The sequence below is a fragment of the Homarus americanus genome, unplaced genomic scaffold (assembly GCF_018991925.1).
Source record: "Homarus americanus isolate GMGI-L3 unplaced genomic scaffold, GMGI_Hamer_2.0 scaffold32929, whole genome shotgun sequence".
In the NCBI taxonomy this organism is placed as follows: Eukaryota; Metazoa; Arthropoda; class Malacostraca; order Decapoda; family Nephropidae; genus Homarus; species Homarus americanus.
Window position 1 is genome coordinate 8,338,582 of NW_024737097.1, and position 72,089 is coordinate 8,410,670.

The 72,089-nt window shown below is 42.1% G+C and overlaps 2 protein-coding genes across 3 annotated transcripts in view; one reads left to right on the top strand and one right to left on the bottom strand.

Annotated features, from left to right (window-relative positions):
- Nucleotides 1-48,550: 48,550 nt before the first annotated feature.
- LOC121873190 (zinc finger protein 135-like) lies at nt 48,551-55,428 on the top strand. 2 transcript variants are annotated; one of them, XM_042376538.1, is made up of 4 exons: nt 48,551-49,850; nt 53,061-53,173; nt 53,805-53,857; nt 54,082-54,170. In XM_042376538.1, the coding sequence occupies exons 1-3, from the start codon at nt 49,043-49,045 to the stop codon at nt 53,841-53,843; spliced, it is 960 nt and encodes a 319-aa protein (XP_042232472.1). In that variant the 5' UTR covers nt 48,551-49,042; the 3' UTR covers nt 53,844-53,857; nt 54,082-54,170. The 2 variants fall into 2 exon arrangements, with proteins under 2 accessions (XP_042232472.1, XP_042232471.1); XM_042376537.1 differs by lacking the exon at nt 53,805-53,857 and adding an exon at nt 55,028-55,428 and having other exon boundaries at nt 48,585-49,850; nt 54,082-54,194.
- Nucleotides 55,429-67,888: 12,460 nt separating this feature from the next.
- LOC121873191 (galactoside alpha-(1,2)-fucosyltransferase 1-like) overlaps nt 67,889-72,089 on the bottom strand; it is a 35,288-nt gene continuing 31,087 nt past the window's right edge. The window contains exon 7 of the mRNA XM_042376539.1: nt 67,889-68,579. Within this exon, the coding sequence (XP_042232473.1) occupies nt 68,392-68,579 (188 nt within the window). The 3' untranslated portion in view covers nt 67,889-68,391. The remainder of the gene's footprint in view (nt 68,580-72,089) is intronic.

Consider the following 72,089-nt stretch of genomic DNA (forward strand, 5'->3'; position numbering starts at 1 on the left):
GCCTACTTTCCAATTGAGTCGGTTGAGAGCCATTCTTTCTCCCGTCTTCGCTATGCAGCTGAGAAGGGAGATGGGCCTCGGTTTGTCTGGTTCTCTGGGCTTCGGAATGGGCTGTATATCTGCCTTCTTCCATTCCGGTGGGAGTCTTTGTGCTGTCCACGAAGCATTGATGGCTTGTAGCAGAGCCTCGTGTCCGGCTGTACCGGCATGAGAAAGCATGGAGTAGGTTATCCTGTCGGCCCCTGGTGCTGTGTCCTTGCTTCGTTTTAGCGACTTCTGGAGTTCTTGCTGGTTGAAATGTCTGTCAGTGTCATCTTCACTGTTGCAGGCCTCTTCGATCATCTGGAGTCTGACCTGTCGCAGACGCCGTTGTGTCTCCTCCGCCTGTCTCGGGAGGTTTTTCGTTGCTGCTCGGTCAGAGAACAGTTTTGCAAGTCTCTCGGCTTCCTCTTCTGGGTTGGGATGGGTTGGTGGTGGTGGTGTTGCCTTCCCAGATGCCCTTCGGATCTGGGCCCACATCTTGCCAAGGGAGGTGTGCTCGTTCAGTTCGGAGCACCACTTGAGCCAGCTTACGTTTTTTATTTCTTCCTTCTCCTCCCTGGTATCCTTAACTATGACTTGCAGGAGATGTCTGTTTGTTTCCGTGGGATGTCTCCTGTAGTTTCTTCGGGCCATGTTCACTCTGTGGTTGAGTTCTTTCACCCTGGGACAGTAGTACCAGTAATCATTGTACTGTCTTGATGTGGGTTTTGTTTTTGGGATAGCCTCTTCTGCCGCTTGGTGAAACGCCTCGACCAATTGGTGGTGGAGGGTTGTCTCATCCACGGGTGCTGCGCCGGCCGGCTGTGATTTTTCGCGCCACTTAGCCAGGTGTTTCTTAAAGAGTCCCCAGTCTGCCTTTTGGGTATTGTATCTCCATCTCGGCGGGGGTGGAGTGGGGAGTTTGTTCACCTTCAGCGTTGTTAGGGTGGCGAAGTGGTCGCTGGTCAGCGTGGGGTGTATCTGCCAGGAGGCCGAAGGCTGTAGTGCACTGGAGACGAAGGTTAGATCTAGCCTTCCTCCCCTAGTGTGGGTGGGCTCTCCGGTGTTCAGGAGGCAGATCTCGGGTGTATCTTGAAAGGTGGTGTATAGGTGTAGGCCGTCTTCATTTGTGGGGCTTGCCGAGCTTAGGAAGGGATGATGTGCGTTGAAATCCCCTCCTATGAGTGTGGCGTGGTCAGCGGCCGAAGCAAATAATTGAGTCACCTCCAGTGAGCCCCTTGGGTTCTTGTAGATGATGTGAACAGGTTTACTTTGACGGCCTGTGTCTCGATGTTTTCCCCACATGGAAATTGCTGCGTGACATCGGCGGAGGGTATGCTTGACTTGACCAAGATCATACATCCTCTTGTTGACGCCTGCGTGAAATGCCTCCTGTATGTCTTGTAACCACTGAATTTGAAACAGTGGTGTTCTTGTAGAAGTGTTTCTTGTAGCAGTATCATGTCAAGCTCGTCCTTGGCTGCTGCTTCTTGTAGGAGGTGTTTCTTGTTTTTGATGCCCTGAGCATTCCATGTTAGGATGTTCAGGGTGCTGATGTTTTCCACCACTGTTTCATCGGGGACTTCTGGTGGTCCTCGATGGAGATGTCCAAGTTCGATTCCAACTGGATCAGGTTCATATCTTCGTGTTCTGTGGTTTTTGCCTTCTGGGCCGTGGTTCGGTTCAGGGGAGTTGAAACGTCCAGTTTCTTTCTGGGAGCTGTCGGTATCTTGGGTTCTCTGGTGGCCTTCTTCGGTGTAGAGTGTACCTCGGCTGTCACTCGTGTGAGGACCGGCGTGGCTTCCTCCACTGAGGTGGCTGGAGCTGTGGCGACTTGCCCGAGGACGCTCCCCATGAGTGTTTGGAGCTGTGTGGGTTGGATCTTGTGGCCCAGTAGTCCGGCTAGGCCCTCCGCGAAGGTTGTCAGTACCTTGGCTAGGTCTGATACGTGTATCATTCCTTCTGGTGCCTTGGTGTGTGCTTCTTTTGTCTTTCTTGTGGTTGTCGTTGTCTGCTGCTTGGGTGGCTGAGGTGTGGCCGTAGTGAGGCCAGGAAACTGGGCTGCACTTTGGGTGTTGACCGGCTGAGGAGGTTGTCTTTGTTGTTTTGGCCTTTGGGTTCCCCACACGAAGGTACTTGGTGGGGCTGGTGTGTAGGCGGCGGGGGCCGGTCTTGCTGCTGGTCTGTTTGCCTGGACTCTCTTTGTTCTCTCGGAGCATCCAGGATTCCAGGCGTGGTGTTTGCCCCCGCAGTTGGCACACTTGGGGGCAATATTTTCCCCATTTTTCAACTTGGTGAGGCAGGAGTGTGTGCTGTGCTTCTGTGCGCAGACTGCGCAGATTTCCTTGTACGTGCACCTTGTCTGATGGTGCCCGTATTTCTTGCATCTGAAGCACCGCAGGGGCTCTGGGACGAAGGGCCTCGCTTCGTAGATCCCCCAGGTTTTGAGGTCTATGGTGCTGGGGGGTGAGCCGTAGTGCGTTATGAGCACTTGTTTCGTGGTGGCCGTCTTGTCGGACAGGGGAGAGCATCTCTCGGCTTTTAAGATCTTCGGGTGGTTCTCCAGGGGTTCGAGAGGTAGTTCCTTTGGGTACCGGAGGACTACCGACTTCATCAGTTTCTGGGCGGGGTCTAGCTTGGTTGATGCAACGGTGGTGGTGTTTTGCAGGTAAGTGTCGAGGGTGGTGGCGGAGTCCTTGTCTTTGGGGTGAACGATCATCTCCCCCTTTAGGTTGGGCCGCACTGAGAACTTGGCCAGTGGATTTAGCTTTTCCATCTCTGTGACGGCGGCATATGTGGTTTTTGTGTCCGTTTTCGTGATCCGGAATTTTGGCAGTGTCGTTGGAGGTGAGCTGGTGGTGGTGATGGGTGCCTTTTGGGCTGCTTGACGGCATTCGTTTCCCGAAAAAGCACGTCGGCGTTTCTTGTTTTCTACCTTCGTCCAGTTGTCCTCAGTGGCGGTAGCAGTGGTGGTGGAGTTGTTGGAGGTGGTGGCAGTGTTCCTACTTTTCAGGGCTTCATTGAAGGCGCGTAACTGGTCCGCTTTCTCTGTGCGGAGCCTGTCGTAGTTCGGGTCGTCAGGTTGGCGGTTCAGGCGGGGGTCGCGGTTAGGAGGGCGTACGCGCTCCATAACCGTTTTTTTTTTTTTTTTTTAGATCCTACCTATTCCGGTTGAGTAAATAGCAGAGGAATTTCAGCACTCCCCACTGGCTGGTGGTCGTAGAGTGGTTCCTGAGCTTCTCTCCCGGAGCCCCGTTGGGGAAGCCTACTTCCTAGTGTATGTGACTGCTCACTTATAGACGTGAGCTAAGTGTGCCTATTTGGGAAGGATAAGGATTGCTACCCTCTTTCCAGGTGGACCCGCACGATCACGGTTTTCCTGGAAAGACTCGGCTGGGATGGGTTTTGCTCCAACCCCCTTTCGTGTTCACAATCTCCTGGGAGGGAGGTGAACAGTTACAGGGGGGACCGCAGGACGAATACACTTTTGAGGGTGCAGGTCCCTAGGCCAGAGCGAAAAAGGAAAAATAGTAGTAGAAGGAAAAGAGCTCAAACCACGCCGGGAATATCGCGCTATAACTGCTCTCCAGCTGGAGTGTGGGTCACTCACACCACCAGTGGGGAGGGCAAGCTAATGCTCGATAAACCGAGAACGCTCGTGAGTTGTTGTGGACGATGACAGTCGTGGGTGGTCCGGTCCGGGAAGATGGCCAACAATGGCACAAGGGAGAGGGCGGTCTTCACAGTTCCGGGTCCAGCAGGAGGTCTTGTTGAGAGGTGGTCTTAGTTCAAGAGCGATGTGAGAAGTGCAGGTCCTTGTGTAGCTGGGCGCCTTATATACCCGAGCGGTGGTCTGTGATTGGTCCAGCTGTGTTCTGTGCTCGGCTGGTCCGATGGCCAATCAGCATGTGGATCAGGAGAGAGTGCTTCCTCACTGGAATTTGACAGTAGTGGTCGAATCATGCCACAAATTTAAATTTGGAAGAAACCCTTGGGGTTTATCCTTGCCTCTCCTGCCACTTTTACTTCATACTTTCTATTTGGTTTTCTTGTCTTGGTCTTAACCCTAATGGTTAAGTTTTAAAATAATCTTGGGGGTAAACGTCACCTTGTTTCTTTAATATTCAGCCTTTTCCTGTCCAGCAGTATTACAAAACAACATACAATATACCATGAGGAACAACAAAGTGCTACAGAATAGCGTACACACACACACACACACTACTACAACTACTTTGTTGTCACTCAGAATCGAGTATGACGATCATCCGTCTATGATACAATGATACGAGTTATTAGGGATGTCATCGTCATTGGTGAGTTTTGAGGTGGCTAAAGAGGCCGATTCCGGACCGGCAGAATTGTTCACAGATGTTGCACATGTGGAGGGCTACATCGAGTGTGTGAGGGGCGGTGGCAGCGCCTTTCCGGCGTTGGGTCTTGTCTGCCTCGTTTTGCAGTCGGGCTAACTCCAAAATATCGACACCTTGTGTGGTGATCCTCCAAGCGTCATGGTGTGGAATAATCGTTTCCCAGTTGAGGGGGTCGATTTGGCACTTTTTCAGGTTTGTCTTAAGACTATCCTTATACCTTTTCAGTTGCCCGTTAGCGTTACATTTACTATTCGTTAAGTGACTGTAAAGTAGCTAATTTGGCATTCTACTGTCGTCCATGCGAGTAACATGGCCAGTCCAGCGTAGTTGTTCATGGATAAGTAGCTGTTATCGCCGTCCTTGTACGCCGCAACCTCTGACACATGCAATGTGGCCGGTGGCGCCTCGCCAGATGCTCGTGGACGCACAGCAAGCATTTTGTTATGATCATAGATGAGGACTCGGGACGCCTCTTGCTGATAGTATCGTCCAGCCCCTTTGAGTGTACACACACTAGCTACCAGGAATTACTTGGAGCACTACTAGGAGTTAAGTGGAGCTATAAGCCCACACACACGAGTGAAAGAACACAGTGATTGTTTGTATTATGGTGAAATGTCGTGAACTACATACGTGCATAGTGTAAGGCAATTTTGATAACCATACTGAATAGTGTATTTACTAACTCGTATACATGTAATGGAATGTAATCAGTAGTTAACGAGTGTCTCACTTTTTCTGGTTTTGACCACATCCATCAATAAACGTTGAGCGAGTCCACGTTGCGGGTTTCTCTCGCTCTTTAGATGTAACGTCATCTAACTATTGAACCATTCGGCAGTTAAAGTCAAAACGTAGTCAGAGCTTTGCAAAGCCAACGGGTGAGAGTCATCGTTGGAGCTGCTGAAAGGGATCATAACATCGTCGGAAGTTGACTTGGGGGACCCTGTGACGTCTGCTGCTTCTACGTCTAAGCGGGAGTTTATTGTTCATTACGTTCAGGCGCGCTGTCTGCCCCGCGGACCTGTGTCAAAATAGAGTGATCCAGTGCCAAACCTGTTCGGTCAGGTGCGCGGGAGTGTTAGTGTCGTTATGGTTAGGCGCGCCGTGGCCATGGCTGTGCGGATATGTTTCAGAAAGACGTGGTGTTGGTGTTAGAATCATTCGTACGAGCTTGCGGGAGAAATAGTGATCTTTACGGACAGCCTGACTGGATCACCGAGTGACTTGGTGATATTGATATTGTTATCGATACGGTTTGTTGACGGTAGTGATATTGATACTTATACGGTTTATTGACAGAGCAATATATATATCCTGCAGAGGCGAGAGGAAATGAAACAACAACAAAAGAGAGGAAGATGATTAAGCGCCTGCCCTCTGACTTGGCTTGTAATGAAATTTAGCGAGATAACGTTCATATGATTCAAATATACATTCGATTATCTAGTTGACAAAACCGCTGGTATCTGAAACCATGCCGTAAGAAAGACGTATATCAATAATGAGTTGGACTTAATCTGCTAGAACGGTCTGATGGAACAGCGCTGTTAAAACTACACATCTCGATCTCCATACAGTCGAAAGGTGACTGTTTGATAGCAAAATAGTTCCTTCTTTTTTTATATCACTAGAGCAAAGAGAAAATAATTTTTTGAATTTGAATTCTTAATGACTTAGGCCCTATCACCAGCCAGACTTTATAAACTAACTTTAAACATGCTCAAAACACTTAAAATATATCACAAAATAATGTCTTTGGACTTAATTGCTTCCTTTGTGTGTATTTTTATCACCCGAATAAAACAATGTAATTACTAAAATAACATACTGGTACACATTGTTAACCTCTTCAGTCTGAGGACGTCTTATTTTATTATGGCTACCAAAAAGTCAAGATTCTTCTGCCTAGGAAGGATCTTGCATAGTCAGTAGTTAATGGACATCCATTTTTCATTCTTTCAATTTTAGAGGGAATTAAGATGAATAGAATTGTCTGGAAATATCTAAACAAAAATTATAAGAGGAGTCATCTGATTGGAGGAGTTGAACATGTGATAATCAATGGCTAGGGGTGTTCCTGCGTTTCTTTTACAAGCTTCTGAAATTGGGGCTCAATTTCCTTCTCCAAATCGCCCCTCATCAACGAATCAAGATTTTGAAGTGAATTTTGTTTCATGGTTTTCAGTTTTACCAAGGTCGAAAATCCTTGTTCAGTTAGGTAAATAGTAGTCATCATCACTAGGGGTTGAAGGGCTTTCATGGCAATTGATTTATTTTCTGGAAACTTTACTAATCCAACCCAATAGTCACCATAGTAGGAGTACTTTTCAAAGGATGCTTTGTGGATGAAGTCATAGTGAAGCTCCATCAACACTTCTGTGATCTCTCCAACATCTGCTCGCTTGATGTGGCTGGTGATGAACAGATTGACTCTCCACAACTGCCTAAAAATTGCTAGAGAGCAACTGCAGATGTTCGGAAATGATGCCCTTCAGTGTGTGTTCCAAATCAGGTTGCTTTTCTTCCCACTCAATATCTTTGAGGAAGCTTTCCAAATGCGGGAAATTGGAGAAATTACATCTTCTAATGTTACTATGCCACATGGAGATCTTCTATTGTCTTTACTTACCATAGACTGGAAGGAATTTTGTTGTCAGTAAATGTTCAAGAGTGTTCTTAAAAGAGCGTAATTTCGATGGAGCCAGGCATTGATTACTTTATCGGACATTGCAAAACATGCACAGAGCTGAGGGAGTAGTTTTTTTCTCGTCTTTTGGAAGGAAGAAGCCATACTTGACATACTCTTCATTCCACCGTCATATCTTGCATTTTGTGGAATAGTTGGATTGGTCCTCTCATTTTCGTTTCTGAGTAGGTTCCTTGCTCGAATCATCATCGCAGTCAACATCAGTATCATGTGTAGTTGCAGCTTGAAGGTCTTTATCATCGGCTTTTTCGCTGTCCTTCACAAAAGACGTATCTCCTGCACACAAAGCTTCTTCAGCTGTTTTCTTTAGGTACTTCAACAAAGACATAGTCTGCAAGTTAACAAAACCGCATGTAAGAAACAATTGAATGGGCTCGTCTTTCTATATTATATTAGGGTTTTTTAGTTATAGTGGAAGCGCCCCTCAGAGAATACCGAACCCGCACAAACACAATTAATAAAAGTATTTTCCGTGACCGTGATTGGGGTTAATGAGACGCACTGGTAAAAGATAACACTTCTATTCCTTCCAACACTACAGATGGAAACAATAATTGTACACAAGCACTAGAGTGCTTCTTAGCGTGCCTTACAACACTACAATGGGAAACAAAAGTTTTACATGGTATCAACAAAATTATTAAAAGATATTAATTGCATCTGAAAAGAACAAATAATGCAGCAGTACTACAGACACCAGAACGAGGAACTCATCTGGAACAACAACTTCATACATCCTACATGACTTAGTGGCACATAAAACATTAGAAAAATATTACTTGCACTGATGAAAATGCCTTAAGTGCATCCCTGAGGAATAGAAATCCTGATTTAGTCAGAATCACTCATAGCCTGTCGTGAATGACCCACAAAATACTATAATCCTAACTGTCTTGACTACACAGGACAAGTGGCAGGCATTTACAAGAAACCGAGAAAATCACTCGTGACCGGTCAGGCAGGTGGGTGCTCCACTGTCTTTTCATTACTCTTTCTAGGTTCAGGAGTCACGAGTGCATTTCTCCACCAACACCCGTAACATGCTTCACGCCAGTTCAGAATGCACCCGTACTTAAGGTGCTGCAGCCTTTCACCAATTTTTGAAGAGGAACTCTTTACATTCCATGTCTGCAAATGACGATGAGGAGCGTTGATATCACACCTGGACTTGACTATTCTAATCACATTTTACCACCATCACCGTCACATGCTTCACCCATATGTTCAGAATACATCCGTACTTTAAGGTGCTACAGCCTTTCACCATTTTTTGAAGAGGAACTCCTACGTCCCACGTGTGCAATCAACCATGAGAAGCATTGATTACACACCTAGACTTGGCTATTTTAATCACACACCCAATACTGGGGAGATGAATGTCTCTTATGTAACCACTAGAACTTCCGGTCTCAGCTTGTGACCCTTCATTCACTCAGTATGCACTCAGTTGGCTTACATAAGAAAATAAGGAGTCTGCAATAGGCCGGTTGGCCTGTGCATGGCAGCTCCTATCGAGAGTTACTACCACACTATCCATGGATCTATCTAGCCTCCTTTTAAAACTTTCCAGCTTTCCAGCACTTACTAAGTTGCTAAGCTTGTTCCACTCGTCCACCACTCTATTTGTGAACCAGTTCCTTCCTATCTCCCACCTAAACTTATCCACTTAAATCCGTTGCTGTGAGTCCTATCCTGCTCGGATATTATAAGAATTTTATCTATATCTCCTTTATTGATTCCTTTCACCCACTTAAGTACTTCTATCATATCTCCCCGCACTCTTCATGGACAGGAAGAGTGTGACCGCCAGCCTGCCTAGTTAGGCCAGCTCAGAGTACAACCAGGTGACCCCTGCCCAGCTGAGGGAGGGGTTCTACTTTCCCATTAGTAAGATTTTTCACCGACTTACTGAGGAGATGTGTGGGTGGTTCTTGTGGTGTTGTATGAACCTAGGTGGGGAGATTCGATGAACCAGATCGATCACATCCAAGCTCTGTGGTCAGTCACGGTAATTTGGAAACTAGGGACACCTGTCTGCTCGCCGGCCGGGTGGGTATCCACCCCGTGAATAGCCAGCTATGTCTTCCAAACTGGTCCGACTAATTACCCAGATGTAGCCGCAATGAAGTCAAATAATGGTCCTACATGAATAAATCGGACTGCTAATCACTTCTCGACTAGTATTTAATGTCACAAAGTCACAAAAAATTGGAAAACTTAATTTAATCTGAGTTAATAGATCGCGTGCATGTACCGAGGGAGCGAGTAATTACCCAAATGAACCCAAATGTAGCCGCAATGAAGTCAAATGATGGTCCTACAAGAATAAATCGGACTGCCAATCACTTCTTGACTAGTATTTGGTGTCACGAAGTCACAAAAAATTGGTAAACTTAATTTACCCTAGGGTGAACCATCCACCAGTTTAAGAAACACTATGTTATTCATCCGAGTATCCATGTATGTAATCCCTTCAGTTGTATGGGTGTTTGGAGGTGAACAAGTGTATGAGGGTCGCGATTTTACTTCTTTGCGAATGTAACAAAGCGCAGGAAGCTTTTAGTCCAGATGCTATTACTAAGAGTCCTGTTAGTTAGATAAATTCTCAGGTAACCTGTTTTGGTGGTGCTCAAGTGCGTTACTTGTAAGATTATAGTGTTGTGTATTATAAAGTAAGCCAAGTAATGGTGGATGTTGAAAGGCATACCTAATTGAGAAGTATAAAATGAGTGGAGTCATGGAGGTGATCCTTGAAAGTTTTTTAGTATTGAAAGTAGTTATTAACCTAACTTCATTTTAATAAACCATCTTTATTGTATGTTGAGGTATCATTATCCCTGCAGTATTTTACTTTTGTTTCTCCCCATATCTTGGTACCAGTAATTACAGTAAACCCTGGTGTCCTAACCCTCGAGCCATGCTACTGTGGGGAACAGGTTGTTTGGTTCACACTCAGGATGGGATGGAGAAAGGAAACTCACAATGTGCTCTCTGTATACATGTTGTATTGGATGTACAATGCAGCTTGGTGCTGGGAAGTGGCAGCGTGGTTACAAGCGTGATGTAGAGAGAGCTGGTTGGTGAGGATGCTCAGAGGAGGACAGCTTGTGGGTCGCCATGCTCGCCGGCGGGAGCGAGGGCCGCCAGGCAGCAGCGGAGGAGGTGGTGTGGCTGTAGCTAGAAGAAGAGAGAGGTCACCACGAGGTCAGGTCTTAAATAGCGGAGGTAGGCGTGGCTTAGTAGTTGACCTCCGTCATGTAAGGTGGCGCTGGTTGACCTAGACCACGAGGCATACACTGGGGAATTCGCGGGTTCGGCTACTCAGCGACAAACAGCGTTTGTAGGGGAGAAATCCACTACACTACCACAGATAAGAGGTTAGGGGGAATCTATGAGAAGAAAAGTAACTAAGAACTAGCTAACATAAACAAAATAATAAAGTAAGAAATGGGAAGAAAGGAGTTTTGAAGAGAGAACCAACATAAGAGATTTGATTAGAAAAAACCCAGCCGCCTATAGCGTACGAAAATATTTCTAACCTAACCTAACCTAACCGGGGAACCCTGCTGGTCCCAGATACCCATGGAGCTTTAAGACTGAGGATAAGACAACATACACCTTAATATATAGTGATGCGATTCCTTGTACAGAAGTTGAGAGATTTAACATGTCTTAATTAGTGGAGAGATGGTGAGTAGTACAGTAGAGGAACGATGTTAAGAATTACCTGAATATTAGCAACACCAGTTTCTATCACCTTATATTCAGCCCCAGGTTATTTACTTTAGGTTTAATTCACTTAAAGCTGAGCTCCTCAGCTTATTTCACCTCAGTTTAGCCCTTTAGCTCATTTCACCTCAAGTTTAGCACCTCCGCTTAGTTCACCTCAAGTTTAGCCCCTCAGCTTATTTCACCTTAAGCTTGGCCCCTCAGCTTATTTCACCTTAAGTTTAGCCCCTCAGCTTATTTCACCTTAATTTAGCCCCTCATCTTATTTCACCTCAAGTTTAGCCCCTCAGCATATTTCACTTCAAGTTTAACCCCTCAGCTTATTTCACGTTAAGCTTGGCCCCTCAGCTTATTTCACCTTAAGCTTAGCCCCTCAGCTTATTTCACCTTAAGTTTAGCATCTTAGCTTATTTCACCTTAAGATATAAATGTTACAATTGATGGTAGATGATGGTTTTACATTGTAGATAAGGTTTTTTCTTAATTTATATGTTAATTCTGTACTATCAGAGTAGTGAGGTTAATGTTAAATCAGAAACATGAAATAAAGTTAGATTTAAAGTTACACCTCAACAATAAGTCCCATGATTTTTTCTTCTTGTGTTTTTTAACGCGATATTAACATAGACTATCGTTTTTCCAATGCCTTTTTTCATTCAAATTGATATTTTCTCTCTTTGTAATACAGCAGTTTCACACCCTATTTAGTCGCTTCATTTTCAAAGGTTAATGTCCGCTGTACATTAATTAAAAAGGATAAACTCGTGTGATTAAACAAATAAAAATAAATTCTGGATGAAACAAGCAACAACATCTTCCCTCTTAGCCGAGACTCCTGGATTGATGTCATGTATTACTGTGCTTCAACAATTAAGTTCTCTGAGGGCGTTTTGTAGATTAATATATACATAAGTTATCATACACTTGAAAATAAAGAATGGCATCTCTCCAAGGGCGGATCCAAGGGGGGGTCCGGAGACCCCTCCTTTCATAAAAAAAAAAATCCTATACATCTCTTTAATGAAGTATTGTACTGTACTCGGGCGTTTTTTGAAAACTGAAAATTAATTACTATTCACCTCAGAATATCTCTTAATATCAAGTGCACATGGCTTACAGAGCCCTCCCCCCCCCCCTCCCCCCCAAGCTGGGTGGGTTCACTGTGCTCGCCATGTTCCCCACCCACAACTTCTTGGACCCCTCTTTTGATATTCCTGGCTATGCCCTTCTCTTTCTCAGCAGTCGATTCGATTTTCCCCCCTTTTTATAACCGCTGTCTAGGCTCCGCCCACGCTATCACGTGAAATTAATTAATTTTTTTTATTAGTTTTATTGATCTGTTTGTCGCGAATACTTAAAGGAATCGTCTTTATACACTAGAGACAGAGCTTTTTATTGATGTTTCCTTAAACCAAGACATTTCTTTATAAATACAGGCCACTGCGTGACTCACTATAAAGGCATGCAGGAGAGGAGCAAAATATAAAAAAGGTTCATCAGTGTAAGCGTGTTAGTCGAACGGTAAACTCCAGAATGTATAATTAAACAAGGTAAAATTATGATTGAATTTATGTCGAATATGTGGAGGGGTATGCAGGGGCGTTCCTAGAGTATTTGGCACCCGGGGCGGACCTATCCACTGGCACCCCCTTCCTTCCAGAGATGAATAAATATACAGTAAAAGTAAAATACACAATCGTCCCTGAGTACTGGGCCCCCAGGGCAGGGCATTCCTTTGCCCCCTTACTCTTCCTCTACTGAGACGAATGATAAAAAAAAATAATAATAATAATACTTTTAAGGAATTTTGGATTATACATAGTAAATATTATAAATGTTTTAGTTTCCTTCTATTAATATGGAAAATTATTATTTTTTTACTAAAGTATAATGTAGCCTACATCAAGTGTAATATTCGTAAATAAAAAGCAGGTTTGTAAATGTGGATGATATTTAGGAAATCTACAGTATATATAAACAAATGTATTTCCTAATTTCAACAAAATTTACACGATACAACAAAGCACATACAAGTAATTCAAATATACAAAGTACAGAAACCATACTGTATATAACTACAAGTTACACATTAAATAAAGTATTACACAATGAGAAGGGCGCAGCCTTCTTCAACTCACTTTTATCTGAAACTTGATTGTTCTAAAACATAGGAAACCACGAGATACAAGCGGTATACTGTACTTTCATCTAACGCAAAAAAAAAAATTATATATGTATATATATATATATATATATATATATATATATATATATATATATATATATATATATATATATATATATATATATATATATATATATATATTAGTTTTACAGCCTCATCGTTCGTGACTTAGCTTCAGCAAACTTATCAATTATTTCATCAAAATTAACTGTCTTGGCACATTCATTTTCGATAGAAATCATAGCTAGGCTGTTCAATCTTGCCTGAGTCATGCTAGAACGAAGGTAATTCTTGATGAATTTCAGTTTAGAGAAACTTCTTTCACATGATGCAACAGACACACATATTGTTAAAAAGAATCTCAGGCACAATGACAAGTTTGGCAAGGTTTCACAAAAGTCCCATTTGCCAATAAACTTCAGGAACTGCAAGACTGTCCATTTATTTGCTTCTTCAGGTGTGATTTTGGCAGCCTCCATGTGTCTGCGAAGTCGCATAATTTCTTCCATGACATCCTCATCAGAAATTTCATTAAAAAGCTTGGTCATGCTTGAATTTGAAATACTCCCCTGAAGTTGTTCTTCTTTTGCAGAAAGCAAGTAGCTTGGCTGAATCGCAGCAAATATTGACAAGATGTTATCCATGGCCTCTGAACGAGCATCCAATTCTAGACTAAATCGATCTAAGCATTCAAACATTGATCTCCTCATTTCCTCTTGCATTGTCAGTCCAGCATCCCTAGCCATCTGCCCTGGCATCATTTTCTTACAGCTTATCCTCCCTCTTGTTTCCATGGAGATGCCCATTTCTTCACATTGTGTAGTTGCATATTGAATCGCTCTCTCCACAATTTCATTCCGCTGACCTCGAAGAAACAATTTCAAACCATTGAGCTTTACAGTGCACTTTTCAAGACTTATTCCTTCTGTTTACAAATACCTCTGTGTGAGATTCACTTCTTCCAGTACATCACACCAAAAATGAGATGGATGAAGGGGCAATTAAATTGAATGACGAAATTTTCGCACTGATAACTCGTAAGTTGTACTTAGATTTTGTCAAAAAAAAAATAAAGGCTACAGAGGACAGATATTTATTTATTTATTTATTTATGGCTGTCACCCGGGGCGGACCGCACCGCACCCCCTAAGTACGCCACTGGGGGTATGTTTCACTTCATAATTGTGTCCCGGGTATTTAGGACGTCCATCAAGTCATGCGTAAGTACGAAATGCCTCTGACTCACAGCGTTAAAAATGCACCTTTACACCTTCCATGAACAGGGCTGATGCAATCTGAAGTGGCCATACACTGTAAACTCCTTGACTGCAGATGCTTGTGTCTGCTCTCAGCTTCTGACATCATTTCAAAAATGGTTGCCATTTGATCAGCGCCATAAATATTTTAACTTATCACGATTAAATCACGATGATTTCAACTTTAATTTAAAAACAACATATAAAAATTTGTTCTTACAGTGTGATAGAGTATGTTCAATATGTTTCCCTAGAACCGTCAACTCGTCCTTTGTGACCTCAGTGTATGACATGATGGTGGTGTTTCTTTCGGTATTCGGTGGCTGGTATAACTCAATGTGACAGGCGTGAAGCAGCTGAGGTAAGTTAGGAAGTGTGAATTTCACCTCCTACCAAAGTTTTGATTCATGTACCAAGTGATCACCTGAAGATTAGGCACCACTGACATATGTATTTTATTTTGTTAATTTCTTTTATGTTTTGGGATTCACTGATATAAAAAAATAAAAATACTTTTTTGAAGCATCAACATTTGTATTCACAAATTAGCAATTATCATACCTGTGGTTTCAACATAAATATAAATAAAATGCCCACTTTATTTGCATATCATAGTGTTTTCGGCATTGCTTCCCTTTCGGCACAATCCCCACACTTTACATTTTGTGCAAGGTATTAGTTTTGCTTACGAAAATAATGATTGTAGGTTAACACTCATTTTCATTTAACAGCAAAAACAGACACTGTTCCTGCAAAGAAACGCCAATTAATTTTTAAATATTTATTTCCGCAAAAAATTAGTTGAATACTTTGAATCAGCATAAAAAACTGTATGTGGCAAAATTTTTAAAAAAATTTAACTGTCCATATTTTTAATAAGATCCGATGACCACGTCTGTAATGGTAGTCTAACACATACTCAACCCGAGATATATCATTGACTGATGTGTATCAAGTCATGTTTCTCTATTCACTGCAAAATTTAATATATTTTTATGATATCTCTTTCCATACCGTGGTAGTCATTTTTCTCCATGTGAACCTGCTGCTCGAACCTTACCACCCATGATTCGTTTGTCGGGAGTCGGGTGCAAGTGTTGAGGTTAACACAAGCACCAGCTATCACTTGCTGCCACACCCTGTTTTTATTTTATTTATTAAAGTAATGATATTATCTGTGATTTGCATGTCATTATATTAAATAGTAGACATTTGTAGCACCATCATGTATTATTATATTTAGGTAGTCTTCTTTCCTCCATCTGCTCCTGATGCTCGAACCCCACCATTCATGGACTCGTGATTCGTTTTTCGGGAGTTGGATGCCAGGCGTTGAGGTAAACACATCATATGCACCACTTGTTACTTGACGCCGCACCCCTAATTTATGATTATTAAGGTAATGATATCATGTGTTGTGCATGCCATCATATATAGTAGAGATTCGTAGCACCATTTATTTCACTAAAAAGATATCTTTATTTTAACCTAACCTAACGTAATCTAATCTAATATATTCTAACTTTACCTAAATTATCTTGTAGATCGCACGCTATAGTAGCATTAGCTCATATCTTTTGCCTAGTGAACGGTGGTATGGCGAAGTGAAGTGACGTAAGGAGGATGTGGGGTGGGGGCAGCAGGGAGGGACGTGGTTGAGAGAGAGTCATGGTGGAGGGACGTGGTTGAGAGAGAGTCAGGAGGACGTGGTTGAGAGAGTCATGGTGGAGGGACGTGGTTGAGAGAGAGAGTCATGGCGGAGGAACGTGGTTGAGAGAGAGTCATGGTGGAGGAACGTGGTTGAGAGAGAGTCATGGTGGAGGGACGTGGTTGAGAGAGAGAGAGAGTCATGTTGGAGGGACGTGGTTGAGAGAGAGTTGTGGTGGAGGGACGTGGCTGAGAAAGAGTCATGGTGGAGGAACGTGGTTGAGAGAGAGACATGGTTGAGAGAGACAGCACGTAGCTGAAAGTGTGGGAAGCCAACGACTGCAAACGGGGCTGAGACGGCTTAAGAAGAGAAGGAAATTCTTGTGTTAAATGAAGTACTCCATGTAAACTGCAAACCGGCAATAAACTGACGCGCCAATATCATGTAATAGCTTTTGCCAGATATATGGACAGTAACAGTTATATAGAATTATACAAGTATTATATAAATTACACTATAGAGTTCTATAAGTATTATATAATTTACATCACCCAGGTTAATTAAGCAATAAGCAATTAAACAATAATTATCACTTCCTTGTCATGTATCATGTGACATTGATATAACCTTTTCGCAGGTTATCATTTTGTTCCCGGCTGTAACGAGTTTGTTGCTAGCACGAGACACGAACAGGAGGACTCACATCTCAAGTTATCCTCCGTCTCTTTCTCTGATGACCAGGCAATCGCTCATTGTTGATTAACCCCTCATCAAACAATGCCTTATGTGCACTTTCTTATGATAATAAACGAAGAAAACTACACAGTGCATTTATGTGAACATCAGCAATCTGAATCAACCAAATTAACAAGTGACCAGTGATCTCTACACATAAAGGGAATCACAGCAACAATCGTCTCCTCATGTATGCAATACAGAAAAAAAAATACTTTGCAATAAAATTAGTTTAGAATCTATACCTCCAAAAGAAGAAAAAAAAACACTAAAATTTAAACTCATGGAACGTAACATTAATTAAATTTTGAATGCTTTATTGATGTAGCAGTTAATTATGTTTGACAGGTACAGGTGTGCATGTTGGAAAAGTAAAAAGTACTGTAGGGAAGGTGTAGCCTGTGGCAGCTGCTGGGATGAAATTTGTTCATGTTTTATTAAAACAAAGATGAATGCACAAACGACGATATTTCAGGTGATAAAACAAATTAATGAATTAACATGAATACTGATTTATAAAGTTTTGCCTCATGAACAACAATGCATCGTAACCGCCACCCACCGACCTGACTCAAAATGTGACCCGGCTCGCACATGACGTCACCAAGTGGACAGGTCGAGAGGCTGCCCCCTGTGTCAGATGCAGCCACTACTGTGAAAACTGATGTCCTCTGTCACATAATACCCAATAATTGTTTAGTGTTTGGGTTTAATAATTTATTCAATTGAGAGGGGAATATACTAAGATGCAAGTGGATTAACTTCTGCAACAGAAAAGACGACATAAATATTGATGTCATCAGGAAGACCCCACACTCCCTCCTCTACCTCTCACCCCTTATAAACAGAACATTTACGGCTCCACATACTGTACTTTGTTATCTCACTATCTAAAATAGAAAGTAATACTAGTAGAAAGTCTAATTTTGCATATAACTTTAGTTAAGGGCGCCAATCAGTGCAGTGGGTGATACAGAATATATATGGAATACCGGAGAAAATTAAAAAAAAAAATGCATTTCAGTTTTAGCTATGTATTTAAAAAAGTGCAGCTGAAGATAGGGTAATTATTACTATATGTACAGTCGTGAGCCATAGTTTCTGGCCCACTCTGGTCGGAGGAGAGAGTAAGCTAGGTACCCTTTCTGGACGACGGCTCACTATGGCGTGGCAACGCACACGCTAATTCGCAAGAATGCACAGTTTGAGACGCTCAAATACCCAAGACCATTCTATCGAATAATATTTCACAGTTGCTTTTTTGCCAAACAGATTATTCAGTTGAACATAAACACAAAAACCAATATCTACTGTTCAAATGAAGAGTATGCAAATTTTAATTCATACAAATATCCTCGATGTGACCTTCATGAAGCTGGAAATTTATGGATATTGTATTGGACATTTGGCTGATTCTTAGTGTTTAGCGAAACACACATCGGTAAATAGCCATGGTCGTATAAACAGAACGGATGTCACAGACTTACTGCACTCCTATGACCCAACTCCATCCGATGTTCGGTGAAAAAAGACAAGGAAACGACAACAGCTAACTGTACTAATATTTTTCAGTCCTTTGGTAGACAAGGCTGGCAGGGAAGGTACAAAAACGTTAATTGTTGGAGATTCCCAGGTATGGTACCTTATCTAGAGCTTTCTGAGTAAAAAAATAGAAATAGGATGAGAGTGTGCTTGCCAGGAGCTGGGGTGGGGGATATACAGTAGTTGACAGGATGGACAATATCTTGTTTGGTAATTGGAACAAACCCATTATCTGTCTCAGTGCAGGAGGCAATGATATTGACCTGTGTAGGAGTGAGGAGCCATCGAACGTATATGATGAAGGAAGGGTTCCCTATCATATGTGGTGTACTGCCTAGAAGGAAAGTTGGCAATGAATGGTTGTCAAAGGCAGTTGGTGTCAACAGCCATCTTGACAGATATTGCCGGTCAATGTCAGTACCATTCAATGACATCTTGGATAACTTTTACTGCAGAAGGGACCTTTATGGTAGGGATGGGGTACATTTATCTAGGGATGATATGGCAACCCTGTCTGGCTCTCTCGAGAGGGCAGTTCAAAAGATGTCAAAGTCTTTAAACTGCCAGAGGAACATGTGAGCATGGGGATTGAGGAGATTGCAGTGGGCGTTGGTAAAGAAAGTGAAAGGTTACAGAGAAATAGTGCTAGGAATGATGACAAAGTTAATTTAGGCAGTGAGTTAAATCCTAAACGTGACAAAGAGAGGACTCAGATTACGACTAACTTAAATGTCTACTATGCAAACAGTAGATGTATGAGAAATAAAATGGATGAAATCAGGGCATTGTTATGTACTGAAAAAAATTGATATAACAGCATTTGCCGAAACATGAATTAACTTAGATTCACGCAAGTTACCTGTCGAATACCAAATTAAGGTTACAAATTATTCCATACCGATAGGCAGATTAGGAAAGGAGGCGGGGTAGCAATTTATGTCAGGAAAAATCTGAAGTGTGAAATCAATAAGAAAATAAAGACTGAACTGAATACGGAAACAATTGGGATAGAATTAATTGATGGTAGGGAAAAATTAATCACAGGAGTAATATATAGACCTCCTAATTTCAATAGGGTTAATGAGCAACTCATTTAGGAAGAAATACGTAGGGCATCCAGACATAGCAAAGTCTGGATAAATTTGACCGACCTTATGGGTAACTTTGAATCAGAGGATTTTCTTGAAAGAGTTCAGTCCTGTTTCCTAAGTCAGCATATAACCTCACCCACCCTGGGTAATAATATACGAGATTTATTTCTGTTAAAGAGGGAAAACCTCTTTAGTAATGTCGAGGTAGGGAACTAACTAGCTAACAGCGATCACAAAGAAGTAAGATTCAGAGTAGAACTTTCTGTCAGTCGCAAGGAAAATTCCATTAAAGTCCCAGATTCAAGAAAGGTAAACGTTGATAGTTTGAAAAGGCAGCTGAGAGAAGGGGTATCACTTTTGGGGGTGAATTACATGACCTCACATGAGGTGAACTCACACAACACACCCACAGAGGGCGATCTCATTTTACCTGGTGAACTGACAACGATAACCTCACAAAATATGGTGGTTCAGGATGACATGATCACTACACCTGAGGTTGACGAATTCCAAAACAATTTAAATACTGTAATGAATTACTTAATGCACAAAGGCAGAATATACCATACAGAAGACTCAGATCAAATAACAATTACCCCAAATTGATAAATAATTATTTAAAGAATATTATTGGACGAAGGAAGGCTATAAGTAGGAGAATAAATCGTGGTGAAGTTTACCTCCGAGAATGTTATAAAATATTGGCCAGTAGGGTTAAGACAGATATAGGAAAAGCAAAGAGAAATAACGAAGTGAATGTAGAAAAGGAGGCAAAGACAAACCCGAAGGGATTCTTCCAAATGTATCAAACTAAAACACGAGACAAGATTGAAACAATACAGTCAGATACCGGCGAGCTAACTGATAACGACGGAGAAATTAACCATAATCTGAACAGATATTTATCAACAGTTTTCCCCACTGAAAGTTTAAACATGATACCTGAGGCACCGACAATATACAGAGATAATGAAGAAAATAAATTAAGCGATGTAGTAGTGATTAGTAACGATGTTAGTAAACAAATAGATCAATTACTAAAGCCTAATAGTCATCAGACCCTGATGAGATATTTGCCAGAGTATTAAAGGAATGTAAGGAGGAGCTTAGTATGCCTTTAGCAAAGTTGTTTAATTAACATGTCATTAAAATGGGTTTAGTGCCAGAATCCTAGAGGATAGCGAATGTGATAGAGATAGAGCACTACCCTCTAACTACCCTGCAATCAGTTTAACATCATTTGTAGGCAAATTGCTGGAAGCAATAATTTTAAACTCTATTCAATGATTCCCAACATGGCTTCACAAGTGGGCGTTCATATGTGACAAATTTATTAACACTCTTTTCAACTGTTTTTGAATCAGTGGATGACGGCCGCGATAATGATGTGCTATATCTCTACTTTAGCGAAGCCTTCGACAGAGTCCCCCGCGAAAGACTGATACTAAAAGTGGAGGCTCATGGAAATGGAGGAGATATTCTGTAATGAAAACAGCGAGTTGGGGTAATGTCACTAGTTGAGTACCCCAAGGCTGAGTACTTGGACCATTACTATTTATTATATACATAAACGACATAGATATAGGCATAAACAGCAACATAATTAAATTTGCCGATGACGCTAAAATTGGGGGTGTAATTGAATCTGACGAGGACTACACAAAACTACAGGAAAATCTAAAAAAAACAATTCGCGTGGTCTGAAAAATGGCAGATAAATTTAATATGAACAAATGTAAAGCACTTAGTCTCGGAGAAGTAAACAGAGAATGAGATATCAGATGAACAACGTTGTTATAGAGAAATCCGACTGTGAGAAAGATTTAGAAATAATGATAAGTAAGAATCTTAAACCAAGACAACAATGCGTATTTGCTCGAAATAAGGCTAACAAAGTACTAGGTTTCATACAAAGGAGTGTTAGTTACAAAACCTCACTTGGATAACGCAGTTCAGTTTTGGTCATCGTATTACAGAATGGATATAGAATCCCTAGAAATAATTCAGAGGAGAATGACAAGACTAATCCCGGGCATTAGGAACCTTGAGTACAGAGACAGATTAAAGCATCGTAATTTGCACTCCCTCTAGAGACGTAAAGTAAGGGGCGATATAAAAGAGGTGTATAAATGGAAGTCAGGTTTAACAAAGATGATTATTACATCAAAGGTACTCAAACTACCCAACCAGGAGCGAACTCGTAGCAATGGTTTTAAATTAGACAAATTTAGATTTAGGCGCTAGATAGGTAAACACTGGTTTGGAATTAGAGTAGTGGATGAGTGGAACAAGCTACCGAACTTCGTCATTAATTCGAACACGCTGGGTAGATTCAAACATAGGTTGGATGAGTATATGAGAGATAGGAGTTGGGCGTAAACGGGGCTGTCTAGTATAGGCCAATAGGCCTGTTGCAGTTTCCTCCATTGTTATGTTTTCATGTTCTTATGTGTGTTTCACCAGACGTCAAGACGCTGCTTTAAATCTGCCAAAATGTTTAATAAAATATTCATAAATTTCCAGCTTCATGGAGGTCACATCGAGGATATTTGTATGAATTAAAATTTACATACTGTTCATTATAACAGTAGATATTGGTTTTGGGTAATTGAGCGTCTCAAACTGTGTATTCTTGAGTGTTAAGTGTGTGCTCTGCCACAGTGAGCCGTCGTCCTGTTCTGGGTGGGCCAGAAACTATGGCTCACGACTGTACAGTTGCCTACAGAAGATCCTTTCCCCCCCCGTTGTGCTCAATATATTACTAATACTGTAGATATGAGGTGCCAGGATTTATGAGCTCACGTGGCAAGTGTTCTCGCCATTGGTGCCGGATTGAAGGAGGATAGTTAAGGCAGGTGATCACAGGTGCTGCCTTCACCTGCAGGTGTGAGGTGAGGTGACAGGAGTTATGACCTCACATTTCAAAGGTTACCTTCACTGACACCATTTAAACAAATGACCTGTGAGTTGATATATACACTAAATTTGACAAGCAAATTTCCTCCATAAATTTGTCAGGTCAAGTAGAAATAATTACATTTACATATTTCCATATCTAAAGCAGCTTAATTTATAAAATAGAACTTATCCATACCCACACCGTGCAGGGTATTCCACAAGCTCACAATAGTAGGGATAAGATCATTAACTACAGCAACTCCTGGATATCCAGCTGCTTCTACCATTACAACTAAGACATAAAAAATATCCTTCGTCATGTTAGTATCAAAATTGTAATATATAAGTTGCTTCCAAGAACCAACCACTCCTCGTATCACTGCACACTGAAGCTTTTTAAGTGCATAGAAAGTAACAGTTGCTTTATCATTAGGTCCATTCGTGTGCAACACTTGCTTCATCAAAATTTAAAACATACAGACGTTTACTATAATCGCCAATTAAGATGACTATGGGCTTGCAGGATAGTGAGAATCGTTACGATGGACTCGAATAATATAATTCGAGTCCATCGTAACGAGTCTCACTCTCCTGCAAGCCCACAGTCATCTTAATTGGCGATTACAGTCATAACTTGTTACGAGTCTAATGCCAGCAGAGGTGTTTAGCTGTTCACAGTCTGTCTGTAAGAGGTAGTCTCCGTGTAACCCCTGCGTGGATGGCCCCTCGCCATCTGCAGAATTACTCATTCAACAAATACCAGGGTAGCTCAGGGCAAACACCCTGACAGCTCGCTTCACTCCCTTCTCTTATATCTTCACTTCCCCATAACTAAAGGTTTCCCATGGGCGGTAACACTCCCCCTGTTGAGCGTACGCGCCCAAGTAAACAATACAAGAGATCCTGATGTACTACAAAATGGGCAGAATGTGTCTGTGCTGAAGCCAAAGGAACTGGTCGAACAGGCTCACCTTTCTGTCAGGCAAAACAGAGTTTTACAATTGGACGCACTATCACATTGCATGCAGTCTTCACCTTAACACGACGTACAAGCCCACCATCATCAGGCTTCGCTTCAACAACCCTTCCCAGAGGCCATTGGTCCCTATGGGTATATTCTCCGGCTACAATGACCATATTATTACGTTGAAAGTTACGCTGCGGTTTGACCTGTTTTTTTCGGCTGAATAGCAGAAGCAAGTATTCCTTCAACCAGCGTTTCCAGAACTGGTCTGCTAAGAATTGGGGGTGTTTCCACCTTTTTCTATATGATACCCCAATCTGCAGACCACCTAATAAGAGGCCATGTTTTGACCCCAGGCGCACGAGGTGAGTGGGTGTAAGTGCCTCCAGATCATTGACATCTTCTGACACAGGAGTAATAGGTCTCTCGTTCACCACTACTTCAACTTCACAAAAAAGCGTCTGAAGGCGTTCGTCGTCCAACGCTTGTGATCCCACGATTGCTCGGAGAACCTTCTCTACCGTCCGTATCTGGCGTTCCCACACGCCGCCCATTGTGACGCGGTGGGGGGAGGGGGGGGGAGGGGGGGGGTTGAACACCCAGTCTACCTGCTTCCTCAAGAGAGCATCTTGAAAATTCTCATCATGCGCCCAACTTCGTGCTGCTGATCTCAGTTCCTTATCCGCACCGACCATGTTTGTCCCATTATCTGATCGTCAGCGTTCCGGAGTACCTCGGCTGGCTGAGAATCTTACAATGACATTAAGGAAGGCGTCAGCGTTGAGTGATGCAAGGACCTGAAGATGTACGGCCCTGGTGGTCAAACAAGTGAATAGAGAATAGACAACCCCATCTCTTGAGGCGCTTGCGTCCTTGCTTCACGTTGAAAGGTCCAAAGCAGTCCGTCCCTGTATAAGCAAACGGAGGTTTAGCTGGAGGAACACGATCTGCCGGTAATTCAGCTTGGTGTTGCTGTGTGGGCTTACAGTTATTTCGGTGGCACACCACACAGAGCCGGGTGATTTTGTTTAGCAGCCTGCAACCTCTGGGAATCCAAAAAGTCTGTCTTAAACACTCCAGTGTGTGTTCCCTTCCCGAATGTCCAGCCGGATTTTCATATACATCTCGTACTATAATTTCAGTGACATGATGCCTATAAGGAAGCAAGATTGGATACCGACTCTCAAGGCTAATAGGTGCATTCTTCATTCGTCCAACCTACTCTGATTAGTCCATCCTCGTTCAAACATGGCTACAATTTGTAAATCCCACCTTGTTTACTCAGTCCACTCCCAGTAAGAGCCTTTATCTCCTCTTGATAACACTCCCTTTGCACCTAGCGTAAAATAACGAATCTCGCCTCGTTCAACTTCACTACGCTTAGTCCACTTTGCATTTCTTTCTGGCATAATTCAAGTCCATCTTAACGAGTCTCACTCTCCTGCAAGCCCATAGTCGTCTTAATTGGCGATTACAGTCATAACGTGTTACGAGTCTAATGCCAGCAGAGGTTGTTAGCTGTTCACAGTCTGCCTGTAAGAGGTAGTCTCCGTGTATCCCCTGCGTGGATGGCCCCTCGCCATCTGCAGAATTACGCACTCAACAAATACCAGGGTAGCTCAGGGTAAACACCCTGACAGCTCGCTTCACTCCCTTCTCATATATCTTCACTACCTCATAACTAAAGATTTCCCATTGGCGGTAACATTCACGGTCAACCATAGATTTCCTTATATGCTGCAACAGCTGCAGAACTGCATACAATACCCGTGGTTTCTCATTGAGCTTAGCAATCCAGCAATGCAGTGTATTGCATATATATATATATATATATATATATATATATATATATATATATATATATATATATATATATATATATATATATATATATATATATATATATATATATATATATATATATATATATATATACTAGCAGAATCAGTCGATCACGTGTCACCCTGGCGATACTAAAATGCCACTATTAGATTAATTTGTTTATGCCGTAGCGCGATAGATGTTTATATATTGTTTTGGTCTCCATGTTTTGGTTTTCCTCTACGAGGTGTCTGTGGCTGCTGAAGTTCACATCCATATTCTGCTTGTACACTATGAGCACCTCAGTGTTATTTTGTCTCTCAACTAGTGCTAAATGAACATATCTAGTTAAAGCAGAGTTTCAAATGTAATTTGATTCTATATTTGGAAGTTTTTTGTACAATAGGTTAAGTCAACCGGTCAGAGTCATTCACACTTCTTCACTCATTATGGTTATTCACCATACGATCATTTATACAACAAGACCTGTGTTGAGGGTGTAAGGTAAAACATGTAGCAGAGTTTCCCATTCATACTGCTCTCTCTCTCTCTCTCTCTCCGTTTTTGCTCACAGCTTTTCCATCTCCAAGGATCACACTAATTTTTTTCTAGTCTCAGTTACTGAAGTTCTTAGAAATATACCTGTATATCGTTAATGAAAAACTAAATTATTGTTTGCTTTATATTCATTCGCTGACGTCAGTGTGAGGTAGAGATTTTGAGTTTATTGACATTCTCCTACAGCAACTCTTTATCCTGGTGTGTTTTTATGGTGTAATAAATCGTAATGATGTGATTTTGGGGTTATTTATGAGGAATGTGTGTGTGTATTTCTTAAATTAAGGTGCGGTTAATTAATCTTGATGGTGTTAAATAGTGAACTATAATTTATTTGAGCTTTTTTTTGGAGGATTGCTTATTTCACCTTAGGATTAACTATCTTTCAGTTAACCTCTCCTAAGCTAACTTAACCGATCGTTTGCCTAACTGCAGCTAATCTAACCTAACGTTAACCGAACCGAAGTTAACTAACCCTAACCTAACCTAACGTTAACAAAAACTAACCTAATCGAACTTAGCCTAACCCAACCCCTCAGGCAGTGTTAGGGTGTTTAATCATTAGTTGAAATATTTTGTGGGTAATAATCTTCAGGTGATCCGAGGAATGGATGTGGTGGTTCAACGGATACAGAGCCTCTTTCTCCCCTGATGGTAGCCTAACTAGTTCGCACCTAGGACACTCTCCCCCCCCCTCCCTACCCTTCGCTCCCCATCTCCATTCACCCAGCTTTGAATGTGTACCAAATGTACAGATAGGGAATACAGTCAAGTGCAATTCCAGTCTTTCTATCTTGTGCACCGAAAGACTTTTAGACCGCAGTGTGCTATATCCTTACTACCCCTAACGGATTATCAGGACTACGAAGTTCACATTCACAGGAGGAATTTTGATGCAAATCTTCAAGTTTTATTTATATTAATATTATATTATTTTAATATATTATTTTAATATATTATTATTATTATTATTATTATTATTATTATTATTATTATTATTATTATTATTATTATTATTATTATTATTATTATTATTGTTATTATTATTATTATTATTATTATTATTATTATTATTATTATTATTATTATTATTATTATTATTATTATTATTATTTTTATTATTATTATTATTATTATTATTATTATTATTATTATTATTATTATTATTATTATTATTATTATTATTATCATTATTATTATTATTATTATTATTATTATTATTATTATTATTATTATTATTATTATTATTATTATTCTGTTGTAAGTTTGACTGTATTCTGTTGTACACTTTACTGCATTCTCTTGTACAGTTGCCTCCACAGAACGTACCACGGCTTAGGTGTGTGTGTGTGTTAGTGCATATTTACGAGATGTGGCACCGCAGTGGCGTATAGTCATGGGCGTAAAACCGTGAATTACCCTGTTTGCCGGTTCCCCATAGTTCAGTCCTAGTCACTCAGTCGCGGCTACACAACAATGCTACATAACATGTATTACAGGGTACAGTTGCCTCAAAGATTTCCTTTATTCCCTATGGTAATGTTTACGTAAATGTGGCAGAGTCGCATTGCCAAATTTATGAATTAATGGCTAGTAGTGTTGTAACGATGGAGCTGATTGGTGTACAAGTTCGAGTGCTGGATATCAGGAGACGGGGATGGGAAGGGTTACCCTGCCCCAGAGGTAAAACTGTGAGGGTTACTCACCCTCCCCGCCATTCTATCGTGTTAAATAAGTAATCCTCCTCAATCCCACTTTGGTATTTCATTACGGCTCTCAGCACACCTATGAAGACGATCCCCACTGCTGTCACAACCAAGGCACCTCACTCACACCATACTCCACGATACAGGCATACCATTATCCGCAATTATATGTAACGCCTCTTACGGTTTATATAAAATGCTTGTCAGTTTCCACAATTAAAATAAAACTTGTATATTTTTCAGGGGTGTCACTGTGGTAGTGATGGGTCACTGTGTGGTTGCTTGGTCGCAGGATGAATAAGTCATTTTTATGAAAATTAATAGATGGTCATCGACAGGCGATTCTTGAATTTGCACAATTGAATTCGAGTTTTGCAGCGGACAGCAGCTAGTTTATTGTGCACCCCATACTCATCCTGTGAGCGGTAGCGCTGAAAGGATTATGGGTAAAGACCACAAAGGGTGTTTATCGGACCCTAGTGATTTGATATTATGGGATTGAGTGTTACAGAGTTCCAATACATTGTTTGTTTAAGCCGGTAAACAGAATTTTGATTAGGTATTAGATGCGAAGTGTGGATACAGCCTTAGTATAACAGCTATCTTGTCATCAGAGATAAAGTGCTGTGCCATTGCATAGACAGTGTGCTTGGATCTATCCCTATAAGATTCTATTTTTTCACAGTCTAAGACACAGTGTTGGAGTTTGTGACCATGTGTCTGGCCGCACACTTTACATTAAGTTTTGTTCACATCTGCCAGAGGGGCATACTGCCAAAGGTACTTATATCCCAACCTTAGTCTAGCAGTTACAACATCTTGTAATCTAGTGATCTTGTTACTTGCTCCATATACATGTTTTACATGATACATCTCACATGGTAAACAATGGCTTGACTAGTGCCTTTTTGCACTGTCTACTGTCCTCAAATTCACCAGCAAGTTCTTTTCTAATTACAGTTTTTAAGGTTCTGTTTGACAGTCCTAGACTGTATTCAACATTGTCATTGTTGGACGCAAGTTTAGCTAAGGCATCAACTCAATCATGTTCACTAATGCCTATGTGAGAGGGGATCCACTGCAACTTGATCCTGATATCCCCGTCAACAAGACACATATGCTTGTGTCTGGTTGGGTGACAATCTGAGTTTAGGGTATCAAGAGCAAGTAGTGAGGATAAGGAGTCAGTGATGATGGACTGTCAGTGGCAGTGTCTTCAACAAGTTTCAGGGCTGTGAGTATGGCAAATAGTTTAGTTTGTAGAGTGGATGCCCAGTTGCTAATTCAAGTCCCTTTCTCTATTACATTACCGTTAGGCTTAGTTACAATGACATCACTTCCAGCACTCCCACACACAGTGTTAAGAGAGCCGTCAGTGTAGATGGTCTGTATGGTGTTATCTTCAGTCTGTAGGTCATGTATGTGTTCAAGAGCTCTCACGTTGGCAGTGTGTTGGAGATTAGGATTATGTGTCGTCAGTCGTTTAGGCGGGGACGTGGGAGTTGTAATGTCGAAGGGAACTGTCCGCCAGACTGCCAGGAAGCGCTGCTGTGTCTCACATTTGTACAGATAGTCTAGTCTAAACATCCTCATATGTGTAGCTGTAGTTTGGGTCCATTTAGATTATCCAGTTTCATGACTCATATATTCTAGAAGCTTTTTTTAGAAGCAATTTTATCTGGATCACCAAGCAAGAACCTCAGGGCTATCATGAAGTTGACTTCACTTATTCTATCTTTGGACGCTGGGTATACATAGTTCTTTCCTCATATTAAGGACCAGGGCTGGTGAGTGGTAATCTATCAGAGATCTTATATAGCCTACTGTAGGTACATTGTTTTAGCAATTCTTATAATAGCGCCTTAATGTGGGTTGTAACCCGTTACACATTTTAGGGGTTTTAACGTATCAGTACATTGGCGGGTTAGCTGTTGTATGGCAGGTAAGGTATGGGTGATAGGGATACCGATATATTTAAAAGAGGAGACATAGTCAATGGTGTTGTTATCTATCTTAAGGTTTGACGGTCCACGTTTGCGGTTACCAGCTTGTCTGTTGAATACTTTAGTTATCTCAATGGAGATGATGAGACCAAGGTTCTCACAGTCTGACTGTGGGGCTCGTCATATAAACTTCCAACAAATCATATATTTGTTTTAATATAGTTTTAATTTGATTCCATAGTATGTTTACTATTGTGCTGTTTCCTTCAGTTGAATGTAAGCAAACACAGCGCTGCCACACTGCACAAAACCTAAGGAACCCCTGTAAACGCACTAGTGAAGGGGACTGTACATGGTTCAGGGCGGTTTGGATTTCACAGTGAGTTCTAGTATGAATAAGAATGTCATCTGCATAGCGAACAGTAATATTGCTGGGCTGTCTAAGATTGATTTTAATAGTGCATTCATAAGAACATTGAGCAAAGTGGGACTAAGTACTCCACCGTGGGGGGTGCCAAGTTGCATATCTTTTACTTCACTGTTGTAACCCTGAAACAGTGCAGCAGCCCTTCTGTTGGTTAGGCAACCCACCTATCCAGTGTAGCAGCCGACTGTAGTGATGGGTTGTCAGACCACAGCTTACATCTCAGAAACAGTCCAGACTTGACCCGACATTAGGGGGGTCAAATGTAAGGGTAAACCTCGCGACCACTCAAGGAGTTACAAATCAACTGGCTCCCCTCCCATGTCACACGGCCCCAACAAACATGTAAGAAGGCACCGGCCGACTCTCTCCCAATATACACAATAACCTACACCGCAGAAGAAGTCCAGACCTGACCTCACATTAGCCAGGTCAAATGTAACCCTCGACCCAAGTCAAGGGGCCACAAATCAACCAGGGCCTCTCATGTCACACGGCCCCATCTGAAGATTTCTCCAGAATATACAACTTATAGTCTCTGAAAAAGTCCAGACCTGACCCTACATTAGCGAGGGCAAATGTAAGGAGACCCTTCGCCGCCCCCCCCCCTCGATCAGCTCAACCTGACGGCTCGCCTCCCAATATATAGGACGTCCTAGTCCTCCCTCGGCGCAGAGAGAGAGAGTGTGTCTTGTAAGGAGGAAGGGCCAGCTACTACACCACCAGGCCCGCTCGAGAGGAGTCAGAGAGGACCGGAGGCAGTCGCCTCCGGTCAGGACCGAGACTTCCCTCCGGCGCCCAGCTAAGCAGTCTCCCATAGAGACAACCCAGGACCACCTGCTAGGCCTCCCCTAGGTCACGTGAGTTTTTGTCAGAGCTTTCCATGGGATGAGTTACTTACGTGGGAAGTGTATTCATTTCATGTTCGTGTCCGAGAATCAGAGTGCCTAGTAACGTAATATGATGTCCTAGTAACGTAAATATAATGTCCTAGTAACTTCAATAGAAGGTGTTATTAATGTGTCCATGTCATGTTCGTAATTAATAAAGAGTTGTAACGAAGCTGTGTTTGAGAAGTCGCCCTTAAGACGTAATAGATGTGTATGGACACATAAGATACGATAAGTGTAAATCCATCATCAAATAACTATCACGGCCACGCTACCAAAGTCTTCCTCTTTTTTATACTCTTATACTATCAATATTCTACCTATATGTAATCTTCTTCTTATCAGAGTGTCTCATTATACGACCTCCTATATCCATTTTGGCGAGTTCGTACAATATAAGTTGCCTATTGGCAATATTAAATGCAGCTCTTTTAGGTCAAGGAATGTAGTGTATCTGTGCCATTCATCACCCTGAACACTTTGGAATGTGGTGATGCAATTACGTATACTTTTACCATGGGTGAAGCCATTTATGTTAGGAGACATGTGTTCTCTGATTGTGTATAAGAGTCTGCCAAGAACCATCCTCTCAAAGGTTTTGCAAAGGCAGCTAGTTAGTGTTATGGGACGAAAGACATCAGGCTGTCCCGGCTTTGGTATTAGTATAACAATACTGTTAGTCCATGATGTGGGTAGGTGGTCTTCGGCATGACTTATATCGTACGATGCCAATAATGGATTGCCTGGCACACGCCTTAGTAGTTTAACGATATTGTAGATGACTCCACCCTCACCACGGGCAGAGGATCTACCCCTGGTGAGGGCGGCGTCAAGCTCCTACTCAGTATATGGAACAGCTCATTGTGCTGTTTGCCCAGCATAAAATACTTCTCTCTACTGACTTCGCATCAAGGAGCTCTCGAGTCCTTGTTGGTAACATGTCATAGCCAGAGACACGAGCCCACGTTGTTATTAGCTCATTCGATCTCTATTGTCATGGTCAGTGAGCGAGCGGACCCGGGGTCGATCCCCGGGCAGGGTGAAACTATGGGCAAGTTTCTTTATGCCATTTGTCTCTGTCTACCCAGCAGTAATTGGGAACCTAGATGTTAATCGATTTGTGGATCGTGTTCCGGGGTAATGGTTAGCCAGTGCAGTTGGTGAGTTGTCCGGTCTTCTCGGACTATTCTTTGACATGCAACTCGTTAAATTAGGGTGCGGTTGTTGCGTTGGCGACAGCTTCTACTCCTTAAACAAATTCACGCCTAGGTGGTCCTTGGGCCGGCCAGCCTCGTTACTCGAGGGGCAAGCATTTTTTGTTCTATTAGCACATTAAATTTTTGCAGCGGGGTTGGATGGGAGACGTGTCTACTGTTTTATCTCTGATTGTGTTTATATCTTTCCAGGCTTTTCTAAGGGGAGTGTGTGTTCAGGTTGTTGACATATTTTTCCCATGTATTTTGCCTAAGTTCATTCACGTGCTCCCGGACTATTGCAAGGGGAGCTTGTAACAGTTTGAGTATTTGAAGTGTTCTGGGGTGTTTGTAACCCTCACCAATCTGCCTGGCTATTGATTAAGTTCTTTCAATTTGGGGTCATCAGAACACTGCTGTGGTTTGTTCCTACTATGCTGAGCACGTTTCCTCATCTTTATGGTGGAGGCATTATTGGGGAAGAACGCATAAGTCCTAGCATAAAGATCATAATGGAAACTTTGGTGAATGTCAGGCTTGTAATCCTTATACAAGTCATAGATGAAGCCTATGTTCTTGCTTAACTATTAGTCTACATTTGTTTAGCTTTTCACCAGTGGGGGTGGTATTGGCCATATGTACACTGGCTTGAATTGGTTTGTGATCAGACATAAGATCAGTGACTACATCAGAGCTATGGGTTGTGTATGATAGATTAAAATCAATACACTTATCTAGAGCCCCGCCGTAGATGTGTGTTGGCTCACTATCACCAATGATTTGAACATCTTTGAATTTACACAACAACATGAGAATGATGGTCTTGATTACTGGGCCGGGTTTTCTTCACGGAGGAAAAAATATTTGTGTCTACCACCCATGGTCGTCTCCACTGTTGGTGATCAAATATCACTCGTGATGAACGCCAAAGCATCTATGGGGTGACACAGAGAGCATGTGACGAGGTATGTATGGATGCAGCAGTACGGCGTGGGTGAACTGACTGAAATCACAGGAACTATTGGAGGAAGTGATGGCTCCCTGTGTGCGCAAGTTACCCAACTGCCTCCATTTACGGTTAATATTTCATCTATTACCATAATTCGATATTACATCTTGTAATCTGTTGTTTAATTATAGATAGCATGTGGTTATATAGTGTGCGATCTTGCCCCGGCTCCCAGGAGTTGACAATGTTACCCCATAGGTGTTCGTTCGGGTTTAAGTCGTACTCCTTGCTCGGCCAGTTCAGAAGCTCAATGTCCCGTTTCTCGTCAAATCATTGTCTGATGATCCTTGCAGAGTGGATTGGAGGTTACCCTGCAATAATACGTAATATTATGTTTATGATACTATTTGTTATGCTTTTAATACCGGTAAATGCTTTTGCGTTGGGCTGATGGTAAAATATTATTGCTGCACTTCAACAGCTGTGGTTTTTAAATGCGTAACTAGGTTAGTAATTACACCAGACCATCAGCAATAAAATGGGTACATTTTTAAATGCATAACAAATAAAATTAATATAAAACTAAGTATTATAGATTTAACCTATTACAACTAGTATATTTCATTAATCAGATTTGGAAGAGATTGTTGGCGAACAATTTATGGTAAACTTCTGAAACAGCAAGCAAATAAATAACATAACATAAGAACATAAGAAAGTGGGATACTGCAGGAGGCCGACTGGCCCATACAGGGCAGATCCCTTTCACACCCATCCCAGCACTTCCATGTGCCTATCCAACTTCGTCTTGAAGCTCCCTAGCGTCCCCGATCCTACTATAGCACTCGGTAGCCTATTCCACATGCTTGCCTATATCCTTTCTGAATCGGAATTTATCTAATTTAAAGCCATTTGTTCTAGTTATTTCGTTATTATTGAGCTTCAGAACATCTTCCATTTTACCCTTGTTAATCCCACTTACCCACTTGCACACCTCTATCATATCTCCCCTAACTCTACGCCTCTCTAATGAATGTAAGCCTAAGCTTTTCAGTCTTTCTTCATATGGAAGGTTTCTAACATTATGGATCATTTTTGTCATTCTTCTTTGTACTCTCTCCAAAGAATCTATGTCCATTCTATAATAAGGACACCAGAACTGAACCGCATAATCCATGTGTGGCCTCACTAATGCTAGGTAAAGTTTCAAGATAAACGTCAGCAGTTCTGTTACTCACAGACCTAGATATGAACCCAAGAATCCTGTTTGCCTTGTTGCGAACGCTAATACATTGTTTTCTAGGTTTCAAGTCGTTGCTAACAAATACACCTAGATCTTTTTCACAAACTGAGTTTTCTATTTCCGTGTTACCTAGTTTATACTTAACGTTTGTATTCGTCTTCCTATCTGTAGTACCTTGCATTTATCAGTATTAAAATTCATTTGCCAGTCTACTGACCACTCATGTAAGGTATTCTAGATCTCTTTGAAGGTGTTCAAAGTCACTGTCTGAATTTATCACTCTCCCATTTTGGTATCATCTGCAAATTTACTAATCCTACTAGTTATGCCTAAATCAAGATCATTAATGAATATAACAAACAGCAGAGGGCTAATACAGATCCCTGGGGAACTCCGCTTTTGACCGCACCCAGTCTGACTTTAATCCATTTATGCTGACTCTTTGTTTCCTACCAGTTAACCATGACCTAATCCATTTTAATACTGATCCACCTATTCCATGTGCTTCTACCTTCCTTATCAATCTCTCATGAGGACTCTATCGAATGCTTTACTGAAATCTAAATAAATTATATCATATGACTTATCATTATCTACCGCTTCATATACTTCTGAGAAAAAGCTAAGCAAATTTGTGAGACAAGAACGTCCTGGGTGAACCCGCTGAGAAGAATGAATTAAGTTGAATGTTTCAAGGTGGCTTCTGATTTTTGTAGCAATAATTGACTCTAGCAACTTGCCTATGATTGACGTGAGACTAATGGGACGGTAATTTGATGCTATTGATTTATCACCCTTTTGAAAATCGGAACTTTGCAAGTTTCCAAGCTTCTGGCACTAGGCCCGATTCTAATGACTTATTAAATAAAACTGCTAATGGATTACTCAACTCATCTCTACATTTTATTCTAGCATATACCTCGTCTGGACCAGGCGATTTATGAGCTTCAGTTTGTTAATTACTTTAAGCACATCGTTACTAGTAATATTGATATTCATCAACATATTTTCTATACTGTCGTTATATACCTTATGAACTTCTGGAAACTGTGCTAGGTTTTCATTTGTGAATACGGAGCGAAAATGACTATTTAACGACTACACATTTCTAACTCATCATCAGTCATTTCTCCTGTCGTAGTTTTAAGGGACCTATTGTATCTCTAACCTTTGATTTATACAGTTGATAAAAAGCTTTGGGGTTATTTTTCGATCGTTTGCTACCTTGATTTCATAATTTCTCTTTGCTTTCCTAATTTCTGTTTTTACCTGTCTTGTTAGGTTCTGATAGTAACCAAGTAAGTGATTTTCGCCTTTCTTAACTTTTCTATATACTCTTTTTCCTAGAAGATCTAAGAGTCTATTATTCATCCATTTTGGTTGGTTCGTATCGATCTGAATTTTCTTTTTAGGGATGTGTTTATTTTGGGCATTATTGATTGTCCCAATAAATTGTTCATAAGTAGCTATTAAATTCGGGTTATCCGTCCTAAGTTGACAGTTTCGGAGGTGTGGGGATTAATCTTTTGATCATAGGGTCATCCCTTAGGTCTCTCCTTAAGCTACCGTAATTAGCCTTCCTAAAATTCGGGATCAAGGCCGAATTTTCCTTCTTCCTGCCATCCCATATTATGTTAAAATATATGGCTTTATGATCACTGTTTCCTAGTTCGTCTCCAATCCCAACATCTTTTACTAGATTTTCATTATTACTGAGAACTAAATCGAGGATATTATTTCCTCTAGTGGGCGAGTTTATGAATTGATATAAAAAACTATCTTGTACTACTTCTAGAAAATCTTCAGATTCATTATCGCTAAGTTGATTTTTCCAATCTATGCCTGAAAAGTTGAAATCGCCTAGAATACATACATTGTTTCTATCAGATGCCTTCTTTATTTCCTCCCATAGCAATTTACCATCGTTCCTACTCAAATTAGGTGGTCTATATATAACACCAATGACTACGGATTCACTGCCCTCACCAATCTCTACCCAAATACTTTCATTGTCGCTATTTGTTTTAATGTTTGATTTATTGCAGCTTTTTAATGACACCCTGATATACACTGCTACACCGCCACCTCTCCTTCCTACTCTGTCAAATTTAAATAGGTTTTATCCTGGAATATGAAATTCTGCTAAAAAATGCTTGCTGCTTGAATTTATCCATGTTTCCGTTATTGCAATTATATCTATGTTCTCTTTACTAACAATGGCCCTGAGCTGGTCCATTTTGTTACACAGGCTTCTACTATTAGTATAATAAACACTCAATATATTTCTTCCGTTTTTATCTGTTTTACATTTATTACTTTGATGTTTGTTATTATGACTAACTATATTTTCAGCATTATCTACTTCTGTTTCACTACTTCCCAGGACCTGCTTGTTTTTTGACTCCCATTTTCCCCGACCCCTCTCTACTGGCGAAACCCCCCCTTCGGAGTGACAATTTCACGCTCCAGGGATGCAGACAACGTCTTTACCCCCTCACGAGACAAGTGTACTCCGTCGCGACAGTACAGGTAGTCGTTGCCATAAAATCGTTGCCAGTCATCAATGAATGCCCAACCATTGTTTGCACAATGTTTTTCCAGTCGGCAATTAATAGCAATTGCCCTGGACAGCCATTCACGACCAACCCCTCTTCTAGGCAAGACACCACATACTATCGGGATCCCTCCCCTATCTCTAATCTTCCCCAGCGCCTCCCTATACCTCTTGAAAAGTTCCTCACTCCTAACCTTACCTATGTCGTTTCCTCCCACACTAAGACACACTACTGGATTGGTACCCTCCCCTGACAAAACTCTGTCTAACCTCTCGGCTACATGCCCTATCCCAGCCCCAGGAAAACATACCCTAGTCCTACGTTTCCTATCTCTCGCACAAAAAGCCCTATCCATAAACCTCACCTGGCTGTCACCAACTACCACGACCTTACCTGTGGGCAGGGTTTGTACAACTGCCCTTTCCTCTCCTTGATCCATACCGTCCTGCCTCTTCTCTTCCTCTCCAGCTTCCTGCAGCACCTGGTAAGGGTTACTGCACTCCACACCCTGGTCAGCTTTCCTAAGCCTGACCCTAGTCCCCTTGGAGACAACCACTCTCCACGCCTGCTCCTCCTTCGCAGGTGTCCTGCTAGGCAGGACACCTACCTGAAGGAGTTCCGTCCTGAGGGCTTCATTTTCCCCCTTTAGAGTGTCAACCTCACTCCTCAACTGCCCCAGCTGCCTTAACAGCGTGGCAAGGAGGTCGTCCTTCCCCACACTCCCCTCCTCTTCCCCCACGGCACAACGATCCAAAGCGGCCATTTTCCTTGGTCTCTAGCGGGAGCACAACGGCACGACCTTCTCCAAGCTGGGTCAGAGGTCAACTGAATAATATCCTCTCAGGATGTTGGATAGCATACGTGCGTACAGAGGGGGCCATCACTTCCTCCAATATCTCCAGATACTGGTCGGTGGTAAATCGTTCTGCGATTTCAGTCAGTTCACCCATGCCGTACAGAAGCATCCAAACATAATACGTCACATGCTCGCTGTGTGACCTCATAGATGTTTTGGCGTTCACCTCGGGTGATATTTGGTTACCAACAGTGGAGACGACCATGGTGTGGTGAATATTTTCAATAATAAAATATTGACAATAAAATATTGTCAATGAATATTGACCATGGTAGGCGCCCTTTAGGGGAGGTTGCACAGCGGTCCCAGGCATTACCCACAACACCAGGTAGGCTCCTCAAAGTAGAACAGTGGATGGTCAATATTCCCACAATGTGTCATCAACATTCCCACCATGTGTCATCAATATTCTCAATAGTGTAGTTGGTGTTTTTGCTCTGGCTGACACATGTGGCTGTTGTAATGGGAGTGGTGCGTCAGGTGCAGAGAGTATGTGCGCTTATCACAGAGGCCAGGTACCCGCCCCTGAAGGTGCTCTGGAGGTCTTGCACTTTCATACTACACTCCATCAAGGATCACGTCTCAAGGGCGTGGTGATGTAAGGCTGTGGTGGTGTGCGTGGAGGATGTGGTGGTGGGGGTGGAGGGTGAGATGGTGGGGGTGGAGGGTGTGGTGCTGTGCGTAGAGGGTGAGGTGGTGTGGTTGGAGGGTGAGGTGGTTTGGTTGTAGGGTGAGGTAGTGTGGTTGGCGGGTGAGTTTGTGTGGTTGGAGGGTGAGGTGGTGTGAGTGGAGGGAATTTTAATTTGATTTTGTTTTAATTTTGCCGCGGACAGTAGCTAGTTTATCTTGCACCCCCAACATTGCTAAAGCTGCCACCCGAGAGGTGGGAATGCTGTACAGATGCCGTAGTTACTTCACTCCTGAGCAGTTGCTTCAAGTATATAAGGGATTCATTCGTCCTAACTCTGAGTACTGCTCTCATATCTGGGGTGGCTCTTCTTCTGTCCAACTGTTAGATAGGGTGGAATCAAAGGCATTTCGTCTTATTAATTCTCCTCCTTTAGTTGATAATCTTTCTTCCCTTTCTCTTCGCCGCAATGTTGCTTCACTCTCTCTCTTTTACAGGTACTTTAACGGGCAATGTTCGGTGGATTTGGCATACCTGTGTTCCGCCGGTAAGGCCGTGGGCTCGTAACACTCGTCTTGCCCGAGGTGCCCACCGTTTCTCTGTGGATGTTGGTCACACTAGAATAACCCGCTACAGTACATCCTTCCTTCCTCACACAGCCAAACTGTGGAATGCTCTGCCTTCTTCTGTGTTCCTATACTCATACAATCTGTCTCACTTTAAAAAGCTGGGTTTTCGGCATATTCGTGGTGTAGATTAATATAATCGTTTTCTTTTGTATTTTAAATTTCTTTTTACTCTTATTTTTCCGCCCCCTAGGCCCCGTTGTGAGTCGTTGAACTGTGCCCGAGTGGGCTAAGCCCCGTAAAAAAAAAAAAAAAAACCCTACTCATTCTTTAAGCGGTATCACAAAGAGGATTACAGACAAGAGGTCACAAACGCTAAGTATAACAGACCCTAGTGGACAGGATAATATGGCATTAAATGTTACAAGGTATTGCCAATACATTGTTTGTTTAGTTCTGTACAAAGAGGTTGACTTATTCACACCTGCGTGAGTACAGTAGTGTGAGGGTGTGGGCAGAGGGTGTGGTAGTGTGAGGGTGTGGGCAGAGGGTGTGGTAGTGTGAGGGTGTGGGCAAAGGGTGCGGTAGTGTGAGGATGTGGGCAGAGGGTGTGGTAGTGTGAGGGTGTGGGCAGAGGGTGAGGTAGTGTGAGGGTGGGGAGGGGGAGGTAATCACAGTAATACATTGGCTTAATATTTCGTCTTGTATCTAAAGGGATGAGACATCGTACTTAAGGGGTTAAGATACCTTAAATTAACGTATTAATTACAATACTCATATATCAAATGACTCTACAGGGTATTAATAAAGGTCAGGTAAAAATAAGTCTGTACTCATAATTCCCTGGGAGAAGACAAGTGTTGAGGGTCGTTTACTCTGTCATAACCAACACTGATTGGTATGGTCCTGTCATTGTATTAATTCATCACATAACACCGGCCTCTTTGTGTCGTGGTAATGCAGTTTTATCAGATTTTTTTTTATTATTTACAAATTAAGTTCTTTCTTAACTGTCAGTTGTATTTAAGTGCCATACTTTTGACAGTATATATAATGGTTGGTCAGCATCGCATCTGTGTCATTGATCTTAATTCGTGAACTAGTACTGAGTTCAGTTACTCCCTTTATGCATTCAATAATCATCCCTCAGAACGGACTCTGAAAAAAAATAAATTAGATTCCATTTAATCCTGTTTTTCTGTCTTCAGAGAGTTTTAATCAGTTATAGGTCGCCTCGCAAGTAAAAGGTCTCGGATTCGATTCCTTGCTGGAGTGGAGGACTGCGGTTCACAGATTCAGTTTTGTTACCTCCTTGTACACTAACACTGTATACATTTACTAACAAACTGACTACACTATACTAACGGTGTCCTTTCTGGTGGTGGACCAGCATCCAGTGAGCTTTTAGTTTAACAAATTTATTGGCAGAGCTTGTAGTACAGTTTGCCTATTCTGAGTAATTCAGTCAGGTCTTGACACTGAGGGAGGTATCACTTCTCACTGCCACGCAGGACAGAGGTTCATACACAAAGAAATACATCATATTCATTAACAGCTATAAATGTATAGAGGTCAGATTCATATGGGTAATGTCAATGTTCACTGCCATGCAGGACAGAGGTTCGTACACAAAGAGATGCATCATATTCATTGACAGTACATATACATATATGTACACACACACACACACATATATATACATACATATACATATATACATACACATATACATGTACATATATATACACACACGCACACATACATACATATACGTCGGTCAGATTCATGTGGGTAATGTCACTCTTCACTGCCATACAGGACAGAGGTTCGTACACAAAGAATGCATCATATTCATTGACACTATATATAGGTCAGATTCATGTGGGTAATGCCACTGTTCACTGCCATGCAGGACAGAGGTTCGTACACAAAGAAGGAAATACATCATATTCATTAGCAGTATATATATAGGTCAGTGGATCACATACATTGGAGTTATATTCTAATTGAAGACTAATCAGTGTGGGCTAGCAAATTTGGGATAAACAGCAAGAATGTCCTCAAGCACACCTGATTCAATGAAGTAATTACATAGTTCAAGATACAATAAGTCAGGTGGCCTGAAGTCTTTGACAGTGTCACATTCAATAAAATAGTGTTCAAGTGTATGCTTTAAAGGTTTATCACAAAGTTTACATGCTAAGTGTTCCGGTATTGGTACAGCGTTACTAACTTGTCAGATGTGTCTGTATCCTAGCCTAATTCTGGCCACGACTACATCACATTGTCTGGTTCTGTCCTTATGCTGGCCATACCGGTACCTCTTGTCACAAAATTTGTCATATTTACTAATGCTACAACTGTCAGGTCTCTCTGCATTTCTCACTTCTTCTAGATCAGAGTTCATGATTCTGACTTGAATGTTTTTAATTACAGCATTGGACAGGCCAAGGTCACGGTCAACATTTTCTTTCTTACATGCCTCATTGGCCAGTCTATCACTACGGTCATGATACCTGATTCCAACATGGGACGGAATCCACACAAATTCGATACGAAAGTTGTTCTCATTGGCAGTTATCACATTCCTTTTAATATCACATACATCTTTAGACATAGAGCCTGACGGGCTGTTCATTGATTTCAAAGCACTTTGAGAGTCACAGAATATCACCCCACCTCCATTTTTTTGAGGTAGTCTGTGGCTAAGTAGATTCCAGTTAGTTCAGTTTGTGTTGTGCTGGCCAAGTTGTTCAGCCTTTGTTTGTTTGACACTATCATCACTTTTTCTTTATATATTACAATTGCACAGCCTGTTCTACATGTGTTTGTCTGCACAGAACCATCAGTAAAAGCATAACATTCACTTGATTTAATACTCTCTATGTGTCTGTTAATAGTTTCTAGTGTGATACATCTCACCACATCGGTGTTTAACATCTGCTTACTACCAACAGGAGTGTAATTAATAGGAACTGATATGTCCGGCCAAGGAGGAATGGCATTAATAGGTTCGTCTGGGGTGATTGGGACATTCAGTTTCAAGAGATCTGCAACACTTTTATGAAGCCACGCCCCAAAGAGAGTCTTTTGTGGAAGGTTGGCGAGATGGTCGGGATTACTTAGATAGAACATCAACTCAGTTTGAGCTGTAGTTTGAGAACCATTGTTCTTCAAAACTTTGACACAAAACATGGTATTAAGTAGAGCTATCCTCTCAGATAGGGAGGGCAGTCCGAGCTCTTTCCTCATGTTTACAATTCTGGTTGATTTTGGGCAACCTAGGGTGATGCGCATGGCTTCATTTTGCACTACCTCAAGGCTGTTGAGTTGTTAAGGCGGAATAGTCACAAGATGGAGAGCACGATAGTCAACTACAGAACGAATGAAGTGAAGGTAGAAAGTACGAGCATAGGTGATGTTAATTCCATAGCCCTTGCCAACAAGGGTTCTGAGGGGTTTAATGCTCTGCATTAGTTTGTCACGAAGGTTGCTGACAAAGTTTGCATCATTCACACAAATTCCAAAATATTTATAGGAGCTACATAGTTCCAAGGGCATGCTGTTAATGTTATAGTCAAGAGGCAGAGGGTGAGCAGGACGAGGATTGAGGACCCTCGTCTTGTCAACAGATATTATGAGACCGCATTCAACAGTTCCCCGAGCAAATACATCCAACAAGGCTTGGAGCCTGAGTTTGGTTTGTGTCATAATGCAGATATCATCAGCATAGCATATTACGGCTTCGTTTGGCTGAACTGGAATGTCAGCAATAAGCTTGTGCATCAATATATTAAAGAGCATAGGACTTAACACTCCTCCCTGAGGCGTACCTATCTCAAATGATCTCATTCTGGTACTTTTAACTCCCCTAAACAGAACACTGGCATACCTGTTGGACAGATAACCCTTTATCCATGTCAGGAGGTTAGCTTGTATGCCAAAATTAGCTAGTTGCTCAAGTATAATGTCTCTATTAGCTACATCAAAGGCTGATTTAAGGTCTATGAAGGCTGCTTGAGCCTTATCTTTTGAGTGAACAAGATATTCTGCAAAGCATGTCTGTGTGCTACGCCCGGGCATGAACCCGTACAGATTAGGGGCGAGTTTGTCTTTGACTTGAAACATGAGACGGTTTAGAACAACTCTTTCAAGGACTTTACGCATACAGGATGTAAGTGAAATTGGCCTGAAGTTTGGAGAATTAGCTTTAGGGATTGGAACTATGTTTCCATGAGTCCATGTCTTAGGCAGAATACCCTGTGTGAGGCTCATTTAATACAGGTCAAGCAGTGGATGGTTAGGGATCTCATTCAACAATCTCAGGGTGTTATAGGTTATGCCATCCTCACCAGGGGAGGATGACTCACCTTTCATTAGTGCTGTTGTTAGTTCGTGGTGCGTTATAGGAAACTGGTCGGTAAGGTCTGGTGAGGAACAGGCTATTTCAATATTGAAACCCCCTATTAATGTGTGAGGTGTTAAGATATTGTTGTATGTCAGGAGGCAGGGAAGTGATTTGTGACACACTAGACCATTGGTCTAATAGCATGTCAGCATATTCTGCAGGGCTGTGGTGAAGCTGGACTGGGGTGGGTGACTTGATAATGGCTCTAATTTTGTTCCACATTTCTGCTAGAGTGGGTGTTCTATTAATCCCCTGTAAGAATTGTTCCCAATAGGTGTTTCTCACCTGACCTTTGAGTTCACAAAATTCTCTGTAAGCTTTGAGGAATGCCAAGAGGTTATCACTAGTTTAATTTTGCTTATAAGTGTTGGCAAGCTGTTTTACATTCTCTCCTTCTTTGGTGAGGATGGGGGTCATGTGTCCACAGAGGTGGTTTAGTGCTGCCCCCTTCCTCCTTGACTTAACCTAAGTGGTATAATATGTGGTAATGACATTTACAAGATCACAGCAAAATTCATCCACTGACCCAGGTGTATATCCAGCATACCATTTGTGGATGTAGGCCTTGAAGTGCAGCTTAAGATTATCTGGGATATTAATTCTGAGCTTAGGATGGGGTTCACACTTGACATCAGCAACAGTGTACTCAGTAAGTATTGCATAATGATCACTGACTAGGTGGTCTGAGATGACCTTAGCCTTGACATTACTGTCTACTAGGTTATACCCGATCACATAATCAAGTCTGCCCCCCATCAGATGTGTCACTTTGTCTGTGTCGTATACAGTGATATTATGATTATTGATGTAATTCACGAACACCCTCCCATTACAGTTACACTGGATATCACCGAGGACAGTGTGACGAGAGTTAAAGTCACCCATACACAGCATAGCATTGTTACCTGATGGCTTTGGTAACACGTCCGCTCGCAGTTCATTACACCGAACATAGATGTTATACAGCGAAAATTGACTGTTTGCTGTCTTTACTGTAAATTGTTGATAGTGAATACTTTCATCATTGTGAGTTTTAATCCATTTACAGACCAGACCATTCTTTACATAAGTGAGCAGGCCACTTCCTGCTCCACTATTATATGCAGTAAACCCAGCTATCCTGGGTGCAACTTTCTTCTGGGTGCTGGACGTGTAAGGTTCTTGTAAACCAATTATATCAATGTCAAAAACTTTAACAAACCATTGTAGATCATTAATTCTGCGATTAACACTCCGGATGTTCCATGAAATGAACCTAAGCGTTCGTGTTACTTTTCCCACCTTGAATTTAGCGTAGAGAGTCGCACGCTGGCTTCATAGATCAGCCTGACCAATAAGCTGACCATTCCAAGTTCTGTACCTCTGGATTTCCTGATAATGTTCTTCACAGCCCTTATTCCAGTAGGATTTTTATACGCGGGTTCCTTCATCAGTCCCGCGAGTTCCTCCTCCGTAAACAGTGGAAAACGTACAGGGTCATGAACAGTCTTCAGACCTGGGACTATTATAGAGACCACGCTGGCAGTCTGGGGCTCATTCTCCCCATCCATGCTTCCATCACTATCGGTCTCGCTCTGGCTACTCACCCTCAAGTTGGCATCATTATGAGAGGAGGCACGAGCTCCTTCAGAAGCTCCACTAACACTATCACTGTCATTGTTCACTGGTACACTTACTTGGCAGGCTTTAACCTGACCTACATTGGCTAACGAAGGAGAGTCACTGTGCCTGTTGACTTCAGGTGGTGGAGGCGATCCGGCCGCATTGGCGTCACTGAGTGGGACTGCTATTGTGGATGGAGGCGACCTCCCAGGACAACTGGGGTGCAAGGCCGTCACACCCTCCTCTCTGGACCTGGGACACTGCCCCCTGGGTGGGGAGGTGTTGCTGTTGATTTCATGTGCTGGAGGCGACCCCGCAGTGTTGCTGTTGGCATCACTGAGTGGGACCGCTTTTGTGGGTGGAGGCGGGCTTCCAAGGCAACCTGGATGCCAGGCCGTCACACCCTCCTCCCTGCACCTGTAACACTGCCTCCTGGGTGGGGAGGTGTAGCTGTTGATTTCAGGCGTTGGAGGCGACCCTGTAGCGTTGGCGTTGGCGTCACTGAGTGTGACCGCTATTGTGGGTGGAGGCGGGCTCCCAAGGCAACCTGGATGCCAGGCCGTCACACCCTTCTTCCTGCATCTGGCACACTGCCACTCCAGTCAGCGGGGGAGATTAATCCACTCGCTGCTGAATGCTAACATGACTTACGAGTCCAACACCTGGCTGGCCAATCTACTCCATAAAGAAAGATAAGACTTGTAAGAATAAAAAAAAAAATACACGAAAAATGTACATAAATATAAAAATGTACTTACACAAAGGGTAACGCATGAGTAGTTAGGGTGACATGAGGGCAAGTCTTAGGTGTTGTAAATATTACTGAGCATCTATCTGTCAAGTGGCTAATACCGGGACAAAGAGGGAGGTGGAGAGGGGCGGATGTCAGTGGTGGTGGATGGACGGAGGGAGGAAGAGGGTGAAGGAGAGGGAGGGAGAGGGAGAGGTAGTGGGGGGGGAGATGAGAGGTGAGTGTGTGGTGGGGGTACCCGCTCCACTCTCTTTGTCTAGGTGTATTATCATCAGGTATCTGGTTGTGTTATCTCGCACGTGGACAAGTTTGTTACTCTGTGTAATCACGCCCCCCACCGCCCCTCCACACACACACACACACACACACACACACACATTGCTACAACTGCTGCTGCTGACGACGATGAGGACGACGACGAAATAGCAGAAGTCGATTTGGCATTTTTCAGGTTTGTCTTAAGACTATCCTTATACCTTTTCCGTTGCCTGCCAGGGTTACATTTACTATTCGTTAGGTGACTGTAAAGTAACTGCTTTGGCAGTCTACTGTCGTTCATGCGGGTAACATGGCCAGTCCAGCGTAGTTGTTCATGGATAATGGTAGCCTCGATGCTCCTGTAGTTGGTGTCAACGAGAATACTGGCATTTGTTCTCTTGTCTTCCCAGCGAACTCGGTGTTGGTGACAGTTTTCAAGTGCCTTGAGGTGCCTCTTGTATGTGACCCTTGTCTCGTGTGTCTCCTGTATGTGACCCTTATCTCGCGTGTCTCCTGCATGTGACCTTTGTCTCGTGTGTCTCCTGTATGTGACCCTTGTCTCGTGTGTCTCCTGTATGTGACCCTTGTCTCGTTTGTCTCCTGTATGTGACCCTTGTCTCGTGTGTCTCCTGTATGTGACCCTTGTCTCGTTTGTCTCCTGTATATGATCCTTGTCTCGTGTGTCTCCTGTATGTGACCCTTGTCTCGTGTGTCTCCTGTATATGACCCTTGTCTCGTGTGTCTCCTGTATGTGACCCTTGTCTCGTTTGTCTCCTGTATATGACCCTTGTCTCGTGTGTCTCCTGTATGTGACCCTTGTCTCGTTTGTCTCCTGTATATAATCCTTGTCTCGTGTGTCTCCTGTATGTGACCCTTGTCTCGTTTGTCTCCTGTATATGACCCTTGTCTCGTGTGTCTCCTGTATGTGACCCTTGTCTCGTTTGTCTCCTGTATATAATCCTTGTCTCGTGTGTCTCCTGTATGTGACCCATGTCTCGCGTGTCTCCTGTATATGACATAAACGATCTAGATACTGGGATCAGCAGTGACATAAGCAAGTTTTCGGATGACACCAAAATAGGGCGGCAGATTAATTCAGGGCAGGATGCAAATGCACTACAGGAGGATCTAAATAAACTGCAGGGGTGGTCTGAAAAATGGCAATTGAAATTCAACACCAGCAAGTGCAGCATACTTAATATTGGAAGAACAAATACTGTCAATGTATACAGCCTTAACAAAATCAACCTAAAGAAGTCGACTTGTGAAAGAGACGTAAGGGTACTTGTAAGCCCGGACCAACGGCCTAGAAAACAGTGCGTTAATGTTCGAAATAAGGCAAACAGAGTATTAGGTTTTATATCTACAAGTGTAAGTAATAAGAGTGCAGAGGTCTTATTGCAACTATATCTTGCGCTAGTCAGGCCGCACCTCGATTATGAGCTTCAGTTCTGGTGCCCTTATTATAGAATGGATATCAAATCACTGGAGTCGGTGCAGTGAAGAATGACGAAAATGATTCCGGGACGAAGATTGAGGTGAGATATGATAGAAGTATTTAAGTGGGAGAAAGGAATCAAAAAAGGATATATAGATAAAATTATTATAATATCCGAGCAGGATAGGACTTGTAGCAACGGATTTAAGTTGGATACGTTTAGGTTTAGGAGGGATATAGGAAGGGAATAGGGTGGTAGACGAGTGGATCAAGCTTAGCAAATTTGTAGTAAGTGCTGGGACGCTGGGAAGTTTTAAAAGGAGGCTAGATAGATTCATGGATGATAGAGAGTGGTAGTAACTCTCGACAGGAGCTGCCATGCACAGGCCAACCGGCCTTTTGCAGACTCCTTATTTTCTTATGTTCTTATGTTGTCTCGTGTGTCTCCTGTATATGACCCTTGTCTCGCGTGTCTCCTGTATGCGACAAATATCTCGCTGTGTCTCCTGTATGTGACACATGTCTCGCTGTGTCTCCTGTATGTGACACATGTTTCGCTGTGTCTCCTGTATGTGACGTTTGTCTGGGTGCTATTAAATAGAGTGGAGAGGGTCATTGTTCGACACAGGTGTAGTAGCTTTACATTCAATGGTACATACACCTGTTTTCGCAGATGTTTTTAACGTGTTATCATCCATTGTACATGGAACACACGGACAGACACACACCTGTTTTCGCAGATGTTCTCCACAAAATAAGGTACACACACACACACACACACACATACACACCACACACACACACTCACACACAGGCAGGCATCTTAACGTCGCCAATATTGTGTGTAGATACAGTATGTAAGCATATTATGTGCAGGAGTAGAACACACTCTCCATCTTCTTTGTTAACCATTCAACAACCCTTAAATGGTAATCGGTTATTTCTTGAGTTAAAATTCGTCTCCAAGAGTGATGTACGGCAGTATAAAGCCGCTGTAAACAGACAACTATAATATGAATGCAGTGGTCTTGCCATAGCGTTTTAATGTCTGTGATTATCTGTGTTATTTTATTTCTCACAAACGACGATTACTAATTTCCAGAATACCATATAGTGTCAAAATCCCTCAAGATCTGTTTATGTGTCTTTTTCAAAATAAAATTAATAAGTGTCCTATGAGTTGCAGGACGTGGCGATCCTCGACAGCTTAGTTACTACCATCTTAGTTGTATCCATTGTTTACATTTTTCGTTTTCCTTATTCAATCATTTTTTTAGGTTTGGGTGTTAGAGTGGTCAGTTGACTCTTGTACTTTTTATGTAAAACAAGTACACACTTACAGTGCATATACACGTAAACACACACAAATGCACCCATATAAACTGGTTACAAGCAGAGTAACATGACTAATAATAATAATAAAAAAACATACACACATACTCTCCCGTAATCAGTCTACCACACAATCGTCTTTACTCTTTTCCTTTAATATTTAATTCCATTTGTTACTTTACTCATAAAACTCAACAGCAACAGTGAGAGTACAATGATGCTGGTGTTGACTGTTTTAGAGGCGGCAGGTTGGCGTGTTATCGATGCTGAGATTCGTGAACAATGAACACTTGACGCTATCTGTGGCCGCCCCTGGGATGAGCGCTACTGCTGTTGACCACTGTCTCCTCTACTTATTAGTCTCGCTGTCAAGGGTCTCCTGTTACGACGTCTCTCTATTTATCTTGGCCAGTCCCATATGCGCTGCCGCTTGCTGGTCTCGCCAACAGATTTTGCTTGTCAGTATCACCATTTTTCAGTTGAGTTTGTAGCGAATCGTGTGATAGACTGGGACTTTCTACAAGAGGAGAGAACCCAAGAGTTGAAGAGCACTGACATCGCTTTTCAGACTTCCGTCTTCTTCTCGATACGAGGTTCCTGTTGGTGAGGAGTAAGTTCAGCGGAACAGAGGCAAAGTGCTCCGTGTTCTAAGAGTAGAAACCTTTTACTCAATAAGCTTACTGACAGCTGATGCGATTGATATGTTGTTTTAAGGTCAGTAAATTCAAACTAGATTAAATATATCGTACTAAAACGTCCAGGAGCCACTATGACGCTTCTGGGAGAGTCTGGTGTCTCGCCTCTGGGTCACTTTAGCACCGACGATCACAACATATTTCCCAGGTTATCCAGTCTCCTCTCGATTTGCGCCAGTCAGCATGATGCGTCCCACCACCCTCACCAACTACTGCCAGGTGGTTATACTAAGTATGAGTATAAACACGAGCCTGTTCAGGGAGACCATGGGTATCAATCCTCAGAGAACCCAGAAGCGGAGAAAGTGAGGAACTATCAAGAAAGAGCAAAATGGGAGGTTGGCAAAATGGATAGTGATCTTCTTGAGCATGATGTTCAAGAACTGCAGAGAAACAACGACTCTGAAGAGATCCTGGAGGAGGGTGAAAAATCCCATACTTCAAACAAACATGAAAGAAAACCGCGTGCACACAACCCTTTCGTTGCTGCAAGTATTCACAACCGCCTCTGGTGTTGCACAAACGGGAACTTCCGAGTTAACTCAAGGATCCTCAGCGAGTTTGAATCCAACTGTGGGTGCACGACGCACAACTTGGTCGACTGGGCCACGCGAGTCTCATGGACAGACCTAAACCTCAGACACCAATATAAAGTTTGCGAAGTAACGCACCAGAGTCCCTACAGGTCGTCGGGGTTCAAGAAAGTGGTCCCTTACACTCAACATTGTGGGAAAGAAGGGAGGCTTGGTTCACCTGCATTGTCTTCGTACAGAAGACTTAATGTGGAGCCATCACCAGGAAGGTCACAGACAACTGAGGGCGTCACATCTTTTTCCATAGTGAAGGAAGAACTGGCTGAAGCTGCGCAGGCCTCAACTGAAGGTGAGTCACGATGATGTGGAAGACGACAATGCCCACATGAGGCATTTAGGGATAAGATCATGAAGCTCCTACGCCAACTTGTGTTGACAGTTAGAGAATATACAGTAACATTGCTACACAACACACTAAGCTGTTGGGACAGTTTTCAAGTAGAATATAATAAATTGATAAGGGTTTACCTTACTTTTCACCGAAGTAAATTTTTAATTGAAATGGCTATTGTAAATTTTTAAAACAGGTATCATAATTGATATGCAATGTGAAAACAAATATACACGGACTGTTCTTGTAACTACAATATTTTTAATCAAATTAGTTAACGGTGACACCAGTTTTCCATCTGATAATTATTATTATCTGAGTTATCCGGCTTCAGTCTCTGTCTTTAAAACTGTGGAACTGCATCCCACCCGTGGATGAGGGGTCGTGATCGGTTCCTTGTGAAGGTATAGGAGATGTTGGTTCTCTACCCCCTAAACACAAAAAATAGGCCACTCACACATCCTTACTGGATTTCAGTTTTCTTGTCTTCAATACTGTAGTAATGCATCAGAAACAAAGACACACACACGCTGAGTGTATGTGTGTGTATATATATATATATATATATATATATATATATATATATATATATATATATATATATATATATATATATATATATATATATATATATATAATTATTGATTATCGTTAATGGTAAATGCGGGCATTCAAAAGTGACCTAAAAGGTTTTGATCACACAAGATAATAATGAAACAGACACACGTCATTAGATAATGTGGAGGTAGTAAGCGTATAATACGTTTGTACTCTGGATCAGTGGCTTACCACACATTTTGTTTGACCGTTGCTGTCATAACTAATCAAATATTCATAAGAGAAGTGGCGCTGATTTGACCCTTTGTCGAATGTGAGAAAATTATTAAGAATTTTATATTATTAATTAATTATATTAATATTTCCATAATCCACAGATAATTTTATTAATTGAAACTAATTTCTTAATATAATTAGATTCATTCAGACAGTAGGACTATTTATTTTTTAATATTAAAACACCTAATGATTCACGCTTCCCACTCGAGTCCCATAAAGCAAGGCAGTATACAAAAGCCTGTGGTCAGGTCGCTTGCCTGTAAGGAATTGTAAAGTGATCTCAAACAAATGATGAACACCTCCCCCATTCAGAGGCGCGCGGGGATGATTTTAACCATTTGCTGTTCATAATATTTCTATTAAATTATGAAGGAATAAACAATATCTATAACTTAGTATGAACACTCCGGCTCGGGCCTGTATTAATTACATATGTAATCTTATTCTTGGGGCTATGGTTAGTGCACAGAGATGAGTTAAATATTGGGGTTCATTGAGATGGAGGGCCACTCATGCGGCCTACTGAGATGATGGAGGGCCACTCATGCTGTCTACTGAGATGATGGAGGGCCACTCATGCTGCCTACTGAGATGATGGAGGGCCACTCATGCGGCCTACTGAGATGATGGAGGGCCACTCATGCGGCCTACTGAGATGATGGAGGGCCACTCATGCGGCCTACTGAGATGATGGAGGGCCACCATGGTGCCTACATGATGGAGGCCAACTGAGATGATGGAGGGCCACTCATGCCCTACTGAGATGATGGAGGGCCACCATGCGGCGGATGACTGAGATGATGGAGGCCACCATGGTGCCTACTGAGATGATGGAGGGCCACTCATGCGGCCTACTGAGATGATGGTTTGGGCCACTCATGCGGCCTACTGAGATGATGGAGGGCCACTCGTGCTGCCTACTGAGATGATGGAGGGCCACTCATGCTGCCTACTGAGATGATGGAGGGCCACTCATGCTGCCTACTGAGATGATGGAGGGCCACTCAAGCGGCCTACTGAGATGATGGAGAGTCACTCATGCTGCCTACTGAGATGATGGGAGGCCACTCATGCGGCCCACTGAGATGATGGAGGGCCACTCATGTGACCAACTGATATGCTGGAGGGCCACTCATGAGGCCCACTGAAATTATGGAAGGCCACTCATGTAGTCCACTAAGATGAAGAAGGGCCACTCATGTGAGCTAAGTGAGCTTATGTTGCACGTCACTGATCTACTCGTAGACAATATCAACTTACAATTTTGTAAAAAAGTGACAATGTTAAAGGAAGTTGAATATTTGTGTAAATTACGACTATTATTGTCTATAATAATAAAAGAGCTTTTATGTGTAAATCAGTCAGTCAGCGCAATAACTTCAAGACTATGAAACCTAGAGGTCTGAAACTTTGCATGCATACCAGGAAACCCTGGGGGCGTGCACCTCATTGTTACTCTATAGATTTTACTAAAAACAAAATTGGGGGAGGGGTTGACGAGAGCCACACAAAGCGATGTTTCTCTCACCGTCAACACGGCGTCCTGACGGGGCACGATCCCTACCTAGAAGAGATTGTGGAGATGATCGTGTAGTTGATGTAATGTAGATGATGATGTAGTTAATAATAATAATAATAATAATAATAATAATAATAATAATAATAATAATAATAATAATAATAATAATAATAATTAACTGTTTATTGAAAGAGCATAGCAGCCAGAAGGCTGAAAATATACAGTTACAAAATTGGGGAATGGGTTTCGATTTACAAATAATATACAAGTAACATAAGTGGTACAAATAAGATATATAATAACTAGATGGGGAAAAGCTCAAAATACAGGGCATTTCAATACAGTGACAGTGCAAGAAGTAGGATTTACTGGGAGTGAATATACTGGTTTATTACAAGATATTGATAATTTTTACAATGGTTGGGACTGGGCTGTTCTTAAAGCGATCAGTTCGTGCACGTATGGACTGGATGTGGTTGTGGTGTAGAACAGCAATTCTCGGGCTAGGGATCTCAGGTGGTAGTAGGAGCCGGTGTCGAGGATGGTGCAGAAGCTTCTTACCAAATTTGCAGATGAGGTCGTGGTGATGGTCAGTGAGAGTCGAAAGGGTCAGTTGATGTAGTGTAGATGATAGTGTAGTAATTGTAGTGTAGATGGTAGTATAATTGATGTAGTGTAGATGACAGTGTAGTTGATAATGTAGTCACTGACATAGATAATGAGCTGCCCTTCGAAAACAAACCTAGGGCTAGTACTGTAATAACAAAGACTGAAAACGACCAGCAGCGGATGAACCATGTTTATATTCTTAGGTGAGCGACCGTTCGTGTGCGAACAATCTGGATGTGGGCGAGCCTTCTGCAGAAACGAAGAGCTCACTCGACACATCAGGATACACTCCGGTCACCGTCCTTTTCTATGTCAGGTATGATACTGTGATCCAGTTCGTAGAGGGATGAAAGTTGTTCTTCTTCAGGAATTTTTTCTTTTATGACTTTGTTCTACCTCATGACCTGGTATCTGTTCTTTGTCTTTAGAAACATCACATCGAACTACAACTGGCTGCTGCTCTCTCTCTCTCTCTCTCTCTCTCTCTCTCTCTCTCTCTCTCTCTCTCTCTCTTTTCCTGGTCTGGTTAAAACAATTTGTTTATTATTATGAATATTATCTTCGATGAACATTCGATGCGTGATTCTGTCCACTTCAAGTTTAGGATTTAAGTTACCTTCATATTTACAAAAATTTCCTAACTGATCCATGGAGTCATCTGAGTCATTTTCCTCCACAGTCACACTATCATTTCAGTTGTGTGTTTGATTAACCCTTTAGGTACAATGTCAATCCTGAGTGCAGTGAGTTAGCTAATTGAGTGGGATATCTTAACCCCTTGAGTACGATGACTTAATCTCCCGAGTGTAATGTTATCGTATTCAATTGATTAAAGCCATTGTATTAAAAAAGAGTAAAATATAGTATTCAAGGGATTGATTCATGGTATTCAGGGGATTAAGCTATGAATATTTACTATATAATTAATGGATTCTTAATTGTACTAGACCAGGCACTGTGTGACAGGTCGATGTGGTCATCGCTGAGGCCTTAGAGCACTGTGAGTGTTACAGGTTTTTTCATAGTTAATATTAGGCAGAACTGTCGAAAGAAAAAAAAATAGTTTTTTAAATACACCACAGGTTTCCTCATATTGTTGGTCAAAAGATGGAATTTAGATTTTTTTTCCTGTGTCTTAAGAACGATAAGGATAATTAATTTTGTCAGGTTTTGGCTCCCTGCAGAATTAGGCAACACACTAATCACCGTTGTACTCTTGTACAGAAGTGTGGGCGACGGTTCGTGCGTCGTGATCACCTCACCAAACACCAGCGGACACACCTGCCTGTCCACGCGAAACGCACCTATGGCTGTCCCTTACCTGCCTGCACTCACAGGTACACCCACACACCTATATTGCACTGTTCCCTGCCTGACTACACCCACTTGCCTGAAATAGACTGTTTCTTACCTGCCTGCACTCATAGGTACACCCACACACCTATATTGCACTGTTCCTTGCCTGACTACACCCACATGCCTATAATAGACTGTTTCTTACCTGTCTACACCCATACACCTGTACAACTCTGTTCCTTACCTGACTACACCCACACGCCTGTACAACACTGTTCCTTATCTGACTACACCCACACGCCTGTACAACACTGTCCCTTACCTGACAACACCCACACGCCTGTACAACACTGTTCCTTACCTGACTACACCCATACACCTGTACAACACTGTTCCTTACCTGACTACACCCACACACCTGTAATAGAATGTTCCTTACCTAACTACACCCGCACACCTGTAATGCACTGCTCTATGTGTACCAGCTCACCCACCTTATCTCGGTGTCAGACACACACATAATCTCCTAAGCTACATACTCATGGTGTAGTTACTGTGATCACACATTAATTGTGCATAGATTTATTTTTTATAATATAACGAGAAAGGCCAGTTTGGGGTTGAAACTTTACCCCCAAAAAACAATATGTATACTTTTGTGATTAACCACAGGTACTAACAGGTAGAAGCTGTGTGCCCATTCTACAGGATCATCTAACAAGTTTACACAAGGTGCAACCTGATTACACCCACACACTTGTAATGAACTGTTCCCTGCTCTCTCATCTCGGCTACTGAGGATTTTTAATTCGTTGTATTTATTTTATATCGTAGATGATTCATTGTAAACTGTAATGAATATTTTTTTCTTCAGATATACTCGGTCGGATGCCTTAACCAGACACATGTGGACCGCCCACCACGTCCGTGCCCGTCAACCTCCGCGCCCACACACCCGCGTCCTGGCCACGCTGTTGCCGCCCACAGTTCTACCACCAACATCAGCATAGTCACCATCACTATCACCATCATCATTATATCACCACCAACACTGTCAATACCATCATTATCACCACCATCACTGTCACCACTATCACTATCACCACCATTATCACCACCATCACCATCAACAGCATCATCCCTAACACTGTCACCAACTTACTTTACCTCCATAACAAGTGGCTTCTTAAGCAGGAGCATTAAAAACATAAATACATAAATACATACATACACACTATTTTGCTGTCACTCGGAATCGAGTATGACGATTATCCAGCGATGATACAATGATATGAGTTATTAGGGATGTCACCTTCAATGGTGAGTTTTCAGGTGACTAAAGAGGCCGATACGGGACCGGCAGAGTTATTCACAGGTGTGGCACATGTGGAGGGCTACATCGAGTGTGTGAGGGGCGGTGGCAGCGTCTTTCCGGCGTTGGCGCTTGTCTGTGCCGCCCATGTGCAGAGTTATGACTAGAGACTCCAGGCAGTCATCTCATCTACGCCTGTCCCGTCGCCACTCGACCGTCGCCACAGGACTTTTGGGGGTATAGGGATTTTGATGATGATGAGAGGTATGATGAGCTGGATGATGGCTCCTCGTGAGTTGATTTATGTGGTGAGGCAAGAGCGCGGGCTGCAACCACACACCTTGGCTCTTCCTTTTCCTGATCCAGTGGTGCAAGTGTTGCAACGACTGGGGAGAGGGAGAGTTACAATGGAATGTCGATAACTCAAATTGTTGGGCTTCGCCTTAGTACCCTGTCCATCATGCATTGTCTTCATCCGCCGGTGTAGTCGTTGGGTTCCCATGATGGTCACCTCTTCCACCTATACCGCCTTTGTGGTCTTCATGGAGCTCTGTAAGCATGCATGCCTAAATGCCTAATGCAGGGCTCCACTGCAGATTTTTCGTTTGGGATTTACTCCCGTAGCCTTATATCTGCTAAGGTTAATCTGCAAGGTAGTGGGGCAATGGTTGGTAAGCGCCAGGACGTGTCCACATACCAGTGGGCCTGTGCGCCATCCCTCTGGGGCCCACTGCTACTCCGAGATCCCCCGCTGGTCTGGCCACGAGGAGGCACAGCAGGAGTCTTGATGGCGAAGAGGCTGTGTACTGGCAGGGGAAGACTTATGTAAGTTGCTTCCCTGTTCGCCATGAGGGCTAGCCAGCGGCGGTATGTGAAAGCGACAGGGAGCAAGCAATGCCTGCACCTTAACATAATGCTGCCACACTAGACGCATTACACCACCCTTGGCATACATACATACATACATACATACATACATACATACATACATACATAAATACATACATAAATACTCATGTAGCTAGTGTTTATATGATTTGATACCCTCAAAAATAAATTATTGTAAATACTATTATGTGCAATAAAGGCAAGTTTATAAATTACTTACGTTTTAACCCACATTAATTTGTATATAACTTTTACAGAGCATATTAATAAAACATGAGGCTCCACTGCTGCACAGTATTGCCTGTGTCAGACTGTAGTTCATAAGAGTGTATATTGTTGGCACAGTAATACACCCCATATTGACACTGCTAACACGAGTACAGTATATGGGAATGAAGCGAAAACGGAAAAGAGTCAGTGGCTACCTGTTTGTTCTACTAAGATGAGCTCCACTCGCTTAGACTAAGGTTTACTGGGTAAAGTAAATTTTGGCTTTAGGTAGCTGGGTTAAGCTATGTTACAGTAAGCGAGGCTGAAATATCATGAGAATCATTAATAACTTGGATTTGTTTGAGCAAAGTTGTTGATCATAAGCTAATGAATCAGTGCGACTTCAACTAACGACTATCATAATACAGGTATCAACAATGTGGATGAAGTGACTGGCTCCTATTGACCATTTAATTCTGAATTTATGAAGAGTTTTACCAATCAAGAGGAACGATTAGAGTTCTTCTTAAATACTAGGAGTCTGAATATAGGTTCTCAAAGTTTTGAACGAAACATAGTGGCAATCTTGTTAAAATTTTCCAACTGACGTCAACGAACATAATAAGGAAAATTAAGGCGGTCCATAATCACCCTTTCACTTTGTAATATATTCATTTAATTTTTTTTTCATATGTAAATTTTCCTTAATAGAGGGTGAATAAATGAGTGAAGGAAATAAGAACATAAGAAGATAAGAACATAAGAATGGAGGAAACAGCAGCGGGCCTATTGGCCCATACTGGGCAGTCCCATTTACACCCAACCCCTATTACTCGTATATCCATCCAACCTATGTTTGAAGCTATCTAGCGTATTCGAGTTAATTATGATATTTATTAACTTGTTCCACTCATCCACTACTCTATTTCCAAACCAATGTTTACCTATTTCACGCCTAAATCTAAATATGTCAAATTTAAAACCACTGTTACGAGTTCACTCCTGGTTGGATAGTTTGAGTACCTTTGTAATGTCCCCTTTGTTCAGCCCTGACTTACATTTATACACCTAGATCATATCGCCCCTCACTCTACGTCTCTCGAGGGAGTACAAATTAAGAAGCTTTAAACTGTCTTTGTACTCAAGGTTGCTAATGCCCGGGATTAGTTTTGTCATTCTCCTCTGAATTCTTTCCAAGGATTCTATATCCATTCTGTAAGACGGTGACCAGAATTGAACTGCGTAATCCAAGTGGGGTCTCACAAGCTCAAGATATAGTTTTAAGATGACCTCGCTAGTCTTGTAACTAACACTCCTTTGTATGAATCCAAGTACTCTATTAGCCTTGTTTCGAGCAAATACACATTGTTTACTTGGCTTAAGATTCCTACTTATTATTACTCCTAAATCTTTCTCGCAGTCGGATTTCTCAATAACATCGTTGTTCATCTGGTATCTGGTTTTCCTGTTTACATCTCCTATACTGAGTACTTTACATTTGTCCACATTGAATTTCATCTGCCATTTTTCAGACCATTCAAAAAATTTGTTTAGATCTTCCTGAAGTTTTGCTGAGTCATCTTCAGATTAAATTACTTATGTTGCTGTCTACGCCGATATCTATGTCGTTTATGTATATAATAAATAATAATGGTCCTAGTACTGAGCCTTGGGGAACTCCACTAGTGAACGTTGCTCCAATGGGATTTAGTGCAGTTAATGCTCACTCCCTGTTTCCTGTAATGTAACCATGCCCTAATCCATTCTGTAATATCTCCTTTAATACCATGAGCATCCACTTTGCTTATTAGTCTTTCGCTGGGGTCTCTATCGAAGGCTTTGCTAAAGTCGAGATACACCACATCATAATTGTGCCCCTCGTCCACTGATTCGAAAACAGATGAAAAGAATGTAAATAGATTAGTTAGACATGAACGCCCATTTGTGAAGCCATGTTGGGAATCATTGATCAACTTGTGCTTCTCCAGGTGATTTCGAATAGAGATTGAAATGATTGCTTCAATAATTTGCCTACAATTGGTGTTAGACTGATTGGTCGGTAGTTAGAGGATAGTGATCTATCTCCCTTCTTAAAAGTCGGTATTACATTCGCTATCCTCCAGGATTCTGGTACAACACCCGTTTTTAAGGACATGTTAAACATCTTTGCTAAGGGCATACTAAGCTCTTCCTTACATTCCTTTAATACTCTGGCAAATATCTCATCGGGACGTGGTGACTTTTTAGGCTTTAGTTTGTCTATTTGCTTACTAACATCGTTACTAGTCACTACTATCTAGCTTAATTTATTTTCTTCGCTATCTCTGTATAGAGTCGGTGCCACGGGTATCATGTTTAAATTTTCGGTGGTAAAAACTGTTGAAAAAATATTCATTCAGATTATTGCTCATTTCTCCCTCGATATCTGTTAGCTCGCCGATATCTGACTGTATTGGTCCAATCTTTTCTCGTGTTTTAATTTGATACATTTGATAGAACCCCTTGGGGTTTGCCTTCGCCTCCCTTGCTATCTTCAGCTCATTATTCGTCTTTGCTTTTCTTATCTCGGTCTTAACCCTTCCGGCCAATACCTTTTAATAATCTCGAAGGTAGACTTCACTATGATTTATTCTCCTACCTATAGCCTTCCTTTGTCCAATAATATTCTTTAAATAATTATTTATCCATTTAGTGTCATTGTTGTTTGATCAGAGTTTTCTGTATGGTTTGTTCTGCCTTTGTGCATTAAGTAACTCATTATTCAAATTGTTGTGGAACTTGTCAACCTCAGATCTCGTTATCAAGTTATCCCCAACCACAACCATCAGGTCTCCAGGGAAGGTGAGGTCGCCCTCTGTGGGAACATTGTGTGAGGTCACCTCATGTGAGGTCATGTAATTCACCCAGAAGCGTGATACCCCTTCTCTCAGCTACCTCTTCAAACTATCAAAGTTTGCCTTTCTGAAATCTGGGACATTGGTGGAATTTTCCTTGCGTCTGCTCTGAAATTCTAACTGGAATCTAATTTCTTTGTGATCTCTGTTAGAAAGTTTGTTCCCTACCTCGACATTACTAATGAGGTTTTCTCTGTTTGACAGAACTAAATCGAGTATATTATTACCCCGGGTGGGTTGGGTTATATGTTGGCTTAGGAAACAGTCCTGGATTGTTTCAAGAAAATCCTCTGATTCTTAGTTACCCGAGAGGTCAATTCAATCTATTTGGCTAAAGTTAAAGTCGCCTACTAAACAGACTTTGCTATGAATGGATGCACTGCACATTTCATCCCAATTAAGTTGCTCATTAACTCTATCAAAATTAAGAGGTGTATATATTATTCCTGTGATTAATTTTTCCCTACCATAGATTACTTCTATCCAAATTGTTTCTGGATTCCGCTCTGATTTTATTTCCTTATTTATATCACACATCAGATTATCCTTGACATAGATTGCTACTCTACCTCCTTTCCTAATCTGCCTATCCGTATGGAATTGTTTGTAACCTGCAATTTGGTATTCGACAGGTAACTCACGTGAGTCTAGGTTTATCCATGTTTTTGTGAATGCTGTTATATCGATTTTTTAAGTACATACCAACGCCCTGATTTCATCCATTTTGTTTCTCTTACTTCTACTGTTAGCGTAGTAGACATTTAAGTTAGTCGTGTTCTGAGTTCTATCTTTCGCGCATTTAGGTTTTAACCCCCTGCCTAATTTAGTTTTGTCATAATTCCTAGTACTATTTCCCTGTAACCTTTCACTTTGTTTACCCGGTCCCGCTGCAGTCTCCTCCACCCCCGTGCTCATATGTTCTCCTAGCAGTTTAAAGACTTTGACATCTTTTAAACTGCCCTCTCGAGAGAGGCAGCCAGTGTTGCCACCCCATCCCTAGACAGATGCACCCGATCCCTAGCATAAAAGTCCCTTCTGCTGTAGAAGTTGTCCCAGTTGTCAATGAATGGGACTGATATTGCCTTGCAATATCTGTCAAGACGGCCGTTGACACCAACTGCCCATGACAACCAATCATTGCCAACTCTCATTCTCGGCAGGACACCACATATAAAGAACATAAGAACATAAGAATGGAGGAAACTGCAGCGGGCCTATTTGCCCCTTACTGGGCAGTCCCGTTTACACCCAGCCCCTATTGCTCATATAAGCATCCAACCTATGTTTGAAGCTATTCAGCGTATTCGAGTTAATGATGATATTTGGTAACTTGTTCCATTCATGCACTACTTTGTTTCCAAACCAGTGTTTACCTATTTTATGCCTAAATCTAAATTTGTCTAATTTAAAACCATTGTTACGAGTTCGCTCCTTGTTGGATAGTTTGAGTACCTTTGTAATGTCCCCTTTGTTTAGCCCTGACTTCCACTTATACACCTCTATCAGGTTGCCCCTCGCTCTACGTCTCTCGAGGGAGTGCAAATTAAGATGCTCTAACCTGTCTCTATTCTCAAGGTTTCTAATGCCCGGGATTAGTCTTGTCATTCTCCTCTGAATTCATTCCAATGATTCTATATCCATCCTGTAATACGGTGACCAGAACTGAACTGCGTAATCCAGGTGTGGTCTCACAAGCGCAAGATACAGTTTTAGGATGACCTCGCTAGTCTTGTAACTAACACTCCTTTGTATGAACCCAAGTACTTTATTAGCCTTGTTATGAGCAAAAACACATTGTTTACTTGGCTTAAGGTTCCTACTTATCATTACTCCTAAATCTCTCTCGCAGTCGGATTTCTCTATGGCATCGTTGTTCATCTGGTATCTGGTTTCCCTGTTTACATCTCCTATACTGAGTACTTTACATTTGTCCAAGTTGAATTTCATCTGCCATTTTTCAGATCATTAGAAAAATTTGTTTAGATCTTCCTGTAGTTTTGCTGAGTCCTCGTCAGATTTAATAACACGTCCTACTTTAGTGTCATCGGCAAATTTACTTCTGTTGCTGTCAATGCCGATATCTATGTCGTTTATGTATATAGAAATAATAATGGTCCATGTACTGAGCCTTGGGGAACTCCACTTGTGACGTTGCTCCAATGGGACTTAGTGCCGTTAATGCTCACTCGCTGTTTCCTGTCCTGTAACCACGCCCTAATCCATTTAAGGATGTTACCTTTGATGCCATGTGCTTCTACCTTTCTAATTAGTCTTTCGTGGGGGACTCTGTCGAAGGCTTTGCTAAAGTCGAGATATACCACATCATAATTGTGCCCCTCGTCCACCGATTCGAAAACTGATGAAAAGAATATTAATAGATTAGTTAGACAAGAACGTCCGCTTGTGAAGCCATGCTGGGAATCATTGATCAATCGGTGCTTCTCCAGGTGATTTCATATAGAGTTTGAAATGATTGCTTCCAGTAATTTGGCTACTATTGATGTTAGACTGATTGGGCGGTAGTTAGAGGATAGTGATCTATCCCCCTTCTTGAAAATCGGTATTACATTCGCTATCCTCCAGGATTCTGGTAGTACACCTGTTTTTAATGACATGTTAAACAACTTTCCTAAGGGCATACTAAGCTCTTCCTTACATTCCTTTAATACTCTGGCAAATATCTCATCGGGACCAGGTGACTTATTAGGCTTTAGTTTGTCTATTTGCTTACTAACATCGTTACTAGTTACTACTATCTTGCTTAATTTGTTTTCTTCACTATCTCTGAATAGAGTCGGTGCCTCGGGTATCATGTTTAAATTTTCAGTGGTAAAAACTGTTGAAAAATATTTATTCAAATTATTGCTCATTTCTCCGTCGTTATCAGTGAGCTCGCCAGTATCTGACCGTATTGGTCCAATCATTTCTCGAGTTTTAGTTTGATACCTTTGGTAGAATCCTTTGGGGTTTGTCTTTGCCTCCCTTGCTATCCTTACCTCATTATTCCTCTTGGCTTTCTTTATCTCGGTTTTAACCCTACTTGCCAATATTTTATAATAATCCTGGAGGTAAATTTCGCCACGCTTTATCCTTCTACCTATAGCCTTCCTTTGGCCAATGATGTTCTTTAAATAATTATTTATCCATTTAGGGTCATTGTTGTCTGATCTGAGTTTTTTGTATTGTATGTTCTGCCTTTGTGCATTAAGTAACTCATTATTTAAATTGTCGTGGAACTTGGCAATCTCAGATCTCGTTATCAGGTCGGAGTCATCTGTCAGGTTCACGGCCAAGCGCGACACCCCCTCTATCAGCTGCCGCTTTAAACTGTCAAAGTTTGCCCTTCTGAAATCTGGTACTTCAGTGGAATTTTCCTTACGTCTGCCCTGAAAATCTAACTGGAATGTAATTTCTTTGTGATCGCTGTTTGCAAGTTCGTTCCCTACCTCGACATTGCTAATGAGGTTTTCTCTATTCGACAGAACTAAATCGAGTATATTATTACCCCGTGTGGGTTCTGTTATATGTTGACTTAGGAAACAGTCCTGGATCGTCTCGAGAAAATCCTCTGATTATGAGTTACCCGGAAGGTCAGTCCATTCTATTTGGCCAAGGTTAAGGTCGCCTACTATACAGACTTTGTTGTGTATGGAAGCCCTGCGCATTTCATCCCAGATAAGTCGCTCATTGACTCTATCAAGATTGGGAGGTCTATATATTACTCCTGTGATTAATTTTTCCCTACCGTCGCTTAATTCTATCCAAATTGTTTCTGTATTCCGCTCAGTTTTTATTTCATTATTTATTTCACACTTCAGATTATCCCTAACATAGATTGCTACTCCGCCTCCTTTCCTGGTCTGCCAATCTGTATGGAACAATTTGTAACCCGCAATTTGGTATTCGACGGGCAACTCACGTGAGTCTAGATTGATCCATGTTTCAGTGAATGCTATTCTATCGATTTTGTCGGTACATACCAAAGCCCTAATATCATCCATTTTGTTTCTCATACTTCTACTGTTCGCGTAGTAGACATTTAAGTTAGTCTTGTTCTGAGTCCTCCCTTTACCGCGTTTAGTTTTAAACTCCCTGTTTTATTTAGTTTTGTCATCATTCCTAACACTATTTCCCTGCAATCTTTTACTTTGTTTACCCGCTCCCACTGCTGTTTTCCCCACCCCCGTGCCCATATGTTCTCCTAGCAGTTTAAAGACTTCGATATCCTTTGAACTGCCCCCTCTAGAGACCCAGCCAAGGTTACCACCCCATCCCGAGACAGGTGCATCCCATCCCTAGCATAAAGGTCCCTTCTGCCGTAGAAGTTGTCCCAGTTATCAATGAATGGGACAGATATTGACTTGCAATATCTGTCAAGACGGTCGTTGACACGAACCGCCCTTGACAACCAGTCACTGCCAACTCTCCTTCTAGGCAGGACACAGCATATGATAGGGATCCCTCCCTTAGACCTAATACGATCTATAGCTGCCTTGAACTTATCAAGAATCTCCTCGCTCCTACACTGGCATATATCATTGCCTCCTGCACTTAGGCAGATAATGGGTTTGTTCCCATTACTAGACAAGATATTGTCCGTCCTGTCAATTATATCCCCCACCCCAGCTCCTGGCAAACACACCCTCATCCTATTTTTGTTTTTACCACAAAAGGCCCTGTCCATGTACCTTACCTGTAAGTCACCAACAATTAAAGTTTTTATACCTTCCTTGTCATCCCTGTCCCTGACTGTACTAACGTCCAATTCGTCTATCAAGGGACTGAATGAGTTGGTACACTTAGCTGTTGTTGTCGTTGTTGTCGTATCCTTGGTGTATTTTTTCACCACCAGCTTCGTTTTCCCACTCCTCACAACCTTCCACTCGCTTGAGTTTTCGTCAGACGCTGGCTTTCCCTGTCCCGCCTCCCCTTTTAACCTCGCCAGCTCTTCCTTTAATTTCAGGTTCTCCAACGTGACCCTCTCAATTTCTTCCTTGGCCCTCGCCAATTCTTCCATGGACCACTCCGATAGGGATCCCTAATTTCAACCTAATGCATTCTAGAGCTGTCTTGAACTTATCAAGAAGCGCCTCACTCCTACACCAGCCAATATCATTGCCTCCTGCACTAAGGCAGATAAGGGGTTTGTTCCCATTACCAGACAAGATATTGTCTATCTTGTCAACGATATACCACAAAAAGCTCTAACTAGGTACCGTACTTGGGAGTCGCCAACAATTAATGTTTTCGTACCTTCCTTGTCAGCCTTGTCCCTGACTATGCTAACGTCCAATTCGTCTATCAAAGGACTGAAAGAGTTGGTGCACTTAGCTGTTGTTGTCGTATCCTTGGTGTCTTTTCTCATCACCAGTTTGGACGTCCCTCTCCTCACAACCTTCCATTCGCGTGAGTTTTCGTCAGACACGGGCTTTCCTCGTCTCATTTCTTCCTCCATCCTCGCTATCACTTCCTTTAGTTTCAAGATTTCTTCCTTGGCCCTCTCTAATTCTAACTCGACCCTTTAAAGGGCACAGCCCTGTTCACCAGTAGAACTAGCCATAACTGACCATCTGTGAGGGAATTATTACACCACGTGAGGTTCTTCATAATACCATCTGCAAGGGAATTACTACACCATGTGAGGTTCTTCGAGGCAGTAGATAATGACGAAAATTACGATGTTATTTACTTAGACTTTAGCAAAGCGTTTGGCAGAGTACCGCATCAGAGGCTTCTGAGAAAAGTTAAGGCTCATGGTATCGAGAAGAAAGTTTTAAATTGGATAAAATCATGGCTCACCGATAGAACACAGAGGGTCAGCGTAGATGGTGTTAAATCTGTGTAACCAGTGGGGTTCCCCAGAGGTCAGTAGTGGGCCCACTCCTGTTCATAATCTACATAAACGATCTAGATACTGGGATCAGCAGTGACATAATCAAGTTTACGGATGACACCAAAATAGGGCGACAGATTAATTCAGGGCAGGATGCAAATGCACTGTAGGGGGATTTAAATAAACTGCAGGAGTGGTCAGAAAATGGCAAATGAAATTCAACACCAGCAAGTGCAGCGTACTTAATATTGAAAGAACAAATACTGTCAATGTATACAGCCTAAACAACATCAACTTAGAGAAGTCGACTTGTGAAAGAGACTTTGGGGTACTTGTAAGCCCGGACCTACTGCCTAGAAAACAGTGCGTTAATGTTCGAAATAAGGCAAACAGAGTATTAGGTTTTATATCTAGAAGTGTAAGTAATAAGAGTGCAGAGGTCTTATTGCAACTATATCTTGCGCTAGTCAGGCCACACCTCGATTATGCGGTTCAGTTCTGGTGCCCTTATTATAGAATGGATATCAATTCACTAGAGTCGGTGCAGCGACGAATGACGAAAATGATTCCGGGACTTAGAAACCTTCCATATCAGGATAGGTTAAAGAAACTTAACTTGCATTCCCTAGAAAGACGAAGAGTGCGGGGAGATATGATAGAAGTATTTAAGTGGGTGAAAGGAATCAATAAAAGAGATATAAATGAAGTTCTTATAATATTCTTCAATCATAGTGATAACACGATACCTCAGTATCAGATATAATCTTATTTCTTTACCTACGAGAAATAATTGTCTTGGTAATATGCGTGAATAAAGATTTAGGACAATAATGAAGAAAATATGGATGTAAGTTTATTTCTTGAAGAAGAACAGTATGAACACCTCCAATGTGAGATCACGAGAGGTGCAATATTAATACATCACCATCATGTATTTAACTCCATAAAAGACGAATATTGAAATAAAATTAAATCGTATATAGATTTGATATATAATAATATTCAAACCGTATTGTTCTTTTATTATTATTATTCACTGCCAGTTGTGGAATATTCTGCACTATTTTTATTTAAATAATTCAAGTTGAAACTATTCTGTTTTTTTATATATTTTTTTATCTTATGGAAAGTTTTCTTGGTGATACTAAAAAAATGGGACTAGAAAGATTGCATTTACACACACACACACACACACACACACACACACACACACACACATACACACACACACACACACACACACATACATGTATGCATCACCAGCCTGGTCGCCTTCTCTCAACTCCACCCAACAATGTCGGCTAGAGAAGGTACAGAAAAGGGCCTGCAGTATCATGCTCGGCACAGACTACTCCGGCTACATCAACACTCTCTCCACCCTGGAAATGCCATCCCTCAGTGACCTCCACCACCAAGCACTAGCAAGGTTTGGCAGTGGACTACTGCACCATCCTCGTCATCGCCACCTCCTGCCACAGGCAATCCCCCACCCACCTCGAGCAGTCCGCCACTACAACAAAATTCAGCCCATAAGAGCCCGCACTGATAGATATAAGACTAGCACCATCCCATCTATTGTTAAAATAATAAACAACTCCTGATTTATGTACTGTACAGCCCTGTAAATGTATTCAACGCATATCATTATGTCTAAATCAAATGTAAGTTTGTATATTTTCAGCCACCGGCTGCAACTCTATTAATAAACCGATCATTATTATTATTATTATTATTATTATTATTATTATTATTATTATTATTATTAGTGTTATTATTATTATTATTACAAGCACACACACACACACACACACACTGGGCCACCAACAACCACGTCACCATCAACCATACCAAGACCATGGTATACACATCAACCTCTCCTCCGACGTTGTCCCACCCCTTTCCATTACTTTAGGTCCCAACACACTCCAGGCTGTAGATTCCACTAAGCTCCTCGGCGTCACCATAGGCAACAAACTAAATTGGAAACCACACGTCAGTGAAGTTGTTAAATCCTCCAGTTTCCGTCTCCACCTCCTCCGCCGACTCAAGTCCCTCTGAGTTCCTGCACCCGAGCTCCTCAATGTTTACTCAACATTCATACTTCCCAAGCTCACCTATGCCTCCCCTAACTGGTCTTCCTCCCTAAATGCCACACAACGTAAACACCTAGAAAAAGTGCAAAAGAGGGCATGCAAGATTATCCTCTCCCTTTCCTACTCCACATATCAAGAAGCGCTCAACACACTGACCCTTTCGACTCTCACTGACCATCACCACGACCTCATCTGCAAATTTGGTAAGAAGCTTCTGCACCATCCTCCATACCGGCTCCTACTACCACCTGAGATCCCTAGCCCGAGAATTGTTCGACACCACAACCGCATCCAGTTCATACGTGCACGAACTGATCGCTTTAAGAACAGCCCAGTCCCAACCATTGTAAAAATTATCAATACCTTGTAAAAGACCAGTGTATTCACTCCCAGTAAACACTACTCCCAGCACTGTCACTGTGTTGAAATGCCCTGTAGTTTGAGCTTTTCCCCATCAGTTATTATATATCTTATTTGTATCACTTATGTTATTTGTATATTATTTGTAAATCGAAACCCATTCCCCAATTATGTAACTGTATATTTTCAGCCTCTGGCTGCTATGCTCTTTCAGTAAACCGTTAGTATGGATCCAGTCTTAGCTGCTGTTCCACACGGAGTAATAAAGACAGAAAGATTATTGGTACTTGATTTAAACTATTGTATCTATTGTTTATGTTCAACATCATTACTGGTGCCTTTTGTTATCTTTCTACCCAAATACGGTGTATCTTTATTTCTCCCTATGAGTCCAACAAAATGGAGCATCCTACATATATATCAACATGAAATAAATATTATGTTATGTATTATACTAAAATTAATTATCTAACAACCATAATACAACAACTAAATAGTAACACAGCGAGAAGTGAGTCAGTCAGCCGCGATCGACTGGTTGGAAGGAAGTTTCATAACTTGGTCTGACAAGATATAGACTAGAAGTTATTTTCGTCAATCACTTCACGAGTGAATACTATCCTAACAAAGATTGGTTGACGGTACATTCTAATCTCTATGAATCGGTTGGTACATTGGGGTATTTATGCAACGGAAGAAAGGCCAGCTTTTCTCACTATATGGATAAACAATGATGCCACGCCCGAGGAAGGAGCTGACGAAGCCAAAGGTGCCGTAACTAATTATGTGGTGGTCACCGAATGATAGCAGCGCCAAGTCCACGGACGAGAAGGAACCTGGAAGTAGAAGAAGTGGAGATGAAGCTTATAGACGCACTGAAGACAGGAGAACCTGTAACAAGTAAGGTCAGGTTAGTAGCAGAACAAGCGTCACGACCACCACACCTGCACCACTACACCAACGTCACCGCCCCTACACCAACGTCACCACCCCTACACCAACACCACCATCAACTCAAAACCACCACCACCACCACCACCACTACCACCACCACCACCACCTACCACTTTGCTGTCACTCGGAATCGAGTATGACGATCATCCAGCTATGATACAATGATATGAGTTATTAAGGATGTCACCTAGGTTGGTGAGTTTTAAAGTGACTAAAGAGGCCGATACAGGACCGGCAGAGTCGTTCACAGATGTTGCACATGTGGATGGCTCCATCTAGTGCGGGATGGGCGGCGGCAGCGTCTTTCTGGCGCTGGCGCTTGTCTGCCTCGGTTTGCAGTTGGGCTAGTTCGAAAGTAATAGTCTCCCAGGTGAGGGGGTCGATTTGGCACTTTTTCAGGCTTGTCTTAAGACTATCCTTATACCTTTTCAGTTGCCCGCCAGCTTTACGTTTACTATTCGTTAGATGACTGTAAAATAGCTGTTTTGACAGTCTATTGTCGTCCATGCGGGTAACATGGCCTGTCCAGCGTAGTTGTTCATGGATAATGGTTGCCTGGTTGCTCCTACAGTTGGTGTCAGCGAGAATATTGGCATTTGTTCTCTTGTATTCCAAACGAGCTCGGAAGGTGGAACGTAGACTATGTTGGTAGGGTGTGTCATAGGAGGGAAGATCAGCTAAAACTAATGGCCCATCACTTTTTTGGTAGATTTTAGTGTATATAAACAGAAAATAATTTCAGTTTCAATATTTTGCAACCTTTTGCTAGGTAAATTTTAGCGTGAAATTTATCGAAAATCTAACGTACAGCTGCATTAGTGCATTACAATTAAATAGTGAACATTGCTTTCTGACTTCATTCTTTAACAACCCAACTAACAATATTTTTTTCTGTTTCAGATTCTGATGCATTTATAAGTTGATAATATTTGCGATGGCTGCTTGTGTCAGGACGAGGAACCAAAAATCCAGCCATCTCAGTCACTATCTTGGGTCTGGGAGAGAGCTCCTGAAGTCGGAGTTGCCTACATTGAGAGATGCTTTGAGATACGGTGTTTTAATCAGGCAAATCAGTGAAAAGAACCAAAGAACTTACACAAACAAAGACATTGCCAGTGATATGACCAAAGCTGTCTTGGCACAGTACACTCTGGCTAACAGCTCAGTTCAAGCCTCCAGTCATAACAAGTCAGAAGAAGATTAGTGAGAGACTGCCTAGCCAGTTGGGAAAAGGCAAGAGATATCTCTCTTGGGAGAAGAAAACTTGCAGTTAAGGACAGCTTTGCCAAGCAACTGGACCAGTTATTTGACATAATTACTTGCAAGTGCCCAATTGTTCTCTGTCCTGAGTTTGGATGCGATCGTGACTGTAAATCCGAGGCCCACATCTCCTGTATTTGCAAGCGTGAACTGAAGATTCCTGTGATCGAACTGGCATTTGTCAAAGCACAGAGAGAAGACTGGCAGTATAGGGGCTCTCATGATTTCTAGCCAAGATATTCCGGAGTTCAAGAGACAGGAGGCTGCCACAGAGAGACAGAAGAGGAGAAGAGTTGCCGAGGAAAAGAGACTTGAGAAGGCCCAGGGTGAGGTAAAAAAGGCCAATGATTGGAGTCAAGCTGATTCAGAGTTTAATGACTTCCCATGGCTGATCCGAGTGCTGACCAGGAGAATGGTGACTTTGTCCCTAACCCAGAAAATAATGATCCCAAACCTTCCGGGCATAAGATTCGAAATAGGAAAGATATCCCGAGCATAGCTCTGGCCAGCATGCGACACCACACTGGTCTCAGAGAAACTGCAGAGATAGCAACAGCTGCCTGGATTGACGGTGGTTTGATAACACCTGATGATGTTCACCTGGTGATAGATCATAACAAAGTAAGGAGAGCTCAGGAGAAACTTGTCAGTAACCTAGAAGAGGAGTTTGATAAGGGGATAAGACAAAATGGAATCAATTGTTTGTTATTTAATGGGAGAAGGGATGACACTAAAGTGTTCATGAAAGTTGGAGATTCTGACAAGTTGTTCCCTGCCATGGTGAAGGAGGAACACTACTCCTGCTGCAGTGAACCAGGAGGGAAGTATTTGTGGCATTTCACTCCAGAGAAAGATGACATCAGGAAACCAGCTGAGATAGTGGCAGATAACATTGTGAACTGGCTCAGAGAGAGGAACGTAGACCAGACCCTGCAGGCCATTGGAGGGGACAGCACCAACACGAACACAGGGTGGCAAGGGGGGTCATACAGTGGATAGAGCGGAAGATTGGGAGGAAGCTGGTCTGGATTGTTTGTGACCTCCACACCAACGAGTTGCCACTCAGACATCTGATCCAGGAGCTGGATGGCAAGACTCTTTCAAACAACAGATGGTCTGGTCCTCTTGGCAAGATGCTGGACTCTGCCACTGAGTTAGAAATAAATCCGAGCTTTGAAAAAATCACAGTTGGCCCTCCACTCATTGAGCTTGCACATACTGTCATTGACGACCTGAGTACTGACCAGTACTATGGTTACATGATTTGCAGTGTCATCAAAACTGGGGTCATGCCTGATAGACTTGCTTACCTGCAGATAGGTCCAGTCTCACATTCTAGGTGGCTCACAACGGCTCTCAGGTTCTGCAGAATTTGGGTCGCGCATCATAAACTGAAAGGGAACCAGCTTCACAACCTGAGACTTATTGTCCAATTCATCGTGAGTGTCTACTTGCCAAATTGGTTCAACACCAAGGTCAAGTCATCAGGTTCTCCGAAGGTCCGAGGTATGTTCTCTCCAGCTTGAGCTCCTGAGGAGTCAGCCAAGGAAGGTTGTTCAGATTGTGGAGCAGACTGTGAGGAGATTTCCTGGTATGCTCTGAGGCAGTTCTGCAGACAATGCTCTGCAGTAAGGATGAGGAGGAGAGAAGAGTGGCAGTCAAAAAGATCTTGGATATGAGACTTATGAGAGGATCTGGGCATGACGAATCAGTTGGTGACGATTCCTTCAGGGTCAGGAAGACTCCTGAAGTCAATCTAGGTGCCAAGACCCTCACTGATCTCATAGATCTGGATAACATCCAGGCTGGCAGTGAGCCCCCTTACCTGCAGCCTCACCAATGTTCAAGTCAGAGCTTTCCTGGACAACCCCATGCATGTCCCTGCCTGGCCCTCGCACACCCAGAGTATAGAGCGTTGTGTACAGCAAGTGAGCGAGGCCAGCAGTCACGTGTACAGCCAGGAGAGGAGGGAAGGCTACATCCGAGCTCAGGTGGTCAGCAGGGAGGTGATGAGTAGAAACAGAAGCAAGAAAGACATGTTCTCTATGGTGTGCAGCAACACCGGGTCGTAGTAGTAAAACCGGTTTTTGTATTTGATGATTTTGTTTTCTAAAGGAATATTAGATTTAATA

Excerpts from the sequence above, each read along its gene's own strand:
- LOC121873190 (XM_042376537.1), top strand. The coding sequence starts at position 49,043 with ATGACGCTTCTGGGAGAGTCTGGTGTCTCGCCTCTGGGTCACTTTAGC. Across the intron at positions 49,851-53,060 it reads TGCGCAGGCCTCAACTGAAG|GTGAGCGACCGTTCGTGTGC; the intron begins GTGAGTCACGAT and ends TTATATTCTTAG. Across the intron at positions 54,195-55,027 it reads TTACCTGCCTGCACTCACAG|ATATACTCGGTCGGATGCCT; the intron begins GTACACCCACAC and ends TTTTTTCTTCAG.